At 33.5% G+C, this 72,089-nt stretch overlaps 5 protein-coding genes and 1 pseudogene across 9 annotated transcripts in view; 2 read left to right on the top strand and 4 right to left on the bottom strand.

Moving 5' to 3' along the window:
- Positions 1–2,332: 2,332 nt before the first annotated feature.
- LOC145616280 (kinesin-like protein KIN-14I) lies at positions 2,333–10,412 on the bottom strand. Its single transcript, XM_081670974.1, has 19 exons — positions 9,691–10,412; positions 8,928–9,094; positions 8,692–8,835; positions 8,269–8,508; positions 8,084–8,155; positions 7,550–7,618; positions 7,349–7,442; positions 7,070–7,197; positions 6,896–6,977; positions 6,680–6,775; positions 6,381–6,554; positions 6,181–6,287; positions 5,860–6,038; positions 5,587–5,748; positions 5,247–5,500; positions 4,983–5,146; positions 4,698–4,895; positions 3,764–4,257; positions 2,333–3,581 (listed from the first exon to the last, which is right to left on the bottom strand). Exons 1-19 carry the CDS (start codon positions 9,806–9,808, stop codon positions 3,449–3,451), a joined length of 3,075 nt encoding a protein of 1,024 aa, XP_081527100.1. The 5' UTR covers positions 9,809–10,412; the 3' UTR covers positions 2,333–3,448.
- Positions 10,413–26,327: 15,915 nt separating this feature from the next.
- LOC145618648 (nicotinamide adenine dinucleotide transporter 1, chloroplastic-like) lies at positions 26,328–37,522 on the bottom strand. Its single transcript, XM_081673421.1, has 9 exons — positions 37,009–37,522; positions 36,797–36,892; positions 35,915–36,021; positions 32,241–32,289; positions 31,982–32,091; positions 31,698–31,792; positions 28,661–28,749; positions 28,471–28,565; positions 26,328–26,865 (listed from the first exon to the last, which is right to left on the bottom strand). The coding sequence occupies exons 1-9, from the start codon at positions 37,067–37,069 to the stop codon at positions 26,629–26,631; spliced, it is 939 nt and encodes a 312-aa protein (XP_081529547.1). The 5' UTR covers positions 37,070–37,522; the 3' UTR covers positions 26,328–26,628.
- A 1,568-nt stretch (positions 37,523–39,090) lies between these two features.
- On the bottom strand, positions 39,091–46,474 carry LOC145618203 (protein DEHYDRATION-INDUCED 19 homolog 4-like). Its single transcript, XM_081672984.1, has 5 exons — positions 46,212–46,474; positions 45,924–46,069; positions 44,250–44,327; positions 42,842–43,104; positions 39,091–39,695 (listed from the first exon to the last, which is right to left on the bottom strand). Exons 1-5 carry the CDS (start codon positions 46,276–46,278, stop codon positions 39,587–39,589), a joined length of 663 nt encoding a protein of 220 aa, XP_081529110.1. The 5' UTR covers positions 46,279–46,474; the 3' UTR covers positions 39,091–39,586.
- A 2,816-nt stretch (positions 46,475–49,290) lies between these two features.
- Positions 49,291–59,402, top strand: LOC145616638 (tlg2p-like protein a). 2 transcript variants are annotated; one of them, XM_081671395.1, is made up of 8 exons: positions 49,291–49,696; positions 53,709–53,982; positions 57,041–57,130; positions 57,225–57,302; positions 57,959–58,036; positions 58,136–58,201; positions 58,290–58,370; positions 58,798–59,402. In XM_081671395.1, exons 1-8 carry the CDS (start codon positions 49,506–49,508, stop codon positions 58,900–58,902), a joined length of 963 nt encoding a protein of 320 aa, XP_081527521.1. In that variant the 5' UTR covers positions 49,291–49,505; the 3' UTR covers positions 58,903–59,402. The 2 variants fall into 2 exon arrangements, with proteins under 2 accessions (XP_081527521.1, XP_081527520.1); XM_081671394.1 differs by having other exon boundaries at positions 49,292–49,696; positions 53,706–53,982.
- A 4,930-nt stretch (positions 59,403–64,332) lies between these two features.
- LOC145616805 (COBRA-like protein 7 pseudogene) lies at positions 64,333–67,277 on the bottom strand (annotated as a pseudogene).
- Positions 67,278–71,671: 4,394 nt separating this feature from the next.
- LOC145617761 (uncharacterized) overlaps positions 71,672–72,089 on the top strand; it is a 3,624-nt gene continuing 3,206 nt past the window's right edge. For 2 of the 4 annotated variants that reach the window (XM_081672510.1, XM_081672511.1), the window contains exons 1-2: positions 71,673–71,838; positions 71,989–72,010. In XM_081672510.1, the coding sequence (XP_081528636.1) occupies positions 71,778–71,838; positions 71,989–72,010 (83 nt within the window). In that variant the 5' untranslated portion in view covers positions 71,673–71,777. Of the gene's footprint in view, positions 71,839–71,988; positions 72,011–72,089 lie in introns of all 4 variants that reach the window. The other 2 variants (XM_081672509.1, XM_081672512.1) reach the window with 2 other exon arrangements.

Genomic DNA, 72,089 nt, shown 5'->3' with positions numbered 1-72,089 from the left:
TTCAATTAGTTGAGTTCAACTCCTAATTTCCTTCTCTCATAAAATATGCATTTCAACTCTATTCAGTTAAGTTAAGTTCAGCTCCAATCAGTTCAGTTCAACTCCAATCAATTCCGTTCAACTCAGCTCAATTCAGTAAATGTGAACATGCCCTTAAATTGATCTAGGAGATGATGAAAAGTATCAAAATTCAACAATAATACAATACTCATGAAAGAAATAGTACTCGTAGTTGTTAGACCCGCCTTTACATTATTTATATCAAACTTATACGGAGTATATATTTTGAAATTTGAATATGTAAAAGAACGATTTGCTAAATTGGTGCTAAAAAATAAAGAAATTACTAAAATAGTGTTCACTTTAAAATATTTCTCAAAGTAGTGTTCACTTAGGATTGGAAAACTCTAAACCTAATTTTTATCGCTTCGTATTTAAAATCTAAATAAAAAAATCATTGGAGTCTCAATACTATTCTCTAAGGGTTTTAATTAACCATTGTTCCAAACATTGATGTTTCATGTTACATATTTTTTTGACAATTTATATCCATAACAAATATGCTACAAACGGACTGCAGTAATCAATTCACTTATTTGAAACAGGGGAAACATGAAATGTCTAGTTTTGGTCATGTCATTGTTAGGGACATCCTTAAACTAGTTGCTTTGTGCAGTTATGCTCCTTTATTGATTACTCGCAAGTCAGCAGATGCTAGAAAATTTTTAAATATTTATATTACTACATATTCATACTACATAGTGCATACATCCATTTTTACTATTAATAAAATACAAAAGCATTAATGATGAGGCTCAATGCTAAATAAAATTAAGATATCGTAAGCATTATTTAAGATAAAAAATTTGATGTTTGACTTTATAAAGATATATCTTATATGCATAAATGAAAGTTTGGCTTGAAGAAATCCTACATACTGTAATCTCTGATGTTCTCCTTGATTAAGATTTGAGTAAGTAATAGAAAAAAACCTCTTTGTGTAAAATAATAATAATAATAATAATAATTTGATGATATACATATTTATTAGGATTTTATTAGAAAAAAGTTAGGTTCGTAATTTCCGAACCTACATGGACACTAAATTGAGAAATATTTTTAGGTGAACACTATTTTAGTTTTCTTTATTTTTTAACACCACATTGACAAATCGTTCTATGTAAAAAGTTATATAAAAAATATTTCGTAGGTAAATATTAATTTAGTAGACCATGTGGTAGATGATGAGGGGTAACTATAGTAAGAATAAAACAAAACAATGATGATAAATTTTTTAAAAGTCGTTCAGAAGATTAATTAATTAATTTATTTATTTTTTAATCATAGTAAGAATAAAACAAAATAATGATGATATATTTTTTCTAAAAAAAAAATCTTAAACAAAAGTCGATCAGAAAATTAAAAAAAAACGGAAGAAATAATAATCAAAAGATATAAGTTGGTGTACAAGCAAGATTCTAGGGTTTTTTTTTTCATAAAGAAGAATATTTTAGTGTATTCATAATAATAAATCTTTAAAGCTAAATATCTTGATTGATAAAAAAAATGAAAAAAAAAAGGATCTGACATTAATTCATAGTGATATTTTGCAAGGATAGAAATTCCGGTTTAGTACATAAAACAAACTATTATACGATGAAATACTGTAGTCTAGCTATAAGACTATAAGTAGTATATATAAACGCATGCAACATTAGAGTTAGAGTTTGAATAAAATACCAATTCTAAAAGTTTATCGTATTATATTGCCTAATAATAATTAATCCCTAGAGAGTTCTATAATGCTCCGATGGTGCTGCATCCCCTCCTAGTGCATAAGAAGTTATCGATACGTAATTAGCTTAACATGCATTAGTTTTATAATTATATTTTTATATAACGCAATAATAGTCATTAGAAACTTTAGAACAAAATAAATGTGGTAATCACATATTTAAATTTGTACTGATCGATATATAGTTCTCTTTAGGGAAACTTGCAATTTTTTTGATAGCTATGATATCATTAATTAAGTTTACATATTATAAAGTTTTTTTGAAGGCATATATTATAAATTTGTTGCCTTTGCATTATTTTTATATTTTATACTACGTAAGTTTTTTTAATTCTATGCAATAACATGTTATACAATATATGCTCGTGTCAGGTTATATAGCAACCTTGCTTGTTACAGCTATAACATATTCAAGATAATTAAAAAGTGGTTTATAATTTTGGCATTAAACTAATCATGACTAAGTATCGAATACATACTCAACTAGCCAATAATCAAATTAATAGCTCAAGTCAATCACAAACTCCGACTTTTGCACAGAATTGGCTAGCCACATAAGACACTCAATGAAGTGGCTGACTTATAATGGATGTAAAAGAGCTCGCTTCCCAGATTTTTTGTGCTGCAGTACACTCAAGGACGGCGTGCAGAATTGTTTCCTCTGCTGCCCCACAGATAGAACAGGTTTTATCAGGTAAGAGATGGCGAAAAAACAACCTAAGAAGCCTTTACATGCTTTCCATAAGAAATGGCACAATTTCAGGGTGGCTTTGAGACTCCACACCATTCTCCGAACATCATCCTCACTGGTGGCAGCAGGGAATGTTCTACTTTGTCTGCAGAGCCAATAGCCTGAACGCACACTATAGACCCCATTTTTATTCGGCCACCAGAACATGATATCCTTCAGTCGTCTCTGAGACAATGGAACTGATAGCACAAGTGACTGTTCTGCAGCTTTGAAAGTGCTTTGGACAGCCTCCACATCCCACTCATTAGTGTCATGATTGATTAAATCAATAACACGCAGGTTCAGATCACTATTAGTAGACGGGGTAGGTACAATTTTGGTTAAGGATACATTGTATTAATTTGACTTTCTTGCTGGTTGCTATATCCAGCCCTAATTTTTGCTTACAATTCCAAGAAACTTTGTTAGCATTTGAAGAAGTTGTGGCTACCAGTTTCTTCGAAGAAACTTTGAAATGTGCCCCAAACCCGGTTAGACTTCAAAGATAAATTGAAAGAGAGCTTATTACAATTTCTATGGATATTTGTAACAGATATTATTCATAGATCAAAATCAGTAGAGCATGAAAACTGCGAAACAGCCTGATACAGTTTGAAAGTGCATAATATGAACACAAGTGGAACTCCTCTGCTTTTTAGTTTCTGAGTTTGTATACAAATTCAAGCAACTGGAATTATTGCTCAACTGTATAAGTAACAAACGTTACAAAAGAACAAAAAAATATATTGTATGTCACACATTTCTCTCTTGCTCTCACCCTCAAATACTGAACAACCACCAAATTTCAACGAAGGGACAAAAAAAACACCCCAGTAAAAAAGATCGGGGAAAAAAAAAAAAAAAAAAAAAAAAAGAAGAAGAAGAAGGGGCAGAAGTTACCCTTGGATAAACAATCAAATTATCTACTGCTTTCTATTTCCAATTCTTCGTTTTGCTTCTGCTGATGTTGGTTGCTGCCTTCTATTTTTTTGTAGTTGACTTCCGTTTGGTAGCTTCTTTGATGGTGAGGGGCTTAGAGCAGGAATCATCGACTTGCTGTGATCGTACAAATATTGCATTAGCATGCATAAAACAGTATGATTAGATGAAGATTTTGATGGGTAAAAAACAGTAGTATGAACATAAGTTCATTTTTTGAGCTTTGGATATCAAAATTAGAGAAGTATTAAGTGATTTTCTTTTCTAGACAGTGAAGTTAAATGCTAGTCGGTGCTTACCTCAAATCTGGACTCTTAGCAGGTCTGCCATCAAGTTTCTTGGACTTCAACCCAATACTACCATTGGAAAGTGTAGGGAGTTTACTATGATTGAATTGCCACAACAAATCTGGCTCAGACGAGTCACTTGTGGCAGCATCAAGCTCGTCCAAGTCATCTGTATTAGTCACTTCGAACTGATTACTTCCACCGAACATGCTATATGATTGTTCTGAATATAGTTTGGTGTCTTCTGGGAAATATTTTGGGTAGAAAGAATCAGCCATGGGTCCATTTTCTGCTGTTTCCCAACATAAACGAGTCCCTACTTTCGAAAGTGAATCTTGTTTGTTTACCATGATCTTGTCTACCCATTCTCCAGAATCAAGGTCCTTCTCATCATATCCATACTTTTGCCCAGGGCTATTTACAGGGGGCCATGGAGGTGAGTTTTTCAACATTTCGTCGAGATCAAAGCTTTGTCTTTTTTGTCTTGACGCAGACTTGTTACAGACCTGCAAATTCAAAGATTAGATCCTCCAATAATTATATCCTTGTCTAAGGAAAAACCAGTAAGACCTCTTGCATCATATCATCAGCAAACACCTTAACTGATCCTGTGAGAATTTTAATGGCAGTTTAAGTATTCAGTCTGTCTTCCTCCAAAAAAAAAAAAAAAAAAAAAAAAAAAAAAAAGTTTTCAGTCTGTCTATCTAGCTATTTGTTACGGAGTATTAAACAAGGATTGCTTATGCAAAGAGGTGTCTGCATATGTAATTATGTAAAGTCAAAACAAGAAAATTGTTCATAAAGAAACAACTAGTCTGATCTTAACACAGCACTAGAGCTCCAGCATTGCAAAATCACGACACTTATACATCTTATCCCTTCCATATTCTCAACTAAAATGATGAACTTTTTTAGCAAGAATTGTAAATGTAACCATTATAATTACCTCAAAGTTGGCTATATCTCCTATTGATTGTTGATGTCTACTCACAGCAAACAATGCATTTCCGCCATTTTGATTGGAACGAAGGGGAGAAGGAACATCAGCTTTCCCTCTATATCTTTCAGGACTGCTGGATCCCGACTGGTGAGAACGAACAGATTCTGCATCCTTCCTTGCCAAGGCTGCCTTAAGAGTGGCAATCTGAAACAGATGCAAGCAATAAAATATGAGAAGTGTATAAGAGAAAGCACAGGTGAAGCATGCAGTGAACCAATATCCAGCTTCTACCTGCTCCTTGAGCTCCTTCACATCTGCACCGTCTTTATTTACTCGTGCAGCACCAAGTTCAACAGTGGCTACTCTCTCAGCAAATTTAAGCGTACTAAGACTCTCTCCTACAGCTTCAGCTTCAGGACTTATGTGAACAAACATCAGTGTTTTGGCTTGCCCTCCTGCAACGACATAAAATCATGTCAGCCAATAAAATACATATAATTTGAAAGAAAATTGAAAAATACTATGTTGGTTATTGATAGATAATAGAGACATGACCTAGTGAATCTTGGAGCAGTTGTGTTAATTTGCTATTCCTATATGGGACATGTGCATTCTTTTGTGCAAGCGAAGCAATCACATCTCCTAAAGCTGATAAAGATTTGTTGATGTGTTGCGCCTCTTTTAATCTATCTCCAGTCACCTCCGATTTATCTACCCTTTCACTACCTGCCAAGTCAACCAGATGCATACAGCCACGCAGTATGTTACCAGTTGTCAAGTCTCTCCCTTGAACATGAACAGTCAAACAGCTGGAGATGAAAAGGATCACAAGTTCAGAATAAATACAAGTTCAAAAAAGAGAAACCAACACATTGAAGAGTGTATAGTTCAACACCTGTGAGAACGACTACTACGGTCATTGAGTGCTGTTGCACCAACTGCTCTGTTGCGATGTCCAATATTCATCAGATGAATGACATCAGATGTCGATGATACTGGAACAAGACTTGCTTCTGGGACATTGAGTCCATTCTGAGAACTGTTACGAATTTCTAATGTATAAATGGGTTAAGGAAAATAGCTGATGGTACAATGATCTTGTACATAATGAAGTATGTCGCATAAATCAATTATTAATGAATGTCCAGTAAGTTGAGAAAAAGGATATCTTTTATTAAGCCCATCACTGACAAGAAGATCTCTGACTTGCTCATTATATATCTCAATCATCTGGACAGCAACATCATAGCGAAAGGTGTCTTTCCTCTGCTCTGCAAGATTGAACAAGTCACCCAAAGACCTGTAGTTTACACCTTGACTCTGCTCTGTGAGGTCTTTTGGTCCAGACTGGAAATAAAGATTCAAATAGATATAGGACTCATCAGTACGTTAGGGAAAATAATAATAATCTAGGAGCTTATTAATAGAAGACTAGTTATCTTTATTCAGAAAAAAAAATAATAGAAGATTAGTTAAAACAATATATTACCATAGTAAATGTTTTCCCAGAACCTGTCTGGCCATATGCAAATATACAAACATTGTAACCATCAAGCACAGAACGAATCAGTGGCTCCATATCTGAGAAGACTTCAGCTGTAGTACATAATAAATTACATGAGTTAGAAACTTTCTGAACAAAGAAGAGACTTTTAATAGTATTGCATTTATGAAGGGCCAAAAACTAACCCTGAGTTGCTGATGGACCAAACACTTTGTTAAAGCTGAATGATTTGAGACCTTTTCCATGCTTAGAAGGTGCTCTGATGATAATATTCCCTTCCTCAAAGTGTTCAATAGAACTTATAAAGCTTGAATTCCCACTTAAGAAGGGCCTCACTCGACAATAAACCCTAATACTCCCTATTAGGAGGAAATTAAAGAGAGCATGAGAGATTATATTAGTTTGCTTTGGGATATGCTTAGAAGATTATCGTCACTAAACCAGAGAAAGAATGGACATGAGGCAAATGTAGCATTCAATTTACCCTTGAGATCTTGTACTTCATTGTACAACCTACGGTTTTCTTCGAGAACCTTGTGATACCCACTGGCAGCTTGAGCTAGGCTATACATGTGCGAGCCTGACAAAGACAACATCAACAAGTTGCATAAGTCATAACCCTCAAATAAATTTCCTTGTTTCACTTATTTGATACAATTTGATAGGAAAATGACCAAATTAAGCTAGCATATCGCCATACCAAGATTGTGGAGATCCTCTTGGAATTTTTTTTGTATAAACTGCATGCCAGCTTTAGTTGTACGAAGAGTGAGTTTCAGCTCCTACAAAGTCATATATCACCAATAAGTTACAAGTATCCTCAAGATGGATGAGAGTTCATGCTCACGAAATATAGAATACGTCAATTTCTAACCTGGACATCTCTTCCTTGACGATCAAAGATCTCTTTTTGCTTCACCATTTGACTTCTCATTTGTTCATCATTAATTTGATTGCCACATAAGCTCTCTTGCTTCTTGGTCAAAGAGTAGCTTCTATCTCCTACCTTCAGTATGGCATTTAAAGATGTCATATAAAGAGGAAAGTAAGTACTAATACACGAAGCTACATTTGTCTCAAGGCCCTTTCACACCAAAAGTTATAGTGTTACTTTAACTTCACATGTATATATTCATAAAGGAGATATGATCACTTGCCTTAGAATTTTCAGAAGACATCTTTGAAAAAGGCTTCTTCCCATGTGGTGCAGAAAATTCTTTTGCTGTTGCTTGACTTGGCTGATTAGCCTTGAGTAACACAAACAATGATGGAAATTCATTAAGCTTAAAAGGTCTAGCAAATTTATTATAAATCTGTTGCATAAAGTGTTCTTTCAGAAGCTATAAATACATACCATATTGTTTTGCGAACCCATGCGTTGCTCAAATTCCTCCACAACCTTACTAAGAACCGATTCAACTAACTGCATTGAACAAAAGGCTAAGTTCAGGGAAAAGTACTGGTTAAGTTATGACACTGTCAAATGATGAGTATAAAGTATATGTATCATCACAAAATATTCCATCCTTTTCAAACACACACAGGTGAAAGAAGTCAAGAACTAACGTTACATTTTCCACCTTCCATCAAGGTTAGTAACATTTACTAGAATTAATAAATGAAGTATTGCAAGCATCTCCACAGTTTGTGCCTGGAATGACAAAGTTGATGAATGCTATAAACTTTCAGATTTCCTCTTACTCGGTGACAGAACACTTTTATGTTGCAAATAATTGTTATGCTATTAATAGTGAAGTGAACTTGCACACACTATCATGGACATTGAAATGAGGCTCTTTGTTATAAACTCTTAACAAACTCATTTCCATCAACAAGCATAAGTCTTTATAAACTATGTCATGCGTCCTGCTTATACATCCAAACTAACCTGTGGAACTTCTTCAGGCTTCTTATCCATTAGAAGTGCTTGTACAAGTGAGCTCAGGGACTGAGAACTTGGCTGCAAATAGGTGGAATACATTGTAACTTAAATGCTATGGACATGGCAACATTAAAAAGCTTCGACACCCATAGTAAACAAAAGAAGATGGCCACAGATTATATTGCACTAACCAATTTGCTGGTGTCAATGTCATGAGAAAGGGCATTCAAGGATTTATCAGTCATTGATGGGTTCCTTGTCAAAGAATTCGTGAAAGGTTCCGATTTTGTACGCACAAATTGCTTCACAGAAGTGACCGTGGGTTTCACATTTCCACTAAATTTCCAGACTCCGGTTCCCCCGGCTTGCTTCCATTCATGATAAGATTTGAGAGCTAGAACAGAATTCACCACCCTCGCTGGTATTCCTCCCTAGAAACACAAAGGCATCAATATATTTACCACTTCGAAAAAACTAAAATTACAGAATGAGCAGACCTGCTGAAATTCATGTTCTTATACACAACAAATTTAGTTACTATGAAGTATGATCAGCAAACCAAGACTTTTAAATCTGCAAGACATCTTAGCAGCAATAGCATACTAAATCCTTACTTGTTCGAGATCAGATGCCTCGAATGTAGGAAGTCCCATATTTTCTGCTGCTACAAGAAAGTTCCTAACATTTTCGAAGTACTGATAAGCAGATAAAGCTGCTCCATCAGGAAGAGAAGCAGAATCTGCAGGACTCTCCACCACCTACAATTGTGTCATCCATGATAAATCAGCAACATTTCAGAAACACCCAAAAGAGTAAAAGGCGAAAAAGAAGCTCAGCCAAAAGCAACAACCTTTGGCACAGCACCAGGTTGAACCCTATTAAGGACAGTGCAAAGGATCAATCCACTTCTCAAACCAAGCCTAAACTCTTCTTCAGATGGCTCTGCCGGTAAGTCTCTGGCGGCGACAACCCCCACATTTTTCCTAAGCCAACTAGCTGCTTCATATCTTCTCATTGCTACATAAAGTACATCCATCAATCAAATTCCCATTAGCAATTTAGCATAAAAAACACCACCTCCCAACACTATTCATTCTACAATATAACAAAATGATCCCACAAATTCATAACAAATCAATTAACTAGTGATAGTATTTCCTAGAATTTCACATAAAATATCATAATACACACTCAAAAAGGCCAACTAGTAAGGTTGTTATTTAAGAAGAATTGATCTAAATCCTAAATTACACACAAGGAAGACAATTTGGTTTCACAAATTAAAAAATTCTCATATACTACAACTTCAATGATACATAAAAAGTAAAGACAACATATGAGTTAGTAAAAGTAAAACCAATTGTAAATCCTTGATCTAGAAAGACGGGTCGACTACATGAACCAAGAATTTATCTACCGGTGATCGGGTCACTTCTATCTAGTGTTACATAACACTTACAAACCCATTTCTTCGTGTCATATTAGGGGAGTCATAATTTAGTAAAACCATTTTAACACAAATCAAATCACATTTATATCAACAATTTGAATAATTAACTAATCAAGAGAAGAAGAAAAAATGAAATAATAATTAAAAACAGAGAAAATTATACCAGCTTCCTCAGCTCTTCTGGATTCTAAATCAAGACCTTTGAGTCGATGTCCATGTTGTTGAAGAACATCTTCAACAACAGAAACCACACTAAACGATAAAGCTTCACTCGTCGCCATTAAAACCCCACCAAAAAAATTCTCCCAAAAAAAAACAAAATTACAAAAATCCCAAAAAAATATATCAAACACCCACCAACATTAATCGGGAAAAAATCAAAATCAAATCAAATCTTAACAAATCAACCCAAAAAAAGACAAAATGGGCAAGTAATTACAACAACCCAACTCCAAAAACTCCCAAAAAAATCAAAAAATTCTCCAGGAAATCTGTATTTTGTCAATGTTATGTCTGATTATAACAAAATAATCATCTGGGGTTAAAAGAAAAAAGATGAATAAAAAGGTAGGTAATAAAGAAGAGTCGAAATCTTGAGCGGTTAGATGATAGAGATTGGAAAGGGTTGATTGATGGATTAATTGATAATCTCTTGCTTTGAAACTACTACAAACACAAAACTCAAAATCTCTGTGAAAAATGATGATAATCCGCCATTTTTAAGCTTTTTAATAAGTATATAAATTTGATGAGAGCTGTTTGAGATTGCTTTATAGTTGTAGTAAGATACCAGAGTGTAGTGTGAGAGAGGGAGTTGTAAAGGGGAATTCTGAGAAACGAAGCAAAATCCGAAGCAAAAATAGAATAATGGTTAATTATAATAACTGTATTAAGGAGTGGGAAGTTGTGGGTATTTGAATTTGAGAAGTGTGTTTAATTTTGGGAGTGTGAAATTAACGTCTTCTTTTGTTTGATGGTGAGTCACTCTCATGGTTGCACAGTCTTTCTTGTGTGACTTGCACGCTCACTTTTGGGGTTCTTTGGATATAGGACTAGGACTATAGGAGTGATAGAAATTAGGGGAGTACATTTGTGTTGTGTAAGGTCAAGGTTTGACATTGATTGGGGTCGTGTCGGGTTTATCGTACTCTGTACTAGGGGTGTTCATAAATCGGTCCGGACCGAAAAAATAAACCGAACCACCCCGGACCGGATCGAACTTCGGGTCTTGAAATTCATTTTTCCGGTCTCCGGTCTCCGGTCCGGTCCAATCCAAAACCCTATTAAAAAATCGGTTTTAGACCACACTGATTTTTTTTATTAAAAACATGTGTGAAACCTTAAATAATGGTTAAAATTATTTTTAATAAGCTTAAAAAAATTTAACTTTATAAGTTTTTTTGCACTAAACATACAAAAAAAGACGTAAAAATGACGTTACAATATAGTTTTTCCAATACTTTTTTTGTGTTTTCCTTAACTTTATTAAAAATTTAGTATTCTTTTTAAAAAAATTCTTAAATCGGTCCAATGCGGTCCGGTCTGGGTTTTGGACTGATTCTTTCGGTCTGGTCCGGGTTCGGTCATAACTTAATTGGTCCGGTCTTCGGTTCTTAAAATTCTAATTTTCGATTTTCGGTCCAATCTGGGTCGGGTCGGTCCAGTCCGGTCTTGGACCGATGAACAACCCTACTCTGTACGACTGTACGTTGTAGTAGGTTTGTGCATAAGAGTTTTTTTTGTTCACCTTATTTTTATTTATCTAATCTGATTTGGTCATTGGTCTGATCTAATTGTTTAAATTTGACCAAACTTTGACCTTATGTGTCAATAATTAATATATCAAGTGGGGTCTTATTAGATTTATATCAATGTGTATTTTATTGATATGTACTTTTTGTAAAAAAATTTTCATTATGTAATTAAAGATGTTTAGTTGATCTGATCTAAACTATTTTTTCTGATCGAATCTGAACTTATTTTTTCTAAAATAAGTAAAAATAAGCTGAACTAAACAAGGCCTAAATGTATTTTAAGTCAATTACATATTAAAGTTTATGCTAAGGTTTTATGGATATTACCTCTCTTTCATATAAAAACAGGTAATATTTTTCACTTAATAAGGCCTTATTCTCTTTACCTAATTTTTGCTGAATTAAAATTTATTTGTTAAAGTGAAAATTTTACAGAAATATAATTATTTTTTATTGAATTCAAAAAGTTTTAATCAATCAAAACTTATTTTCATTGATGAACTATTACATTTTTTTTTACCAATTACAAATTATTTTAAGTGAATATAAATTATTTTGCTAAATTTAACTTATTTTTACTTAAATAACCGCGATCGGTACAAATAATTTATTTCAATAAAATAAAGGTGAAACGAACGGGTTCACCCTCCTTTAAATGCAATTAATTTTATAATCTACAAGTAAAGTATTTTCACTAAAATTGATCCAAACTACGAGTAGTTTTATGCTCGAACTATTAACACAAATTGCTATATGAAATAAATTTCAAAAGAAATTATTTATTTATATAAATAAAAAAAAATTTTAAAAAAAAAGAGAGGTTATACTCCGTATACAGTTGTTATTACTACTAGAATATTTTATAAGGTGAAAGGGAATAAGGCCTTTTAATAGGAAATACAAAATTTTACGAGTAAAATTCGACTTTTACCGAGTTAGCATAATTTTTGTTGTAATAAACTCAAAGAATTTTCAAAGTTGAGATTATTAATACTCCGGAGGAAAATGCTTCTTAGGGGATTCACCTTCCATCGATTGGGGACTCACCTTTCACTTTTCATCGTTTGGGGAACGCCAGTTGGTATTAAAAATTTTCCGGTGAAGTATTTTTTTTTATTATTTTTTTTTAGTACAGCTAAATAAAAATAATGACACAAACTCCTCCTCCTACTAATAAAATAAAACACTGCTAATTAAAATAGCCTAGGTTAGACTAAAGTCAAGCAACTTGCAACTTGTAGTCCTGTATTTTCTCAATCAATGATATGAAAAGTTACAAAATAAATCAAACTTGAGGTAAACTCATAAGCTTTGTACAATATATGCTATGGTTTTTTTTTTTTTTAATCAAAATATTATTTGTTTTTAAAAATTCTCATTACTCATATACATTTTTCATTTTTATATTTTTGCAGAAATTTTTAATATTTTGGGGTTATCCAGTTACAATTTTAACATTTTGGGTTCTGTAGAATCTTTTAACATTTTGGGTTCTTAGAATCTTTTAACATTTTGGGGTTTTCTTTTTCAATGTATTTTGTTTGTAGAGTCAAGGACTGTTGATTAATTTTATATTCATAATTTTATCTCTTTGACAGTTTTAATCACAAATTTAGGGAGAATTTTTTTATTAAGTAACCGATTTTTTGAATTCTGGTGACCGATAATCCCCAAATGATGAAAAGTGAAAGGTGAGTCCCCAAATGAAGAAAAGTATGGAAGGTGAATCCCCAAAAATGCATTTTACTCTAATACTCCGTACAAATCGTCTAAAATTGGAATTAATTAAAATTAATAATCCTAGTTAAAAGGTGAGATACATGGTATCAATTACCCCCAAATTTTGTTTTATTGAGCCGATAAAAAATGTTACCAATAAACTAACCAACTACATTGCAAAGATCTACAAAATGTTTTTCGGCTATTTTACCAAATGCAACTGAGTACTTACAAAATTCACCAAATGTCATCAAAGTTATCGAAATTCACCAAATGCCACTGACAAACAATACAATGACACCTCGTGCCACTAATAGCATATGAACATTAGTTTTCCGTTAATGCAATTCTTATTTCACCAAATGCCATTACTTTGGAAAATTATTTCACCAATTCAATGCCATTACTTTTTAAAATTAATACACAATAATTATTTATTCTAATGAATAAAAATAATACTTTTTTCGAATTTCGTGACGAATTTTATTCCGGTAAGGTTTTGGGGGTCATGTTGACCCTTTATGGGTACAAATTAAACTCGAAATTGGAAAAAAAATAACATAAATACCCTGTTTCGCATTTTTTTCGGAAAAAAAAATTACAATCTCAACATACAAAGGGGCATATATGTTATTTTTTTGTCAATTCCAAGCTTAAATTGAATCCATAAAGAGTCTAAATGACCCCCTAAACCTTACCCAATCAATTTTCATGGTTAAAAAATAATGACACACTAATCAAAATATTTTTCGACATGTAAAACGGAGTTTTTTTTTTTTTTTTTTTTTTTTTTGTCAATTTTGAGCTTGATTTCTACCCATAAAGGGCCAAAATGACCCCCAAAACCTTACCCAATCAATTTTGATGGTTAAAAAATAACGACACACTAATCGAAATATTTTTCAAAACACAATACGGAGCATTTACGTTATTTTTTTGTCAATTTCGAGCTTAATTTGTTCCCATAAAGTATCAAAATGACCCCAAAACTATACCCGATCAATTTTTGCCACGAAAATCAAGAAAAAAATATTAGTTTTATAAATTAAAACAAATAACTAAAATGAATCAATCTTATCATGACATGTGTCATGATTTAATCTTAATGAATAACGGAGTCAACGACCGTTAGTCATAAATAGCATTTGGTGAATTTTTTAAAAGCTCGATGACATTTGGTGAATTTTGAAAACCTTGATGGCATTTGGTGAATTTTTTAAAAGCTCGATGGCATTTGGCGAATTTTAAAAACCTTGATAGCATTTGGTGAATTTTGTAAGTACTCAGTGGCATTTGGAGAAATAGCCAAATGTTTTTATATTCACTTTTTTTTTTTTTGAGGGTACACTCGTTATAACTCTCAATTTCTCAAACTCCTTTTATCTTACCATATCAGAAGAAATTGTCCAAAATAAATTTCAATACTGTAGTAAATTTCAAAAACACTTAGGCCTTTTTCTTTTCACCTTACAAAAATAATATTAAGTAAAAATAATTTCAGTTCAGTAAAAATAAGTTCGGTTCTGTAAAATTAATTTCAGTTTAGTAAAAATAATTTCAATTCAGTAAAAATAATTTCACTTCGGTAAAATTCAGTTTTCATAAAGAAGAATTATAGTAATAAATCAATAAAAATAATTTCAATTCAGCAAAAATAATTTCAGTTTAGTAAAATTAATTTAATTTCAGTAAAAATAATTTAAGTTCAGCAAAAATAATTTCATTTCAGTAAAAATAATTTTAGTTCTGTAAAATTAAGGTGAAGAGAACGGGGCCTTATTATGAAATGTGTATTTATAAATTGAAAATAGTAGATGATAGGTTGGCTTGTCATTTTCAATAGTCATAAACCTCATAATCCTAAATTTTGTCATGAAAATGCTCCAAATTTGGTCAAATAATACCTAAGCTAAATTGACATAATTAATTATATATTGCCAAAGTGATATACTGCTATGTGACTTGATAGTCCCGATATTCCATGAAGCTGCTTCCCTGAAACTTAGGCAATTACAAATTTTATATGTACAACTACGATTTATGTTAATGTATGACAATCTTTGAAAAGAAAAAAAATATACTATATGTATATATAAAGTACACATAATAACATTAATAATACTTCTATTTCAACAACATTTCTCAACTCTAATGTATCATCAATCATTAAACTAAGGCCCTGTTTGATTCACCTTAATTTTGCTGAATTGAAATTATTTTTACTGAACTGAACTTATTTTTACTGAACTGAACTTAATTTTGCTGAATTGAAATTATTTTTACTGAACTGAAATTATTTTTACTGATTTTCTATTATAATTCTTCTTTAAGAAAACTGAATTTTACTGAACTGAACTTATTTTTATTGAACTGAAATTATTTTTATTGAACTGAAATTAATTTTACTGAACTGAAATTATTTTTACTTAATATTATTTTTTTAAGGTGAATCAAATAGGGCCTAATTGTGCAAAATTAAACCTTTTGTTTTTGTCTTTAGTCACAAAGATGCACCTTTCTTTTTATTAATTATTTCAATTCATAGGCCTAATCTCTTTTCTTGGTGCTTAAATAAACAGCTAGCAAATCCTCAATTAAAGCTGAGTATCCGCTTATAAGTATGACGGCTCACTCTTAATGAAAATTTTGATGCTTTATTTATATTATGATATGACATGGTTGCATCATATATATACCCTTAGTATACAGCTAGAACTTGATTAAAATCAACATTTTATCAGTATGTAGTTATGCACATGTTTAGTAAAAAGAAATACTCCGTAATGTGTTAATTCACTTAATAGTAACTTCGAGCATAGTATAAATTTATTTTTGGTGTTTAAAGAGCCACAAGGACAGGGGTGAGAATCGATCCCAAGATCTCCTACAATCGGGAAGGAAGCTCTAACCACTTGAGCTATCCCTCACTCTCAGCACAGTACACAAGCTTTCACACATTGAGTGACTTGAGTCTAACAAAAAATTGACATCCTAATATCAATTAAAAATAGGCACATTAACCCACTACATTACACTAATAAGTAGTAATAATTCTTCCTCATTCTTCTATATGTGGGAGTGTGGGACAATAGTCCTCAACTCACATGTGGGTTAAAACTTAAAATTTAATGTTTGGTGAACAATAATAATCAAATTTATATTTTTGTTTTATTGTGAACATGTAACATTGTAACATTAATGCATCAAGCTCCCAATCAGGTGAGCCATTAGTTCATCATCACATGAAATCAATCTTTCAATTTATTGTGCTTCCTTTAATGTAATAGATAGAGTTAAATGTTGGAAGAAATTCTGAACAATTGAATAGTAGGTCTAGTATAGGACAAATATATCATATAATAGCTTAACTAACTTCAAATCACATAAGTCATCCTTCTACGACGTTGTCTTATATGTGAATAGTAGAAATAAAGCCGAGTATGGATCAAGGTAACCCAATATTGTTATCAAATAGGGTATCAATAGTTTTAATAACATTAGAAGTGATACACAGATATGTAGCATAACAGTCAGATTATCGCTTATGATATGGGTTTCCATTTTTCAAAATATTTTTCAAATTGGATATATTAGATTGATTTTTGCTCGACCTGAATCAGTAATGTGTAGGTTTAAAGACACTCACTACATAAACATTTTCTCTAATACTTTAGACAGGCCCGGCCATTAGCGTGTCCCGCCTGTGCAATCACACAAGGCCCAAAATTTATTAGCGCCTCATAGTCTTACAATATATACAAAATTGTTATAATTAATATTTAGTGTAACTATTGTCGCTTAGTGGTAAATGAGGTGATATTAATTTCGGAAGGTACAAGGTTCGAGTCTTAGGGTCTAGTCTCTTACGTTGAAATTAAGTTTAGTTCAGTTCAGTTCAGCTCAGTTCAGTTCAGTTCAGCTCAGCTCATGTCTAATGATATTGCTAATGATATAAATTCAGTTCAGTTCAGCTCAGCTCATGTCTAATGATATTGCTAATGATATAAATTCAGTTCAGCTCAGCTCAGTTCAGTTTAGTTCGGTTCAGCTCAGTTCAGTTAAGTTCAGCTCAGCTCAGTTCAGTTAAGTTCAGTTCAGTTAGGTTCAGCTCAGTTCAGTTAAGTTCAGCTCAGTTCAGTTAAGTTCAGCTCAGCTCAGTTCAGTTAAGTTCAGTTTAGTTCGGTTTAGCTCAGTTCAGTTAAGTTCAGCTCATGTCTAATGATATTGTTAATGATATAAAGCCAAATTTCATTCTTTTAAGCTCTTATTACAACGACGATAATAATAATAATAATAATAATAATAATAATAATTAATAATAATGATAATAAATAATAATGATAATAAATAATAATAATAAAAATAATCAATAAATAAGAATAATAATAATAATAACAATCAATAAATAATAATAATAATAATTTTTTTGAGGGAAATAATAATAATAATAATAATCAATAAATAATAATAATAATAATAATAGTATATTTTTCTTAAATATTTTAATATGCATATTTGTATATACACATATGTATAATAATAAATAATCAAAGATCACTAATTCGTAGTTAAAAATCACTAATTAATAAGTTCAGTTCAGCTGAGTTCAGTCAATGAGAACAGGCTCTTACTATGTACTTTATTTTTCATTTTGGTCTTTTTTTTAATTCCATTTCTATATTTTGAAAGATTGTAACAATATTTTCATACTTGCCCATGTCCACACTTCCTTATCATAATGATTCATTGCTTCTAGCATAGGTTATTAGAACAATTTGACCTACGTAAGAAATAAAAAAAAAGTACGGAATTATCTTTGTGTGGACTATTTCAAGTATAAAGCATAACATTTCTATTCTAGCTAGTTGAACAATTCTTTATCAAAAAAATAATTAAAAAAAAATTACTTGTAGATTAATTAAAAAAAATGCATGAAAGTGAGTATTTTTAAAGTGTTTTAGTAAAAGAAAAAGGGCCCACAAGGGCATAAATAAGCTGGTAATGCATCATAATCCAAGGTTTGAGTAGTTTGTTGAAACCGCCACCACTTACCCAATCAGTCATTTTTATCATGATTGTCACACTTAAGTGTTTTTTAACGACAATGTTTTATTTCATACTAGTACTAAAACATACTGCTCTAGCTAGTGCTCTTCACTTCATTTTTATTTTATTTTTTGGGTGGGAAGAGGAGGAGTAAAGACAACTTGTTTCATGTCTGTTATTTATACTTCGTATATGGTTAAGGTGGATTTGGTTCTTAAAATTTTAAGGAATGTTAATTAAAATTTAAAAGGTTTCTGAAAGATGAAGAAAGGTGAATAGAATTGGCGTTACTGCAAGTTTGTAAAAGATATTGTAAAATGTCAATATTTTCATGCATTATATCTTATAATTAAATAGGCATTAAGAATGGATGTTACATGACTTACATCAATCAATAAATTTTTTTTTCTCCCAAATACTTTATTAACTTGTGAAAGTTGTGACGATCAAAATTGTTTATAAGCAAATGTGAAATCAAATGCACGTTTCGATTAGTGAGCAACAAAGAAACTGAAAATAATACTTGGATTAAAGAATCGTTCTATATTAATTTAAAATAATCTTTAATATGATTTAAGTGATTGTTTCAATAATTAAGCAGAGAGAGTTTCTTTTGAAAATAACGAGTATAATCATAAGAAGTATTGACAATACTTGACGAGAACTTTGTCTTATACTTTTAAAAAATATCTGGCATAGAGAGTATCATTTTCAAAAAAAATAAAAAATTAAAAAATTAAAAATCTAATTATTACCCTCTAAGTATATCAATTTTATTTTATTTTTTTAATGCATAATTAGGGACAAAAGAAACTGTACTTAAAATTACAATTTTGGTTGCAAAGGACAAGAAAATGTATTTATCTCATTTTATAGTGCATCTTAACTTGGATTGTCCTACTAATAACCCACGTCTAATTTTGACAAATGCTGAGTAGTTGAGGGTAAAGTCGTCAAACGGTGTATAAAAACATCAACGTTCAAAAAATTCAAATGGGTGGTTCGGAAACTAATTAAAGGAGGTTCGGAATAACGGAACCAAAAGAGCGGGTACCCACCAGCTTTGCTTTTAAACGGGTCCCATGCTTCTTTTAACATGTGTCATGCGGTTAGTTTTTGACCTTTTTTTTCTCTTTATTATTCATCAAAGTTTTTCACATTATTATTCTTTGAAGAATTGATAAAACCACATGGCTGTCTTTTATGTTTAAGAATGACAAGTGAACGTGTGCCGTACATGTGAATTTTAGACCTTAATTATTTTAAAATATTTATTTTACTCTATTTATCATCATAATTAAAAAAATTAAACTCGTAAACAGAGGCTTTGTAAATTACTACCCAAAAAAAAAAAGGGTGCTAATTACTACCCCTAAAGCTGATTAATTCAAGTGATTGCTACCCTTTTTCCTAATTAGGTGATTTAAGCTCCTAATGACATCATTGTCTAGCAAAATTGTAATTAGTTGTTTTTTAGCCATGATTAATTTAATAAACCCTAACACCACCTCCGATGGCCCCCTTACCCCATCTCCTTCATCTCCGACAGCCCCCTTACCCCATCATCCCCTTGTCGGCGAGCTGATAAGCAGCCTACCCCCGCCCTGGCATCCAGCCCAGCTCTAAACCACCCATTGCACCACCTCTAAACCGCCAACCATCCCTCCCACCTTAAAAAAATCCCCCTTCCCCACCCATCGGCAACCCTAACCCCCTCCCCCTCGTCGGAGAACCCTCCTCCACCCCTTCCCCCCTTAATCACCACCCTAAAGTCCCAAAACTAAAACCTAAATCCCTAAAAAACCCTAGCTAGGGTGGTGATTAGGGGGGAAAGGGGGTGGAGGCAGATTAGGGAAGGTCGAGCAAGGTTTTTCGGCGAGGGAAAGGGGGTTTCGTGAAAGGGAGGTGGTTTAAGGGTGGGCGGATGGTGGTTTTAGGGCAGGGAATTGGAGGAGGAAGGTTCGGTTGTGGGTGGAGGGTGATCAGTGGTGGTGCAATGGTGTTGAGAAGATGGTTTTAGGGTTTGATTAGTTAATTAAGGTTTAAAAGTAACTAATCACAAATTAATCAGATAATGATATCATTAAGAGCTTAAATCGCTTGATTAGGAAAAAGGGTAGCAATCACACTTGAATTAATCAGTTTTAGGGGTAGCAATTAACAACTTTTTTTTTATGGGTAGTAATTCACAAAGCCTCTCTTTTTGAGGTAGTAATTAACAAAATTTTCTAAATGGTTTAAAAAAAAAAAAAAATACTCGTAATAAATTAAATAAGTTCAACCAGGTCTAATAATTAACTTTGATGGACCTTGATCTTTTATAAAATTGATAGCTCATCTTCCCCCCCCCCCCCCACACATACACGCACGCACACACACAAAAATATATATAAAAGTGTTCAATCAGGTCTAATAAGTTTTGTGTTTTATTTACATAATTTTCAATTATTTGAACTTATCTTATTTTATCTGAACTTCTCTTAAATAATTCTATGATAACATCCATGTAAGCTCGGTTTAAGGTTCGATATTTGCCTGTATAAAACCGCTACCATCATTACCGGTTCTAGCTAATTTATAATACCATTAGCAATTCTATATGATTTGGTAGAATTGAAAGCTAATGTAAACGAGGTAGTTTCAATTAAATCTGCTAATAGTATCAGAGGTTTTATGCATAGAACGTAACTTCTCATGGCACAAATATATATTAGATATAGAACAATTTTATACTGGCAAATACATTATACATGGAAAATATACTTTAATTTAATATAAGCTCTATGTAGTAAAGGAGCTAATAAGGCTCGTGTTTTTTTTTTTTTTTTTGAAATTAAATTGATTCATAAATAAGTCATACAACATCTACAAAGAGATTTAGATCTAACAAATACATAATAATTGAATCAAATAAGCAAAGTTACGATCGTTGTTGCAAACGCGTACATTTTTCATACCCTCTTTCATATCGTTGTGATTTACAGCCTTTTTCGGCGAGGGGTCCATCAATCTGTTGATGTAGCCGTGCAGAAAATTTACGTCTGATTCATTAGATTATTGTCGAAACATTAACCTCTCTTGCAATTCCGCACAAAATTAAATCTAATAAGGTCACATCCTTAAGTCAAATTAGATCTTTAAAAGAAGATGGGTATCAAAGTTCGGATTTTGAGGGATGCGTATAGTTGGGATTTCTCATAGTAAACCGCCCAAAGTTGGGATTTATAAACTCACTTTTTCCTTTATATATCCTCTTTGTAATAGAGGAGCTAGTAAGGCTTGTAGTTTGTAATATTTTTATATTTATTTAAACCATTTTGAAAAAAAAAAAAAAAAAAAAACTATCGAACCTTGGAATTGAGCCGACGTAGATAGTAATCATAGTATCGTGAGAAATAGTTAAATTAACTTATACGAGGAATTAGTTTGCAATTTTAGCATATGCTCAAATTTTTTATTATTCCCAAACCATCACATGTTTTTTTTAATTACTAATTTACCATATTGTCGATTAAGAGCCTATTCTCTTCAGCTTAATTTCAGTTCAATTCTATTCAATTCACTTTTTAATTTTCTTCTTACATAAACAATTCAGTTAAGCTTATTCAGTAAATCAAACTAGCCTTAAATCACCAAATTTTTCATTCCCAATTTGTTTAATCCGCATACTTTAGTTTTCGCACTTTGTTGTTGGCCCAACGATAATATGGAGCGTGAGTGGACTCGCTTCATATAAGTATTCCTCTTTTGAAGGAGGGCCCTCCTATTCTCTACTCTTTAAGTGTAAAAGATCATTGCTGTCATCAACAACAATTCCAAATTTTTTGGATATTTTGTTTTGATGTTGTTATTGTAATGCTAGTCCTAGTTGCTATCGATGATGGTGTGAATGTGTGATACATTTGTCTCTAAAAGTTATTCTTATTTAAAACCTTTAGTTTTAATCCTCAAAAAAAAAAAAAAAAAAAAAAAAAAAAAAAAACCTTAGTTTTAATTTAAAATCCACTTAATAGAACCTCAAAGCCCATTGAAGTCAACAACACAAAGTATAAATTATATCACAACTTAGTTACTTGTTTGTAATATTTGGATCATCCATAATGTACTTATTATCATTACATTTTTTTTCTTGGAAAAATTTATCTAATATTTATTAAGAATTAATATGACAAACTAAATTTAAAGTCCCTTGCATGACCCAAGGTTTAACTTAGTCCATGCTACGTAGTAACTTTTCTCCTAAACTTTTTTACTCCTTTACCTTTCAGGATTTCTTTTCATTTTTTTTTTTGGATAGAAACGTGAGGTCAAGCAAAACAAAGGGTGCATAATCATAATCGGTACCAACTTATAAATATGATCTCCTCTTTTTTATACTGACATTGATATTTCAATGGAATGCATATGATCACTAATGATGGTTTTGTGCAATAGTAAACTTGTGGAGTTGTGGTTACCATTTCCATTCACTGCCCTTCCACCATCAAATAAAGGGCCAGTTGTCAAAATATGATAGGAAGTGTTATTTAGATTGAAAATGTCTATCCGTAATTTTATAACCTTCTTTTTATGTAGACCATATGAGAAAAGATAATACTACGTAATTTTGATGAAAATTATTACAATAATCCTAATTCATAACTCTGTTAAATTTCAACTAATTTGAATGTAGATTGGATGAAATTTTATATAGGCAGAAACACTTGTACTTTAGACCCTTTAAACTATATTGAATTTCATGGTGTAATGAAGTTACATTATACTATGTACAATGTATATTTTACATTTTTACCGCCTTTGTTCAAGCAGTTGTTGGTGATCAAAGTTACTATTAGTACAAAAGATAAAAGGGGGGGGGGGGGGGAAATAGTAGTGCACTATTAAGAATCTTGTAACCAACACCTAAATATAAAATTAGAATCGGTTAACATTACCAAAGCACATAAAGGTCAGAGCTTTGCTTTTAAGGATGTCATTTTGTTCAAAGGTTACCTAAACCCTCCTAAGTTTGGTGCCTACTCTACTAATAGTTGCTACTTGGAAGAGGTTTGCTTTAATTACAAGGAAATCCAGTACTAAACTAGCTTTATATATAAAGGGGAGGTACAATTAGTACTTCCTTTTCTTTAATTTAGCATACATAATTAGCATAATAAGTCTTATTAATTGGATTATTATATTGTATCCAAAATAAATAAATAAATAAAAAATAGAGAGGAAAAGGTGAAATGATATACATAAGAGAGAAACTAAAATGACATGGAAAAAGAAGATGAATATTAGAGATCTTGAAACTATTTACCAAAAAAAAAAGATCAAGAAACCAATATGAATACTTGTAACTATTTTGATATATTTCTTAGGGTCTGTTCACATTTACTGAACTAAGCTGAACTGAACTGAACTGATTGGAGCTGAACTGAACTGAACTAAACTGAAATGAATATTTTATAAGAGAGAGAAATTAGGAGCTGAACTGAACTGATTGGAGCTGAACCGAACTGAACTGAACTGATTGGAGCTGAACTGAAGTGAACTGAACTGAAATTAAGTAAATATGAACATGCCCTTACTATATTTAATAATAAAAAAAACTCCAAATAAATGGCATAAATTCGTAGTATTGGTATATGCACATTTGTATTTTACTACATACTTTATAAGAAAGATTCATACATATAAATATTCTAAGTACTAATTTTACAACAATGTAATGAAATATAGTTATATATAAAAAAATTTCCCTCCGAAAAAAATGTATACATAAATATATAAAAATTCATCCCCCCTAGTCCTTATAGAAATTAATTGGCTAACAAAATGTAAATTATATTATGAAAAAATCTTAAATATTAGACATGTTACTAATCACTTATACAAAGTATTAAATAAATGATGAAAAGCATAGCATTCTTCCACTACTTTTGGTGTGTACCAATATAACTTGGTTGGGCCGACCATACATATGATTATGAGGCCACTTTTTTCTTTTTTTTTTTTTTGGCTGCCCTGACATTCCCTTCTCATCATCCATTTCCCTTTAGAGAGAAGATGCCTCTTTTGTCTTTCTGATATTTTTCATTTGCAAAATAATAATTTGATTTTCCAATTTTAATGCAACAATTTTGACAATTGTGGTTGTGTACTTGTGTACACTTGGAAGTGTAATATACTATAGAAAGTTTAGAAACTAAAAACCAAAAGAAAATCAATAGCATTTTAAATCAAATTACAAAGTAAGAATATACAAAAAAAACACAAGTTTTCACACATTACACTCATAAATCTACTAAGAATAAAACAATACTCCATATGACAAAATTCGTAATAGGTTTGTTGGGATAGATTTTGTTACATTATTGTTTAGTTCTATATGAACTTTTTTTTTTTGAATAGTCTATCTAAACTTTTCAATAAATACATAATACAATAATATAGATTTACTTAATTTCTTTTTTTTTTTTTTTTCTCGAAACTCAACGTTAAAGATATTATTCACTTTTACTATGTGCTCCATTATTTTAGTGTACAAAAGTAAAGTAAAAAAAAAAAAAAAAAGGAATTTGAGGAGAATGGACAAAATAAATCATGAAAAAGGAAGCAATATAATAGAGTGGTCCTATCAATCCATTGATCTAAACTCGTATTAGTATTAATATTTGTATAATTAGACAAAAGTGATCGAACAACCGGACCTTTTAATAGAACTAATGAGTTGTCAAATTATAAGCACCATTACCTCCTATATCTTTATGAGTGCAATTAGTCTGGCCTTTTTAGATGGAAAGACAAGATTATTTTACTAATCCAATACTCAATTGCATTTTAACAATTTCCATTTAATGTAGTATATGTCTATTTTACAAAAAAAAATTAGAAAAATAATAAATTGGTGCAAATAGTTAAAGAAAAAGTATATTTTGTTTTTACTTTGATGTGGGGTATAAGGTTGTATCTTACAAATTTGGGCATAGGAAAAGTGCATTGCACCATCTCATCCACAAAATAAAAAAGAATAACATCATTGGATTTTTTTTTTTTTTTTTTTTTGACAAAATAAAAAAGAATAACATCATTGGAAATTTTAAGACACAAGAAATGCTTTTTTCAAACGGTATCCTAGACAGATTGAGCATCAACGTCTCTTTTATAACTGTCATATTTAGAAGTTAGTAGTATGTAGCTTATGTGATGAAAGAGATAAAGATTGGATGGATTACTTTTTCCTTAGATTCTACAATGCATTTGTTTTTGTATGTCGATAAAATAGTAAACTCGTAATAGTAACGATTGCAGGGTTTAAAACAGTTCTTTTTTCATTAGAGTTATCCATAAGTTTAAGATGTGGTTTTAATGGTCTTTAAACAAATGTGTTTTGTACAGATAATATTCTTGAATAAAGAGGATTTGGAGAAATGGAGGGGAAGGGAGGAAAGGAGGGAAGAGGGAATTTTCCCCATTGTTTGGACGCGACATGGCGGAAGGGAGAGCGAGAAGTAAAAGGGTCTATGTCGAGATGAAGTATTTATCCAAAATGACTTGCGTTTATTTTAGACACAAGTGAACTCTATTGGTACTGAATAGTGCATTTTTCTTGTTTGAATCGAATGAGTACCATCAAAGCCTAAGTTCTGATTGGTAGTACTCAGCTAGGTACCAACTAATTACCAAGTTAGTACCAAATATGAACGAGAAGAGTAAATAGACAAGCCAGTTCTAACTTAGCAAAACTACATTATATTTCCCCTTTAACTAAGCCATAACCACCTAAGATCTACGACTATATTATGTTAACTGTTCGTATTTTGTTTATTCCATCGGTATGCTCCAAGGAACCTGATACACACATTCTCCTATTACCTCCCTTCCCTTGGTAATTTATCCATCCCACTCTACTCTTAATATCGTACTTCCCTAGTTGCTGTAGTTATCGTAATGTGACACAATTCACACCATTGAACACTACGTGCGTGACACAAATCACAACTTTGAACGCTACGAGAGAGTTAGAATGAACAACCTATATGTAATAAGGAGAGAGAAAGAGAACCAGAGCCAAATATGATAACACTAAAATTATTTAGAGCTTACCAAAAACTAATGTTACAATTATTGAAGAACGAAAGAAGTAAGGTGTATATTGCTAAGATTAGAAAGCGAAGAGAATATATTTAAAACAGATTGAGACACCACACATCATAGACTCGATAGGTTAAAGAGCTTTATGTACACAAAATTCTCAGCGTAAAACACAAGTACCTCTGCAGCACTCAATACTCAATACTACCAACAAAGCTAAAATCATACTTCTTTCACAGTTTAACATATATTGTCACAGCCTTTTTAAAGTTGATAAATAGCTTTTGTAATTCTATTTTTACATTTTTCATCATCATCATCACTAATAATTAATCCCACCCCTACATTCGGTGAAAAAAATGAGCTTCAAATATATTTTCCTATCTGGGGGTAAACCTAGTTTCTAGGCCACCAAAGAATAGAGAGAAAACTATAGTTGCAGGTTTGGCATATCCACAGTAATTCATCGAGGCAGCAGAACAGGTAAAAACTCCATCTGAAATTTAAAGTGTATGATGTTGTGTGTCAGGTTGAAACATACTGACCAAAGACCGGTGAATCATCTCGAAACTGGTAAAGGTAATCATAGCAGCTGGTGTAGTCCTAAGCAGATTGGTGGCACAACCACGGTAAAATCCAGCAATGCCATCTTGTTGAAACACTTTCCTGACACAATCAGTCACCCCTAAGTACCGTTTCTCTGAATGATGCCCTTGCTCTTGAAGTCGTGATCGAACAACCTGCAAGATAATTTTAATCATATTAGGGTATTCTAACCCAGTTCTATTAAAATGGGCTAAAAAAAACAGAAAAGGGAATTAATTGCAGAAACAGTCCAAGAGATTGATGAGAAACAAAGATCATTATTCATAAGCTAACAGAAGGTTGAGAGCACATTCCATGAGTTGTTTTCTTTATACAGGAAATGAACCTTCACCATCAAAAAGGTTGGTGGAAATATGAACTATTCCAATGCAAATAATTATTCGATGTTAACTAGTACTGTGTTGTTCATCTTCTACGTATTGGTGCCTTGGTGGAAAGGTACTCAAAATTAATGTCAACATAAACTATTCAGCTCAAGAAAAAAAAGAATCGCCCAATGTGTATATCAAGTCAAAGAAAGTAATCAATGTAGGAAGCAATAAAAGAATAACCTATATACTGAACAATGAACAGCATCAATATTACTCAAGCAAGAAATGCAATCACTGACCATCTGACCCTTTTCTAGACATTATAAAAAATCAAATAATTATCCCCCTGAACTTTAAGTGATGTATCACATTTGAAGCTTAAAAATTTACACAACTGCCGGTCAGCCTTGCAATACCCGGTAACCTACAGTAAGCAAAATATAAATCCCTGGACCACCCCATCTTTAAGTGATGTATCACATTTGAAGCTTAAAAATTTACACAACTGCCGGTCAGCCTTGCAATACCCGGTAACCTACAGTAAGCAAAATATAAATCCCTGGACCACCCCATCCCACCCAACCCCCCCCCCCCCCCCCCCCCCCCCCCCCCCCCAAAACAGAAGTCCCCAACTATGCTGAAACGTACATTTGTTGGCTCATCTTTTATCAAGCTATAAATTAATATAAGTAAATACTTCAGAATGTTGAAATAATAATTAAATAAAGAAGCACTCTCAGATGCAATAGTTACTTCAAGTTTTTACAGTAAAAAAAGTTAAAGGATTAGGATAAAAGAATACAAACCTATCAACATACCTAACAGTAAGAAAATAATCACCTAACTACCTAACAAATAGTAAAACTTCCCTTATCTGCCATCCCATTATAGCTGCAACACTTCATTTGTTAGCTTTAAACTGCTAATTTTTAACAGTTCTATAATTTGAACCTACACTATCTCTCCTTCAATCTAAATATAGCATTATCTCCTTTCCCCTAATATACTTTGGAACATAAATGGCTCACATTATGCTTTACTCAATGAGGATAGCCTCCTATCTCCTTTCACACATGCTTTTAGAATAAATTAATAAGTACAAATGGCACACAATATCACTTTCCTAAAACTCCATGTACAGTCAGGTATTTATTCTGGAAGGCTGTAATACAGTTGAATATGTGTTAACCACTAAAAGAGGTTGATAACAGATTACCACTGCAGCTCGTAAGACACACTCAAACCAGCATTCTAGTAAAATTGAATATAAAAGCTAGTTTAGCTAAAGATACATATTGTTTATGTAAAAGATCAATTTCTAAAAAAGTCCTCATCAGCCTAGGGCGTTCTAAGGATCAATAGATAATCGAGCAGAAAGTGCCTGAGCAGACCATCAGAGAAAGTCTTAAGTTTGTAGAAGCATCATACCTCATGAGGATATGTCAATGTAGATGCAAATATCTTCGATACTGATGATGCAATTGCAAAATTACGCGCAGGAACCTTATCAACGGAAGTTTCATCTAGACAAACAAAAAATTGGTTATTTTTCTAACATGATATGGGAAATCTATTCAGCTCAATATCATTTTAAAGTCTAATGAACAAGGTGAAGTACCTTTGTTGGCCAAGTAGCTTTTAACTTGCTCATATATAGGAAATTGGATTGCCACATGACTTACTCCAGCCAATGCAGGAACCAGGCCACTGTTAATCCAAATACACAAAGGTCATCATAAGATAACAACAACGAAAGCAAAGTATCACTCAAAAAGTCAAAACATCCCAGATTATACAAGGACAGTTACATAAAAGGAGTTGCTAACTACAAATTGTGAGTCTTAAGTGACGTCTCTTCATTCAAAGCGGATTGTATGACAAACTATTCTATGCCTTCAGGAATTTTAAGCCAAATTATACAGTATGGTTCAATAATCTGCCTGCTACAGCGCTACACTGCCGCTACTTATCATGAAACAGTGCAGTATTACGTACTGGGATCAACGTTTGAATAAAAATCACCAATAAATGGAGTTGTTCAGTATAAAATGAGTTTGGACTTTGGAGGCTATGTTAAGTACAAAATATAAAAAAAAAAAAAAAAAAAAAAAATCCTCAATTAAGATTTTCAAAAAAACAAAAAAAAAAAATAGCAGGAAGTAGTGCACACCAACCCCCAAAAGTCTTTTATATTTGAACACTGCTTTGCTCGCTCACTCTATTTAATCCTACATTCTTAAAGCAGCAATAAAACCCAGAGTATCGTAATCTTATTGATATGATTTTGAATCTTGAGAAATTAAATATTCTACTTCTGTGCTGCACTTCTTCTCCACAAGTCTTCAAATTTCAAGGTTTTATGTTTCCCTATTCTTATTTATACAGCAAAATTTTAGTCTTTTGTGGTTTTGCCTTCCATTTCAATTATTATACCCCTTGATAATCCAGGCTAAAGATTTTGTTCGTGTGATGGATCACCATACGAAGGTCATTAGGTCAACAGTCAAGAAGCAGCAACCGATGAGAAGGGGACAGCAGAAGCAAAGAAAAGGGAGAATTGAGTCAACAAGCAACAAAAAGCAAAGTGACAAAACTCATTAAGGAGAAGTTAGGGAAAGCAAGCAACAAGCAGTAGCAATGTCTTAGGTTGGTTTAGCTATTTTGGTTAAGTAGTCACATGAAGGCTAATTGTTCCTTAGAAGCTTGACTATAAATGTAGTAGTAACCTTAGTAGTTGAATTATCCAGAAATTAAGTGAGTTCTTCATGAGAGTAGTAGCCTCAAGCTACCTTGAGATTTATAGCCTAAAGCTATAGTTATCCTTCTTTGTTTGTATTCCCAAATCATTAGCAATTATTTACACAAGTTTAAGCCTTAAATTACTGTTCTTTGTGTTAATCTTGAAGTCGGAAATCTGGTCTATAACAGTTCGATCACCAGTTACCTTATTTTATACACATTGATGTCATACTGGAGATTTTTGAAATTTTTATGAAGCGTCTATTTGAAAATTAAGACAGCAGCATTTATGAGCCAAATGCATCAAACTGATAGAGACATAGCAAATAGTAGTTGACAATTCTTTTAAAACAAATCTCCTGATAGGGATTGCCATGTACATGTGAGAAGGATCCAGAAAGGGGGTGCTCTAAAGAGGATCCAGAAAGAATTCATGCAAGTAATTCACATACGAGGAATCAAATTAGGCAATAAAGTAGCTAGAAGATAACTAAAGCCCTGTTCTCTTCACCTTACTCAAATTAAGTTCAGTAAAAATAATATTAGTTGAGTACATATACATTAAGTAAAAACAAAATTTAATCAATAAAATTAGTACATTATAGAAACAATATAGTAGAGAATTAGTAAACATAATTTAAGCTCATTAAAATTAATTTAAATTCAGCAAAAATATTTAAATTGCAGTAAAAATAATTTCAGTTAAGCATTAATAAGGTGAAGAGAGAAGGGCCTAAGTGTATTTCCAAAATAAAAAAATTATTGTAGGCAAATTATGCCTTATTTACAAAAAGAAGATTCATGTTTACATGATTTTTAACACACTAATACTCTCACAAATGAATTGAATGAAATAGGATTGATTATTAAAGATTCATTAGGGTTAGAACTTCGATCAGTACTTTAATAAGAAAAAAAACGCTCTAAGAAAGATAATTGTTTTTGGAATAAGAAGCAAATCAAAAACAACAGGCCAATGGGTATATAAGCCCGAATATCTGGGAAAGAGCACAATGATTGATGGAAAGATCTTTCTGAGCAAACAAACTGTTATGAAAAGAAATTCTTACGCACTGACACTGATCATCAAGTAATATGTATATATCCCACATATATTCTAATGGAAATTATACACTCGTTACACATTAGCATTTTGGAAAAGAGTCATGTGAAAAGGACAATGAATATTAGTGTTGGGCTTTAGAAAATATTGGTGTTGCCCAGTTTGGTTCAGGGATTTCAAGGAAAGAAGGTAATCAACTAGCGTTATTCCCTTTTATGGTGTTGGTTTGTCCAACTTCATCATTCCCTTTTACCCCTATGATTTGCCAACATTCTTCTACTATGATATCCCATTCCCTGGGAATCACCCTCAACACCAAACTCTTCTGTACCAAACAACCTTGCCAAACCTTATAGCACAACACAAAACAGCACCACCACCTAAGCCACCACCCCACTGACGACAACGCCATTGCAGCCAACATACCACCACCCCACCGATGGACACACCACTCGAAACTACCCCATCCCAGTCTTGGACCCCACCCACAAGAAAAGTACCCTTCACATCTCAAAAGCACACCCCCGTTAAACTTTCGACACAAGTTGTCTCGGGTTCCCTAGAACCAAATATTATATTCATCATCAGGTTCCCAAAAATGAGGGATATGCTACTCTAGTATAACATGCAATTCAATTACTTGCAATAAAACATGTAATTCAACTTGGTAGCATTATCTATAAGAAAATACGAAAGAGCAGACGAAAACGTGGGTAAAGCAAAAAACAAGGAACGGAGAGATATTCATTATGTCATCCGATATAAAATAGAAAATTCTGCCGCCGATCACTGTCTTTATTATTCAAAAACATATTTATATAGCATATGAGCTGGTGGAGGTGTAGGCACAAACCTATATAATCCACGAATACCCTCCTCGTGTGCTATTCTCCTCAAAGCAGACAGAGTACTCTTATATGGAACCACACCCTTTCTCATTCCTTGCGTCTGCAAAAGAAATTATAATTGAATACTTAGTGCTACAAGTATGAAATTATGATGGATGCACAAAAGGGGAGGTGGAGCCTCAATAACACTCAGACTATCTAGCATGCAAATGACTCATCATTGACAATAATGAGTAATAAAATGAGAATTCATTATTGCAAATATATATATATATATATATATATATACCTGGAATCTCGTCTTTACAACCCAAAGAGGATTCGTAACAATGATTGTAGCAGCCCCAGCTCCAGAAGCAGCAATCACATTTGCACCCACTGAAAGTTGAGGATTGCCATCTACAAATGCACCACAACTGGATATATGTTACAACTTGGATATAAAGGGCAGGAAACTCAGATAATATATTATGACAAAGCTCTAATTAACATCCGGCATCAAAATAAAGCAATTCCATACTATAAGTGTTTAGAAGTCAGCAACTAACCATCTGAGCCAAGAAGGCTCTTAAACTGCTCGTACAAAGTAAAATACACCTGCAATCAATGTAGATTCAAGTCACTTAGATGAAATCAGATAACAGCAAACAAATGACCAGACAGAATGCAGGATGAATATAATAGACACTCAAAGAACACATGGTCTGGGCCATTCATAATTATTCACGCAGGGTAGCTGGCCCCGAGTGGATTGAAATAAATTTTTTTTTTTTAAAAAAAAAGGTGTACTTAAAAATTAAATTCAACACCTGAAGCCAAAATCTCAATAATGGGGTCAGCTACATGAGCTAAAATTTATCTCCTGAGATCACAAACCATTCTTCTCCCTCTGTGTCCTCTTGAGTGCTATGTGCTCCTACACCCAATTTCTTCATAAAAATCTTGAATCCTCCCATCCAAGTCAACTTAAGTCTCCCTCGACCTCTTCTAAGACTATCAAGATCCCACCTGTCTACTTTCCTTACCAGCACTTCTTTTGGTTTTTATTTCAAATGCTCAAACCAATGCAATACATTCTCCCTTATTAAACCTTCAATATCCGCCACTCCAACTTTTATTCAAATTTCTTCATTCCTACTTTTATCCCTTAAGGTGTTTCCAATTTTCCACAAATCCATCTTAACAGCCACATCTATGCTACACTCATCTTACTAACATGGTCCTCCTTAGAAGCCTAACATTAAGACCCTTATAACAATGTTGGTCTAATAGTTGTCTAATAGATTTACCCTTACGCCAACGGTATGCTCTCAGCACAAAATACCCCAGTGCAGTTCTCCATTTTGGTCCACCCAAATTTAATCCTTTGGTTCACATCTTGTTCTACATCTCCATTTTCTGCAAAATTGATCTAAGTTACTTAAATCAATCGCTCTTGGACGACTCCTTACAGTCCAAAGTTACTTAATCCCCACTTGATTCCTCTTATTGCTAAAGTCACAGTACATGTGCTCTATTTAACTCCGACTAAATTAAACCCATGGGATTCCTCTAATAGAATATAAAACATACTCCTGGGCATCAACCACCGACTAAAACTTTTAGTTGAGTTGGCCCTTTATCATGGTATCAAGAGCTATCTTGAAACAAAGATCACGGGTTCAAATATCATTTCCCCCCCCCCCTCCCCCTTTTCAAGTAGAATATTTCGCACTAGGATAAGGAGGGCCCATGCCGCATCCACAATTCATGCGGTCATGCCCAATGAGCTCTCATGTGATGGGGAGTAATAGAGTATATTTTTGGACCTCAACCATCAGAGCTTTTGGTTGAGTAGTCCTTTAACAGTCTCCACTGTAATTATAACAATTTAAAATATATAATTCCTCCAATCCTCTATTATTGCAACAATTACCATTTTAGAAAATTTTACTAATATTGCAATATTACCATATTTGTACATGCTTTCTCTCTATCTTTATTTTTTTCTATCTCTCTCCTCATCTTCAATTACGTGTCTTCTCTCCTTGTTGCAACATTAGGGGAATGGAAGAAGTATAAAATTTCTTTTAATAAAAACATACCAAAATATTGCAATGATGATGAAGACACTCAGAACCTGCACTGTTCAGTTTGGATGCTTAAAGTAAAACTTCTTATTTGCATTAAGCTTTGGAAAATCATAAACCAAATATATGAAATTTTCCTCATATTCAGTTCAATAGAAATAAGCTTGGATTCAACATATGTCATTTCATAAACAGACAATTACGCAAATATTAATCTCTCCACCTGACAGAAAAATTAACTACATGCATCACTTAATTTTACTGACAGGAATTGACGACGACTATGAACTGCAAAATTTGTACTGTGTACCCTGCCATGCACAGTTAAAAGTAAAACGGTGAGAGAGAGAGAGAGATAGAAGGGGAAGCAAAAATGAATCTGTTGAGATGGATTTACAGAAGATTTAAAACTGTAGTATTGAGAAATGAAGTGCCTCAACTGGCTCCACAGTAATTTTGACAAGAAAATGGTTATAAAACACAAGCAGATTACTCCCCCATTGAGCAGGAGCAAGTTAAAAAATTATAAGGGCAAAGGCTGAGATTTTGTTGATGGATAATGGCTATATTATATTCTTTTGATGGCAAGCCTCGCTTGAAGAGCTAGTTTCACAAATGAAGAAGCAAGGAAGAATTATTGCATGGTCCTAGACTCCTAGATGAATGCTTCCACAGTTCGACCTGACACAAGTCACAATAAGAATTTCACCAATTATCTTTTGAAAGATAACAGCTATGTCATCGTGAGAGAAAAGAGCAATGGTCTATGATCTTGCAATACGGCATACGGTAGGTCAGCCTCCAGAGACTACTGAAACGTCAAACTGACAGCAAGAGAGATCAGCTGTCATTTAAAAGATAGGAAATATATCATTGAGGGGTACAAGAGAGGTTAGAGTAGAGTTGAAATACGGCCCCCTTTAACAATTTCCATTAGTTCTTATAGGTCAAATCTTGAGATCTTGACAGTTCTATCAGAAATTCCATGTTAGCAACTTCTCATTTACCACTGACCATAATTCAAGCTTATGGTTTAAAAAACATTTTCCTCCATGGTCAATATCTCAAAATAACTTTCCAATCAGTTTCAACTTGTTCAGTAAGGCAATATGGCTCAACAGAGCAAACACTTCCCAGTCCCACTCCTGGAAAATCCTTATGGGATAGTCATCATTGTTTATGACTGAAGTATCATCGATTTCACCAAAAAATAGTCTCAGTTACATTACCTATACCTTCATCTCACTTAATAATAGATCAAAAAAAGCATAGACTCCATCTGAGTTAATAGGTGATGCATCCTAATAGCACCCTACCATACATGCAGACATGATAACTTTTGAATTGTTATTCACACAAACTCTATAGATCATGTATGCACAATGATTTTCCATATCAATATTAATACCGATAAAATAAAGCTATTAGGTTATAGATAAAGTAGATGAGCGATAAAGAATCCTATTAGCATCCCACATATGAAATATAATTCAGAGTAGACAAGAAAGAGAAAATTTGTCCAGCCTAACCAGTGTTTGAAAAAGCGCGCCTAGGCGCTGAGGCACAAGGCGATAGGGGTAAGCGCCTTTTTGGGTCTAGGCGAGGCGATTTTAATAAGGCGCACTTGAGGCGCCCGAGGCGCACCTAAGGCGCACTTGAGGCGCCCGAGGAGCACCCAAGGCGCACCTGAAGCAAAATTCTGCCAACTGTTTATATAGTGCGCCTCACTTCAAGGAGGCGCACTTAGGCGCGCACCTAGGCGCTGCATAGCCCTTATCGCCTCAGTGCGCCTTGAGCTTTTTTATACATTGAGCCTAACAAGGGCCAATGTCCACGTTCTGCACCATTAAATTCACTGGGAACTTCTTAACACATCATTTCAAGATGTATAGATCAATAAAAGTATCAGGAAACTAAAAGCTTAAGCCTTTCATTCAACCACTTCTGTTTCACATGATTTTTATCACATTTGAAAATCTACAAATTACAAAATCAAACTTTATATTGAAACATGAGCTTGTCTCATAAAATTTTACTTAACTGTGTTTAATAAACATTCACAACGATAATTTGTCTTCAGAGCTACCATGAGAAATTGCACTCGCAAAAAATATAAACCATGTTTTAAGTATCCTGAAAACTGTGCTACTTACTGCCCAATTAGGAAGCAAAGCCAAGACAGTAGGAGAGAGACCACGATACATTCCACGCAAGCCCTCTTTATAAAATATATGTTCTAAACTAGATACAATGATGCTACCTGTTTGAAATGAAATTCCAACAGTCAGACATTGGACAAATAAAACAGATGAATTAAGAATGTTGATTGCTAAAGAAGCCAAAGCTTTACAAAGGCATTTCACACGCGTAGGGAAAATAATCATTAACAAGTTAAGAAGCAGTAAACAACCTTACAAAGAAAACCTAAGAAACAGTAGTAAAAAAATTGAACAGAGGAATTTACACAGGACACCTGCAAATGTTTAAGAGAATTTTAAAAAGGCATGCAATTCCCACCTTCCCGGTCTACGTTCTAACAAAAAGAAGATGACATGCCCTTTCTAAGTATGACAGGCATTTAGCAAAAGATCAAACTTTCATTTGTATCTATATTTCTCTATAAACCATCACAATCGGCCACAAATTTATCCTTGAATTCCTAAAATCAATCCAAAATCACATCCTTCGACATCAGCTATCAATCCCAAATAGAAGTAGCAACAAACATGAACCAATCTTCTTCTCCTAATCTCCAATTTTGCCTACACTGTAATCTACTGAACTGGCATATAACATAAGAACTTATAACTAATCCAAATTATTTATCTCAATTCTCATCAAATATTAAGAATTCATTTGAATTCAAACAATTAGTCTAGCCAACATAAATCTAATTCCACAATTTAAGAAATTAAAAATTCAAGTGTTATTTTAATCATCAAATAAATTCAAACACTCATTAAATATAACTTCCTTAAGCATAAAACACTAGAAAAAATAATATTTATATCATTTATTGCATAAAAAAAAAGTACCTTTTGCTGGTCCATTTCCAAGAGTGGAAAGGCCATGAACTTGAAGTCTAGTTTTAATAACATCTAAAGGACAAACAAAAGAAGCTGCAATCACACCTGAAAAACACAAATTCAAAAAAATTAATCAAAATTCTCCCTCAATTCCAAATCAACAATCCAATAAAAAATTCGCGCTACTCCAAAACTCAAATCAACCAATCCACAATCAATACCAGCAGCAGCACCGGCACCGGCATTACAAAGCATCGAATTATGAGAATCGGCAACCGCCATTACAGTAACAAAATCGCTGAGAAAAATCAAATTGAAATCTGCAAATCTCTTGAATTTGTGAAGAAAATGATCGAATTCCACAACAATCCTCCCTGAAGAGGCAGATTATCGAGTTACAGCAGACTTGCATTGCCAGGAAAAACTACAAAATAGTAGTCAACTTCAACTACTATGAGTGGTAAATTGACTCGTAAAAATTCAATTCGAGATTTCTAGAGAGAGAAAGAGGATGAAAATTAGGGTTTCCGATGAGATCGAGGTAGTGAGAGGTTTTTAGAGAGAGAAAGCTAAAGGAAGAGCTTTCATGGCGTCGGAATTAGAGGAGAGAGAAAATCATTGAATGAATGAATCTGGTTAGAAATTCAGTGAAGATGGAAAACTGGAAATTGCAGAGAATTTTCAGAACTTTTTGGTTTTTTTTTTTTCAATTAAACTAAATTTAGATTAAGTAAATAAATTTCAGGTAGTTGGGAAATTCAAGTAAATCGATTCGCCACGGCTGGGCCCCATGGGTGGGGCCCACCCACTTTTAATATGTGAGGTGAATAGTCACACGTACGTCGTCGATCACGTGGTGCTGGAAATTTCTTTATTTGTTTTTTTTTTTTTTTGGAGTAGTTTTTTTAGTGAGGGTATGTTTATATTTACTGAATTGAGTTGAACTGAATTAAACTAAATTGATTGGAACTAAACTGAACTGAGCTAAAATGAATATTTTATGAGAGAGGGAAATTAGGAGCTGAAGTGAACTGAACTGAAATTAAGTAAATATGAACAGGCCCTAAAACTTGTGGGTGGCTGCTGTAAAAGAAAAAAGTATTGTAATTCTTATAACACTAACCGAGTAATCCTGTAATATTGGCAAAGTAACCCTTATACCATTGACTGAGTATCTCTTACAACACTAACGAAATAACCTAAAAGGTGTGACTTGACAAATAGTATAAGAATCTGTATTTTTTTAATTTTTATATTTATTTTCTATTTTAATTTTTGGTTTGGTGTGTGAATTGTGGTGAATGTGTGTTTAGACATCAACGTCAAGGGAGCCACTAGAAGGAGTTGGAAGAGAGATTATCCATTTCTTGAGTAGTGATTATTTACTTTGACTCCGTTGCAATTTTTGGATTGTTTGAAGTTGTGAAAAAATTAGATTCGAATTTGGATATGATCAAGAACATCCACACTTTATGTGTCTTGTATTTATCGTGAATGCTTGAGGTTGATATCTTCTTATTCACAATTTTGTAGCCAAATACTCTACCCCTTGCCCCTCCATATTCATTTCAATTATTATCCTTGTCTAGTTGTTCATAAAAATCTGTTTGTTATTTTTTTTAAGGTGATATAATATAACGGAATGTTAGAGTAGTCTAAATATATTATTTGCTGTAATTAATCCACATAGGTAGAATAGAAAAAGTTAGATTAGTTTATATAGCTTGATACGTTGGAAACTTGGTCCCACTAAGATAAATTAGAAGTATTTTGTTTAATATAGTTTGGAACAAGTATATAAGTTTGATTCTTCAAAATTGGAATCGTTAAAATATTTCATACAAATGAAAAAAGCTCATTTTTCATTTAAGTTGAAAAAAGCTCATGTAACCCTCGAAATCGAGTCACTCAAGTTTTAAAAAAAAAAAAAAAAAAAATACAAAGGATAATGATATAAACGAGATTTGATCTTAAATACCACCCTCAATACTTTTACAATCAAACTAATTGGCATCCACAAAGACTTACTCCATAGCTCGAAGTGAGTGGATGTTGTAAACTTGTAATTTGTGATATCAAAAAAATGATGAGGACGTTATCAAAAAAATGAGAATGGTTTTGTTTCCTCACACTCACACTCACGTAAACGTTCTATGGAGTACTAGCTTGCGTATGCCCCTAATTTGCCAAGGCCTGCAATATTGCTCAGTTAATTGTTAGCCTCCTTTGAATTTTTCAAGGCATAACAATAAAATCCAACAAAAATAAACACTCGATGATGATAATTATCTAGGAGTTATTAGTGAGATGAAAAGTAATTCCATACCAAGTAAAGAAATAACTTCATGACTAAAATAGTTATGTTAGGTCACAATAAAATACTATATGATCATCTTATACAACGCGATGTCAAAGCATAGGAATAGAGACGAAAGATGAGATCTAAGGCTGCCACTCTACAATCTACACCATATTTCAACCTTTTTCTTACCACATAATTATGTTGATATCTTCTAAATCACATCCCATACAAGTACAAACAGCCAATCCACCACTATATCACAGTAAATACATTGTTTCTATGTGCAATACATGCTGTAGCTTGGTTTCTTCATCTGCAATACATTGTTACATTCTTACATTGCGGATTGCAATACATGCTGTAGCCTGGTTTCTTCATCTGCTTCACTTATCTCAGTGATATCATTGCTGATTTGAAGTTACACGGATCGGTCCATAAATAAAACAGCTGGAGCATTCTTCCGCTAGAGCTGAGACAATCGCCACCCAAAGTCACCACTATAAGTCATCATCAAGGATAGTAGAAAATACAAGCGACTGCATAAACTTGCATTTTTGTGCGTGCTCCTCCTGCTTCTCCTCAGATATAACAAAGTTTTTCATCCCCCTACCATTACAAAAATAAGTCAAAAACTGATTCAGATTTTGGTAAATTTAAAAACATTTTTGGTAAATTTAAAAACATTTCAGTAACTACGAGATATTATACCAACAGATAGTCTAACATGTGGGATTTCCCAGTTTCTGCAAAAATGAGCAAAGCAAACATGACACTTAGAAAATGCTAAATGCTGTAGGCTTTGGCCTTTGAACTGACGGTATAACTCAAAGTGACAAAGGCCCAGAAGCAGCACTATCTATTTCTAGATATGTAAAAAAAACACAAGCCAGTCCAATGGATATCTTTCTCCTAGACCTGTTCTTCTAGACATGCACTAAATAACAGGTAACTATTGCCAAACATAATGATGGGGAGTTTTTTTAAAAAATATTCAGGTGATTACTCCATCACTAAACTCCCTGTTACGTGGAAACTAATGACGAGACAATTGCAAATAATAGTGACTGGTCCAGAAATATAGCCTGTGACACATCATTTACAGGGGGATATTCATCAGCTCAAACAATTTTAAGCTGCCGCTTTGGTTTCCTGGGAGGGTAAAGATTATATTCTATCACAGTAAGCTGTACTGAAATCATACTTCAGAAAGATCTCACAGTCACATCTTTCTTATATGGTTCAGCTAATTCTTCAATGTTCTGCCTATTACCAGTATCTCACGTTTTAACAATATCAAAATGAATTCACTAGGGAAAAAAAGCTGAAGTGCATCAACTGCCTTAACATGACCAACATTTTGTCTACTCTACTGGCACACATCAATAAAAGTTGCCAAGCACTTTAAAATAGATCAACTGAAAAATGAGCTACAAAGAACAAAGATAATATAGCAGCCTAGTCCAGATTGGTCACACACTCACACTATAAGAGGTTTAATAATAGCCTGAAGAAGCTATCACAAGCACTAGGAACACAAATATCTTAATTTTTTTTTTTTTTTTACCCAGCAGAGAATGAAAAAAAGAAACTGCAATTTCAAAGTCCAAGATTTTACAAAACTGAAAACATATACCAATGAATTTTTATTTTTTTTTTAAAAAAAAAAACCAAACTAGATACCCATTTTCTGTATGGATAGAGCCCATAGAGAAAATAAATCCTGGAGAATTGAAGTCTTCCGGAGACTTTGCTTATCTACAGCTTCGGTATAATCACCTTTATACAGCAGAGTACAACGTAAGTCAACCCCAATGTTCAAATACATGCCTGACTTTACTACTCAGAAGCCTAACACTGGCCACAATGCTGCTAAAAACACTCATGTCAGGGTAAACTTAGGTTAGGTGTCCTGTATACTGCACCCTCTTCAGTAGTAGATTACAACAGAACCACAAATAACTCTTAACTCCGTGACAGCCAAATATGAATCAATTAGGTAGCAAGATTTGATTTACTGCATTTATAATTTGCAGCAATTTTTGGAGGGGGTGATTTAAGAGGTTTCTATCACTTGAAAGAAATAAGTTGAATAACAGGCTTGTTGTTAGATAGCAGCTGAATACAAAGGCTATATGCACCAAATGACATGACTGGTACAGAGAGTAGTAGGGAAAAGGACTGAAATTGCGGCTAATTGGAGGAGGGGTGATGAGTTCAAAATAACAATTCCCTTTTACTACTTCTTTCCTCCCCTATATATATATATATAATGTAACATATAGAATATCATTACTTATCACCTACAACGATTATGGTTCCACAAAAGCAAAGAAACACATACATACATACCTTGACTCGAACAACAGTTCATATTGTTCAAACTTCACTTAAAAACAAAAATAGATATCAACAAACAGTCAAGCTGGAAGTCTTTTTTTTTTTGACGGGAGTTAAGCTGGAAGTCTTACTCATTCAACCATCCTCCTTAAGAGGGTATGATAATCACAAAACCATCATCCTTAAGGGGAATGATATTGCCATATGAAATCTTTCCAAAGCTACCTTAAAGCAAAACTTTACACGAATTCTCTCTGTTAAATGTAAGCTTTGTCTTTCAGTTCAGTTACTTATTACTATTCTGAAACATTAAACCCTCCTACATATCTTCTATATCTATCTAATTATGAAAATACTAAGAGTACTATTTTTGCTACTTTTAGCCTTTTCATTTCACTAGTCCCATTATCCAGGAAAATCCCAATGTTTTATAGCACATATTCTCCTGTTGAGTTCCCATTACTCTTAGTCGTCTATAAGGCCCTTAAAACCCTTTCTGTTGTCTTATGTGAAGCTACCCACCGAATTTAGCAAGAAGTTCAGCCTTAACAATTCTCCCAGGGAAGAGATTAGCCCTGGAGCTGTATTTTAGTTTCCATGATTATTTCCAATTTCTGAAACATTGCTTTCTGGTCTCCATTATATATCTATTGAATTTACAAATATTTATGTTTAGAAATTTACCTGTCCTGCTGATAACACCAATATGTGTATCAATGTACTTTTTATCACAAACAGTCCATACAAAACTCTTTCTGCAGAGTAGAAACACACATACACACAAAAAAGTAATCATTTCGTTTTTCACTGTAAGCATGTCCCCACTGTAACCCATTCAAGACTAAGGCCTAATATACACTTCAATTAAAGAGTAGGAAACCACGAACCACATTATTACCATCTTCTAGCATTTCGTGAACTTTTAAACCTACATCGCTGAGATCTGGCATATCGAATGACCATAAATTATCTTGCTCCTGACTCCTGACAATGACAGGAACTTTATGCTCTATACCCTTCTTCTGGGTCTGATTCTTTTTTATATTATTACTATTTTTATTACTTTGGAATAGCATAGACTATTGGACTTCATCTAACATGTCATACATCATCCACGAGAATTAAAAGCTAGCATCAGTCGTTAGAGATGCATTATCACCCAGAGTCAAAAGAGTATGAGAGGGGCATGCTACACATGATTGGTTGCTTCTAATTATATACCAGGCATAGAAAATTATCAGATACAATGCCATAAAGCAGGTTAATGCGACCAAGTGAGGCATGAAAAATTGGGATCAGAATAATATTAACATCAGACAACAGCCATGTAACATATCTACCAAATTGAATCAAAGAAGAGAGAAGTGCATAATCTTTAAACCATGAGTCAGGGAAATAGCCCTAATATCTCTCACCTTTCTAGTGTATCCTCATCCACAACTTCCTCTTTCACAGGTACCTCAGCTGAAGAACATGATGGCTTACTTTCAATCTCAGAAGTTGTTGAATAGCTACGGACAAATGACGAGAGCAATTGATCAACAGCCGCATCAGAGGAAGAAACTACAGGTGAAGAGCTCCCTAGAAGACATTTCAAACTTCTCTCTAGCATTTCCTTCTTTAATAAAGCAAGAGTAGACTGAGAATCACCATGACTATGTCTAGTCTTGCTCCCGCTGTAAGTACTCAGTCAAGGAAAAATTCTTCATATTAAGGTGAGAGATGAACAACAATTAGTATAAATTTTCAACTGGAAAAAATAAGAGGTATAAGATCATCCTATGAGCTCAAGAAGTCAAGCTTTTTCCATCTAAAGCAGCACAGACAAAAAATTTGAATCTAGGGATTCCCTAAACAAACGTTTGTGAGTTCATAAGCTGCAATCCTATTCTTTAAATGCTGTAAGCACAAACAATCATTCAAGTAAGAAAGTCACAGTCCACAGATGCAATGGAGTACATGTAGTCTGATTAGTATTTGAGATCACAGACAGTACAAAATTAGCTCAGACTTACACTTGCTAACCCTTGCATGAATGGGCCTACTTCCATTGAATATACTTCCTCTTTTCACACAATTCTCTTCAACCACATATTGTGATTCATACGTAAGAGAAAGTGTAGTCATGTGGGGTCTCATTATATTCATCTTGGTAAATACTCTCCTAGTACTATGTATCAACTTATTATAATCTCTACTCTTATAGTATTAAAGATATATAAGGTTGAAAATGTACATAGTTAACCTTAATTATTTTCTTTTTATTTATTTATTTATTTATTTTTATATCAGCCTTAATGCAACCAGTAGTTTCTTCCTGGGTTTACATACGCATAAATTCTTAATTAAGTGTGCATTTTGTTCCACAAAACCATGTTACCTAATACCACAATAGGTCACATCTTTCTCCCCGTGTCACCTGTTACATGATGGTGACTCCACCGCATTAGAATTTTTTTAGGCCTTACATTCACTCTTGTATTTGAATTGACCAAATATATTTTAGTAATTTATTATGCAGTTCATAGAGCATGGTATCTCAAGTAACTTTGTGTTCACCAACTATGTTACCCACCCATATCATGATAGTTTTGGTTATTAAAAATATGGAGTACTTATTTAAAATCAGAAATTGTAAATAAGGTTTAAAGCTATTAATGTGAACTTTTTGAAAGAATTCACACTGTGTTCACTGTGATCCTTTCTATTCATTTGTCAAAAGTTGTTTTCATGATAACATGACCGGTTTCGCAATTTTTTCTACTCACAGTGTACAAATTATTTCGAAAGCACAACAATCAAATTAATGAGAAAAAAGGATATCTTATAGATGTTTTCATGCTGAAAAGCTATGTGCTCAACCAGGTCTGCTCCAACGCTTGTGCCACACATGGGACAAACCTGTCAAATGTGTCAACATTATTAAAATCTACACATCAGAGTTTGTAGTGAAAGAGAAATTAGCAAGTTGCAATCTTTCACTATGATTACCACAGGTAAATAGGCCATGCAATCATGTGACAATTAAGTTGAAAAAAGTTTAGGTTTAGCCTATAGGGGTAAATTTATGCATGCGACGACCAAGAACAAGGCTCATAATACATATACACAACACAGGTAGATAGGCCATGCAATTTTGTGGTAAATAGTAGAGAAATATACATACCATAGGTATAAACTATAAAGCTCATGCAATTTGGTGGCAAAGAAGTAGAAAAGTTTAGGCTTTGCATATCAGGGTAAACTACGTGGGCTATTGCTGACGTGCAGTACTGCCCACAAGGCTTGCACGTGTGGCAAAGATCAGTAGCCTTGTTTGTCATTGTACAATTTTGATCGGGCTTTAAAAAAAATTAATTATTTGGAAAATACTCCAATTACGACTATCTTTTATGTCAACCTTGCATGTTTCATCTACTATCGCAAGCTTTTTTATTTCAATAGCGGTTGTAATTTGAAAAATTGACAAGGGAACTAGTGCAGGCTGCAGGCAGTCTGGGCACATAATTTGCACTTGAATAATCAGACTGTGTCTACTACAATTCTACCACATCTCTCTCTCTCTCTCTCTCCCCTCAATTCTCAAACAAAACTACCAAAACACACAAAAATCCACCTCATTTCATTTCCCCCCTTTGAATTACAAATTTCTGTACAATTAAACAAGAAACCTAGTTAAATCCTTCCTTAACCTTCCCTCAAAACCCCAAAAGTTCCTCTAAATATTGTTCAATTTCCTGTAATTTCCATCAAAAATGCTGAAAGAAATTTTGAGGGAGAGGCACACAAAAGAGAGTGTATTTCACAACTTTAGCATTTCTCATAGCCTTTTTACAATTAAGACCATAAAAATTATAGCTTTCTAAGCAAAAAGCCAAAAAGACATTGTGCATATCCCTCAAGCCTATATAATCCTTAACATTTAACAATTTAATTATGCATCAAAGCAATCTTGGTGGATAAATATATATCCACAAAAGCTAAAACTAAAAGGGCAGGAGGACCTCACCTTCCTCAGGACCTAGCCATTAGGACCTAGCCATTTATGGAAAATTCAAGCCAATCCTTAAGGCAATAAAATGCCTATACCCAAACTACACATCAAATTCATAACACAATATACAATAAAACACATTGGAGATCAATTTTATGGTAATTTCTCATAACAAAAGATGAAGTCAAAAGTCAAAACCCACTTAAAATCCCTCCCATCATAATTCACTATCTCAGTATTCATCATCAAATCAATTTTAGCCTAACTGTAATCTTCAAGAAATCCCAAACTAATTTTCCCGGCAATGGGCCTATCTATAATACCGCTCGATGACTAGGAAGCTAGCAACATGATAAAACAACAAGACGAGAACTTCCATAATACACTCAGCTTAATCCATCTCATATCATATAAAAAGAACACGAAATCACAATCATACAACCTACAATTAGCAGTCAATCAAAGTAATTGAAATAATTAACAAACAGCAGAAAACAGCATACCCCTCGTTTAGATTCATCATAATGCTCCTCTTCAATATGACAGCATAATCCAACAATATCGAAATCCTCAGAACAAAAGGGGCATGGATAATCAACCTCAATATCATCAGTATCTCCATCAAATTCTTCATATTCCAATAAATTATCTGAACAACAATCAAAAATTAAAATTCAGAAATACCCAGAAAAATTCAACATAAACCCATTAATTATAACCAAATTGAACTCAAATAACACCCAAAAAACAGGGATTAAAAACACCCAATTCAACAAAGTTTAGAGCTTTACCAGAGTAAGACTGATTGTACTTGGAAGAAGAAGTAGAGAGGGAAAAATTCCAAGTTCGATCACCCATTGATAAATTAATAAACAAAATTAACTGAAATTTGGGTAATCTGTAGCAATAGGTGTGATTGAATGCAAAAAGGTTGAATATTTAAACAAGTCAATGCGAGGGTTTTGAGTATTTCCTTTTTTTTTCCCGAAGATGTGTAATTGTGGAAATTGGGAAAGAAGAGAGAGAATTTATGAGGCCAAAGCCGAGGTAAGGGGCTGTTTCTATACTTAGCCTCCACGGCTTCTGATTTGAGGGAAAAGACTTTTTTGCGACGATTCTTAGTTTATTTTTTTATTACAAGTGCTTTGTTGTGATAAATGTTTTTTTTTTTGTTTTTTCAATTTATGGATAAGTAAAAGGAAAAGGATTAGTCGTATAAAAATTTTTAAAAAACAAAAGCATATACTTAGGACTCCTTTTTTACTAGGGGCAGTGTAAAAGGTTCTAAGGAAAGGATAGGGACCATAGGGTACAAATGTAAGCAGAAGAGTAACAAAAAGAAATATTCATCGACATTATGCCCAATATTTGCAGTCTATGCTGTTTTTTTGGATTCTCGGTAAACATGTCGAAATTTCTAATGGGGCAATTTGCAAAGTAAGATCTTGATATCTTCCATAATGTGATCAATCTGCTATGGGACTTACCAAATGACCAAATAGCTTTTGCTGCATTGATAACTAGCAGGTGGTCCCTTTCAATGAGAAGACTTTGTATTCCCTATTGAAGGACGAGGATGATCCCCTTGTGAAGACTTGAAGTTTATGTTATGAATACATTGTTGTTGGTGCCAAGGTTTAAAGTTTGGACTGTAATGGGTGTGCGGTCACTATCTCTAATGATGACTCTAGTCATTGTTGAGTTGTTTTTTTATCAAACCATCAAAATTGAGTTTGGAAGGGTTGAGAGGTGGAGCTTCCCTTATGTCTAATTGGGGGTTAGGAGGGTTTGGGTGACGAAGATGATGGGTTTGGGATCTGAGCTTACAAAGGTATCTATGTGGGTGCAATAATTCTACTATTTGAACGCAAAGTGCGCTCAGTGGAAGCTTCGGGAATGTTTTAGTCTCATTCTTGAAAATAATTAAGTTTCATTGAGGTCTCTAGCGATAAGCCGAGGTTTATTACGAATGGAAGCATGCAAAATTTTAAATTTTGCCACTGTGAAAAAATTTGCCATTGTAAAGGATCCAATCTTACATATACAAACGTAAAGTACCAAGGTTGTACTGTCCAACATTCCTAGTAATATGCATAGTGTTACATCATAAATTGCTCGTGTTTCAAAATAAGGTCAACGAAAATTAATTTAGGTTTACGACATATTCATACATCGCCGTTACAACCTTGAGCATCTAGAAATAATTGAAGGGAACACCTATAATGATAAACTAGTTATTGGCCCGGGCGATGCCCCGGGTCATTATAAATTCATTACTTTAATCGAACTATATATATTTTGGCTTGTTTGTATTGAGAGATTAAGTGGTGGTTTTATTTATTTATTTTTTATATGGTAGCTTAGTAGTTTGTTGCTTGTATGAGTTGGTTTGATTATAAGAATAATTTTTTTACATTAAAATCATAAAAATATGATAAATCAAATCTTTATAAATTTGATGTCAAAATATATACGACTCCATAATGCACAAAAATCTTTTACTCTATGATTACAATTTTATGAGTTAATGCACAAAATAAAAATGGAGTAATTTTTAATTTCTTACAAACTTTATTATTATGTAATTATTAAGGAGTTATAGTCCATTTCAAGGGAAATTGTCATGCCATGCATATGAAGAGTTTATCAATTAAACTTAATATTAATACATGAAAGTTAATGTATAGAGTTTTTCAATAATTAATGCTATGGTATGATTTGGCCACGACATCATTAATAATTAATGCTATTAATACATCATATGCCAAATGGCAAAATTGTTGACACATGGCAAAACATCTTGTCTTGCCATGAGTTTTAATATATACTCCCTCCGTCCCTAAATTACATTCCTCTTTGGAAATTTACACGGGAATTAAGGAGGGAAGAATAAGACAAATAACAATAATTAGATAATGCAATGGGAAGTACAAAAATAAATTAGTTATTACTCATGACAAGTCATCAATCTTTTGCAAAAAAAAAGGACCAATCACATACTCCTAATTAAAAATTTTAACCAATCATAGTCATTGTAATTTGGCACAAGGATTATGAGTGAGATTAGGTAAGGATGAGTGAGAAAATATTAAATATAAAACAGAAAAAGAGAGTTGATTTACTAAAAAAAACTTACCAAAAATAGAAAGGAGGAATGTAATTTAGGGACGGAGGGAGTATATTGATATTGATATTGATTGACTAGATGAATCCCGTGCGATGCATGGTTTGTTTGATTTTTTAAAAATATATATTTTTTGTATTAATGTGCTAAAATATTTAATTAGTTTAAACTTAAAAATTTCATTCGCCAATTTTGCTTACTTGGCATTTGAATTATTTAATCATAAAAGAATTTAATAATCTCTTATTTGATTGGCTACAACAAAAATTTATAATCCTACGTGGCGTTCTAAGAAAATTAAATTCTACGTGGCTCTCTAAAAACTCGGGAAAAAACTCCCCTTTATATATATATATTAGATTGATATTGATATAACCAATTTTTAGAAACAGAGCCACATAGGGCGTAAAACACTTATTTTGCTATTAAGATTAAAAATTTGAACATTTCTAATCCTAAATAAATATTCTCTTTGTTTTAATTTATTGCCCCACTTGACTTTTCACATTATTCAAAATAGATTTTAAAACTTAAAAATCCTTTAAATTGTTTATGTAAAAATTATTAAAAAAATTAAAATCTAGAGTAAGCATTGAAATGCATAAGACTTCGCATGACTATATTACCGTATTAAAAAAAAAAAAAAAAAAAGTACCATATTTATTACTAACTTCGATTAATAAATGATAGTTTATGGTCAAAAGAAAAAAAAAAAAAAAATTGTGCGATTGCTTCGAGGCTAACCAACGTAACAAAGCGAGAGATAGAAAGGTCCGAATTAAATATTTTCTAACCCCAAAAAAAAAAAAAAAAAAAAAAGGTTGATCACCTTCTCCAATTCTTCATTCTTGAAATTCATATCTTCATTAATTTTAATTCTTTCTCCCAAAAACCCTAATTTCCCCTGAATCACACTCAATAAAATCCCCAATTTCTCAATTCCAATTGATTTTAATGAAAAATGGCGACAAGAAATCGAACAACACTGTTCAGAAAGCATAGAGATGCAATTAAAGCTGTTAAAATGCCGGATTCGTCGTTAATGGGCGGCGGAAGTGGTGGTCCGGTGATCGAAATGACTTCACTCTTAAATTCAAACGCATCTTCTTCTTCTTACACTCCTCTTAATACTGAAGATCCTTCTACTTCCAGGTTTGTTGCTTTTTCTCTCCTACTGTAATTTACATTTTATCTGATTTCTGTAAATTGTCTGTTTTTTTTGAGTAATTATGAATTGATGATTGCAAATTTAGCTTATTGTGGGGGGAGGGGTTGCTCATGAGCTCGGATCGAATCCCGTTTATATCACTGTCCTTTGTGGCTCTTGGGACGCGTAAATTTAAGTTGTTAGTGCTTGTTGTATGTAGAATAAACTCTGCTTTTGTTTACAAATTTGTAATTTAGAAATGTTAGTAGAAATTGGGATGATGGAGTTTGTTCACTTGTTCTGGGCTCAAGATTGATGTTTGGTGTTGAGGGTTTATTTATGGATTGATGTTTTTTTTTGTGTGATCTGTGTGTTAGACAATTGGTTATATGTTCGTCGTGATGAGGAGGTGTGAATTTGCTCGCGCATTGCTGTTTGGCGAGGCAAAGAGAGTAAACAGAGAGAAATATAGTGATTGGATTTGCTGACTGGTTTGCTTTGGCTTGGAGAGTGAATTATTGTCTGTAGTTCATTAGCTAGGCTGATGGAGAATCAAAATGAAGGAATGAGAGGGTTATGAGGAGTGAGGAATGAAGTAAAAGGAAGGCAAAATGAGGGTGTCTGAATAAATTATCTGGAACAAATTATTGTTTTGCATTCTTTATTTGTCTAACAATTTTGTTTCCATTGCTTTTGTGGGGTTGATGGCCAATTTGTGTATTGAATACGTACACATTCATTTAATGTGGTCAAGAGCTGTGATAATATTGCTGTTTAGAGCTTTTATATTGGGATTCAGACACACTAATATGTGTTTGGTGTGATGACTAATGACTAAGTTGCTATAATTTTTTTGTTTCATCTTGCTTATAAAAGGGGTTTTGACATTTTCCACATAACTGACTGAATGTGAATGATGTACTTGTTGTAAATTAGTCATTACTAAAGAAGCTCGTTGTCCAAAAGGCGAGAAAAGAAAGATTGGTAAGTAACTCAAACTAAATAGGGAGTTGTAATTGATAGTTGAGTTGGATAGGAAGCCTTTTCCCCCTAAGAACTTCTTTAAAGGATTTATACTTTAAAAGAGAGGAGTATGAATTAATAGATGAAGTGATATGGCTAAGGAAGTAGATTACTCATTCCTACTTTGATTAAGTATTATGGTAGGAGTCTACGAGTTAAACGTGTTTCGGGGGTGTAAGGTTAGGATACAAGAGGCCATTGGTAAGGAGCCACTACTTTCTTTGAGAGTTCTTATATTCGAGGGTTTAAGGAAGGCATATGATAGAGGGATTGGATTATTCTTGTATTTTAAGTGCTGAAAGTGCTATTATATAGAGCAATTTAATGATGCTAAGATAGACATTGCTGTTTTCATTACAGAGTGAGGTCCCTGAGCTCTAATGGCTCCTTGTCTTTCTTGTGGTTGACATGGGTATGAACCCAACATTAATAATTCCCATTTCCAATCTGAAAGTTAGAGACTATACACCTTTTAATGTCTCGTATACAATATTAGCAGAGGTCCGTTGTTATAGATACTTTTTTGGATACTTTCAAGGCTGCAACGTGCTTCGGTGGCCATCAGATTTTTGATGCACCTCTTGTGGATAGGATGGTTGTTGTTGTCCCTAGAAGAAGGGATTAAAAGGGTATCATGTTGAAGTTAGACTTCGAAGATAGCATATCATTTTGTTTGTTGATCCTTTGAACCTCTCTTTTTTCTTAGGAGGATACTTTGGGTTTTTTTAAAGGGTTTATGATAGGGGTTGGTGATTCGGTGATTCCCTTTCCAAAATTCTGAATCCTTTGGGCCTTTGGTGTGTTCAATGGGATATCTCTTGGGTTTTCCTTAGGTGCTGTTTTCATGATTTCTCTTTAGAGGATACCTTGTCCTCTATGATTAGTACTATACATGAATACAAACAAGTTGGCAATTTGCATCAGACAAACAAACATATGATGCAAATTTCACATTGATTTACAGCAAACAAGTAATGAATTAATGCTTTGTGCCTTTGTCCTATACCTTTTTTTTGCACTATGCCTGATGCCTTTCGTAACATTTCATGCACATGAAGCTTGAAATAAATTATGTTCACAAGCATAAAACACTTTGTTTATTTTGATTTTGATGTAACCATGATATAGAATACTTTGTTTATTCCAATTGCTATAAATCTATGGTCTTTTAGTACATCAATGGAGTAGGAATAAAGAACAAAGCTGTACAAGAATGTGAGAGTCATGAGGCGAGCTTATATGGTTTTTTGTAAGGACAGTGGTCCAAGAATGTTTGGGTGAAATGTTCCTTAGGCATATGACTTTTTGAAATTCAATAGATCTAGAGTGTCTTAGGTTTTAAGGATACTGGAAGTGCTGAAGTGTGCCTTACTCTTTCACAGATTCATGTGTGAAAAATGATAAATCATAGTGGTAACTTACCTGTTTCAACATATAAGGTGATGGTGTGATTTTGCGGTTTTGTAGGCGGTAATGGTGATGAGTTTATATGTAATTTGTAAGAAATTCCCCATGACAAGTCCATGGTACTACTTCTGTACCTCCAACCTCCAAGTATGTGCTTCATAAATTTTCATTATCACTCAATACCACATCTAGAGTTGGTAATAAAGAAATAATTTTTGATATTATTGAAATACTCATTCATGGATATAGAGTTGCATTATTAGACATTGTAATGAGACTTTTCTTGCAACAAATACTTTTGAGTTCATGCCTCATGGCCATTTGCTCCCATTTACATTGGAGCTTTTTGTATGCTATAGTGTAATTAAGCTGTATCAGAAATTGGTTAATAAATAGACCTCCTATGTGGCTATGTGATTAAAATGGTAATATGGGCAGATAGTGGTAACTTTGCATAGAGTGAAGAAGCTAGTGTAAATTTACCGGCTTTACATTGTTTGACGTGTTGATTTACTGTTCCTGCAAACTGGAAAGCTTGTATGTGTCGGCTGATATATTGTGTATAGGCTGATTGGAACCAGACCCTTTATAAAGCAAAGTTATTTTGCTGTAAAGCTGTTGTCAACGTTTAGGGGTAAAAAGATGAGGGATGGAGGGTTGGATCATTGTCCAAATGCATCTTTTTGTCTTGAAATAGCATGATACCTCCACATTTATTGTCTTAGATGTAAAATCAAAAATCAACCTTCGATGCTGAGTTTGTTCTATTCTTTACACTGACTGGTTTTAACTTTCAACTATTTTTTCCCCTTTTACCGGGGTGGTGGATGTTTAGATATCGACCTTGTACAGATTATGTTTAGGAGGTGCTGAGGTTATCACCATTCTCAATTGGAGATTGTCATGTCAAGGTTTGGATGTTGATGTCAAATATAGTATTGTTTACAGAGTAGACATTAACATCAACTTTATCTTAATGCCTCTTGCCAAAACGCAATGACTGTATGCTATTTGACATTATAGAAGGACCATTAAATGTTTAATGAGCCATTTTGATGTTGTCTATTTCAAACTGAAGCCAAAGAGTAGTAAAAATTTTTCTGCCTTTTTTTACCCCGGTAAGTTTTGCTAAAAATATTCATGCTTGTATTTAACCCATTACTCGTGGAGACTTTCAATCAAACTTGTTATTACTAATTGCTTACGTTTTACCTTTTGCTTTCTTCCTCTATTATCTCTATTAGTTTATTGGGTGAGATATGAAATAGATTGTACGGGGGGAATAATTATAATCAATCAGATTAACTCCAATATCGATCAATGATATGTCCAATAAGACGTAGTAAATGAACTTATTCCCTGATTTTCTGAAGCAGTAGACGTATGTGAGAGTAGATTGACCAAACTTAAGATTTTGGAGAACAACCATGCTGAATGACATCATCATCAGATTGTACAGAATAAGTTTTAAATTACACCATTCAGAATTAACTTATACTCTTAGTTGTGGTGACCTGAGTGTGATTTTTTTTTTTTTTTTTTTTTTTTTTTTTTTTTTTTTGTGAATTTATTTCTTTGGTACAGCAGGGACGCATTAACAGTGGGTCTACCACCAGCATGGGTAGACATTGCAGAAGAGATAACTGCAAATATTCAACGTGCTCGACTCAAAATGGCAGAGCTAGTGAAGGCTCATTCCAAGGCTTTAATGCCATCCTTTGAAGATGGTAGGGAAGATCAGCGTCTGATTGAGGGCCTTACCTTAGATATTACCGATATACTGAGGAGATCAGAGAAAAGATTGAAGGAACTTTCAGCACGCGGCCTTTCTGAGGATTCTGGTGTTCGCAAAAATGTGCAGGTGGGCATTTCTACCAGCGCTTCTATTTTGTAATTTTTGGTTTAAATTTTCTACTTATAGTGGTTACATGTCTCATGTGGTTTAAGCGTTTAGTTTGATTTACTTGTTAACGTATTTGTTTTATTTATTATTGTTGTCAGTTGTCACTTCCTAACTGAACAATTTTGCATGCTTGAGCGCATGTATTTACGTTTGAGGTTTATTACAGTTTAGTACCTCTATCCTATGTCTTGAAAAAAAGAGGTCAGGGAAGAAAATTCAAGGGAAGGGTGGAGCCCTTTCTCTCTAACTCTCTTTTCAATATAATACTTTTGTAGTTTTGTTTATACATTAGGAAAAACATAGCCACAAGAGATCTTGTTAGATTTTTCTCAATATTTATTTCTATAATATCAACTTTTAATAATTTTTCCTTTTAATAATCAATGATAAAAATTAGGCGCTGGCAAATGTGTCAGGTCAATATGGTACACAGCAGAGATAGTATAGGTGCACTTGACCCTTCAAAGCATGAAATGGAAATTGACATCATTGTAAAAAAATATTATTATTGTACAGGAGTGGTTACAGATTCATTTTGGGGGGTTTGGTTAGCTTCTTCATTGATTAAAGCAACTGTGTGGCTTTCCCCAATTTATACTTAAGGGGAGACACAAAGAAATTGGGTTAATCTTAAGTAGTGTTCTTTTGTTACTTTTTGAGGACATCTTGTGCTCTTTATGTACTTGGGTTTGTGCAATATTTGTAAAAAATAAAACTTATCAAAAATTTCTAAAGCTTGGCAAAAATGTTTGAAGATATCCCCTTCATCCCAGTAGAAAGTTGACGTAATCATGTCTACCCCAATTATAAGTTGACATACTAGTAAGTATTTTCTCCTAATTCTTCTCTTAAGTTAAACCAATACTGGCCACACCCATCGACTCACTTTCTTTGCAACTCTTTGTACCTTTTCTTCTCCTTGTTTCCTGTACCATTCAGTGTTTGAAAAAGCGCGCCTAAGGCGCGCCTAGGCGCTGAGGCGCAAGGCGTTAGAGGTCACGCGCTTTTTATGGTCTAGGCGAGGCGACTTCAATGAGGCGCAGCTAAGGCGCACCGAGGTGCGCCTAGGCGCACCAAGGCGCAGCTTGAGGCGCACCAAGTCGCAGCCTGAGGCGCATAATGAGTTTTTTTCCAGATTTTTTTTGTTTCTTATTATATGCGCCTCACTTCAATGAGGCGCAATGAGGCGCGCCTTAGGCGCAAGGTACTCCAAAACGCCTTGGTGCGCCTTGAGCCTTTTTATACATTGGTACCATTCTCTCATCAGTCGTGTGTTATATTGCAGAAAGATGAAAAGGGTGATTATATGTCATATTTTAGTTAAACATTTATTCCTGTTATCTAGTACCCTAATGTATTACCTCTCTCTTTTTACCCTTCCTCTTGGTTATAAGAGTCTTGAAAAATTATGAAGAACCTCCTTTGGTTTGGGGTAGGAGAGGACAGGATAGATCATGTTGTGAGGCTGGGATGAGGATTCTAAGCCTTGGGAGAGGAGAGGTCAAGGTCTCGGAAATTTGGTGGCGTAAAATGTTTCCATATTGGGTGAGTGGTTAATCTGCTCCTCTTATGCACACAATTTGCTTTCACAATAGTTCCTAGATACAGCCATACAGGGATGTACTTTAAGGTAATGGATGGATGTTCTTGCATTTAAACATGCAACCATGCCTTCTGCTCCATTCTTGGAATTTTTTTTCTGTGTTATCTCTTTTTTACATTGCCATGGTCATATAAGAAGTCAAGGTTGAGGATTCGGTTTTAAAAAAAAAGCCTATGTCTAGATATGTATGTTTTCATTTCCACTCCCCATCTTTATCACTTTTCCCCTTTGCATTACATTCTAACAATTTGTTTGGTTGTGACTTGTGAGGCTCCAAGTCTTTAATGAAATTTATACTTTTAGAGGACCTTGTAAGATTTAGGTTTGAGGTCCTCTTTCTATCGCTAGAGCGGAGAGCTTGTTTCTGTTTTTCTTTTTTAGTAGCTTCTTTTACAAATAGCTATGTGATTTGCTTCTCGCCTCCCCCCCCCCCCCCCCCCCCCTTGTTTTTTTGGAAGGCCAAGGTCCTGAAGAAAACGCATCTTGGACTGATACATAACAGAGGGCCAATCAGTGACCTAGTACTCTTTGGCTGAGGTGACGCTCAAACATTTTTGCCTGGCTTAAACCAAAGGTTTTGGGCTACAACGGGCCGAGGGCTTCTTGTGTCAGAGTCTCAGATCGTGGCCCATTACATTACTCAGGAAAAAACATCTTAGTAGTGCGGAGTTTTGGGTGTCACATTTTGTTGTGCATTATGGCATGGCCTCTTTTGTGTAATAGGTTGTTTTGTCATTATGGAGATCAAGTGTGTGTGCTCATTGTCTCATGGAAGATTTGTAGGTGCATTGGATTACTTATAGGGAAGAATTATTGGGGTGGGCTTGATTGCATGTATGTACCTTGGGTGTTGCTGTGTTGGTGATGAATGACCAGATTATCTTGAGCAGAAATTTTAGTTGGGACTTAGGAGCTTTTGGGATAGAGTGTTATTTTCTGTGAGTGTTTTCTTGTTTAGTTTAGGAGAAGTTGAGTGAGATTAGCAATTTTTAATTTTCAGTACTCCCTACATCTCCAATCAAAAGTTCCATTTCATCCAAAAATCTTGATCCTAAATAAAAGTCCCCAATATTGTTTGGTTTGTATTCACTTTTAATTAACCAAACCCTAGTAAGAGTAGTAACTTACTCTTCTATTCACTTTTGATCTACCAAACCCCACAATTTTTTATTTATTTTTTATTTTTTATCTTCACCTTTAATAAACCAATCCCCACTATCTTATATTTTTATTCAGCTTCCTAGAAGTGTGTGCAAAAGACAAACGGGGACTTTTATATAGGGATGGAGGGAGATGTTTTCTTTATAAGGATTCCTAATCCTCTTAAAGTTTTATGCTTCTGTTCATATTTTTTAAGAAAGATTTCTCAAGATATCAGAACAATTGATTTACTTCTGAATATTTCTGTGACAGCATTCCCTTGCTACAGATCTTCAGAACCTTTCTGTTGAACTTCGTAAGAAGCAGTCAACATATTTGAAGCGACTTAGGCAACAGAAGGAGGTAATGCGCATTCCTCAATATTTTACATTTTGTATTTGGTAATTGACTTTGCATCTTTTTTATAGAATCTTTGCTTATTTTTTCTTTGGTACAGGGAACTGATGGTGTTGACTTGGAAATGAACTTAAATGGGAACATGCTGAAAGACGAGGAGGATGAATTCAGCGACATGGTATCATTTTTTGCTGAATTGCTTGAAGCTATAGCATTTATCAGTCTTGTATGACTATTTGTTTATTTGTCGATTAAAACTTGTTTGATTATTTTCGAGTAAAAGTATCTGGTTTTAGCTGGGTACAAGTGAAGATATGGAGATAGAATTAAAAAATCACGTGTTTAGCTATTCAAGCTTTGCAGATTGATATGTGATGATTAAAGGATACATTCTTGAATGCTTAAAGAAAATGCATACCGTATACTGTAATAATAATTATAATACGATATGATTTCACTTTCTGATACACCTGTACATTATTTCATCTTGCTTAATGTTTACAGTTGCTCATGATACAAGCAGTTGATACAGAACATGTGTTATAATGTGGTATTGATCTAAGTTATAAGAGATGCAACCCAAACGTTTTATAGCATGAATCTGTTGTCTACATTCCACTCTTGGTAGTTAATAGTTATGAGAACTGATGGAGTATGCCTGCGACCTGGATCTTTGATATTGATTCCAATGGATTTCTAGTCGTTCAACATAATTGACCCCCAAGTAAAATTGAGTTTTTAAAATTGAGCTGTTCATTGTAGGTGTAACTTATCATTTAGCAGTTGAAACATATTGTTTATATGTCTTGGTTTACATGTGCTCTTCTTGTATAGGGTCTTGACAATCATCAAATTTCTGAGTTCAAAAAAAGTGATCATGTGACAGCAGAAAGGGAAAGAGAGATCACTCAGGTAACATTTATCCCCACTTATCTATTTTCTAAAGCTACACAATTGCCTGTTACTGACTTCTGCCGCATTGTTTGTTGATGAATTCGGTTAACTTTATAGGTTGTGGAATCTGTAAATGAACTTGCTCAGATCATGAAAGACCTATCAGTTCTTGTGATTGACCAGGTTATTCTCACATCATGTATATTTATTTATTTATTCATTAACTTATTTCCATTAATGATGTGATGATTGAAGTTGCCATTTCTTTCAGGGTACTATTGTTGATCGGATAGATTACAACATTCAGAATGTTGCAACATCAGTCGAGGAGGGCTTCAAACAGCTTCAGAAAGTATACTCTCCCCTCTTGCCTTCCCACCCCCTTCTTGCACAGCTCTTGTTTGTCAAAACTTGTATGCTATTAAAAAAATTATGTTCTTTATCTATCATATGTATACCTATAAATTTTGACATAGTGCACATTCACACCATTCTCATTTTAAGCAATTTCTCATTGGACATAAAGCTTGAATAAGTACTTAATGTATGAGCTTGAATAACCTTTTTCTTAATGTATGAGCTTGAATAACCTTTTTTTTTTTTTTTTTGGCATTTCCTTTTTCTGCATTTTATGAGACTGTAGTTTTCCTGTTTCGCACTAAATTTGTTCTGTTTATAGATTTGTTTTAATCTCCCATGCAACATTTGTTTCTTCATGGAGTAGATGCTGCTATAGTAATGTTAGTCTGTAATTTCTACACTGTATTTTCATATTTCAGGCGGACAGGTCACAAAAGGGCGGTATGGCACGGTGCGCAACAATTCTCATTATTATGTGTTTTGTTATGTTGGTGCTTCTCGTTCTAAAAGAGATAATATTCTAGCCGATTAGAAACTTTTCTCATGTGCCTCCGTTAGCACTGAAATGGAATATCTAGCTAAATGTCTTTGAGTTTCAGTGAGATCAAGAAATCTGTTCATTGTAATTACCTTGGGAACCACAGATACAAGCACTGCATAGATTATTTTCCGGGTTCTGATGCAGGGATGGTGACACGAAAACCTCATTTTCTGATCGATGATTTTGGATAATCGCTATAGAAACAATTTTTGTAACAATGTTCAGCGGGGTATGAACTCCCCATTGTATATGATCCTTGATCCGGTAGTGTTCTTGTTATTATTGAAATGTTATAAGGAACATCTTCGTCAGTGGCAAGGTGTTGCTTTTGTATCAGTTAACATGAATGTGCAAGCTAGTTTAGTTAATCTATAACCTTTCAGGAAACATATTCCGTATACTTGTAAATCTTTTTGCGAAAACATATTATGTTTGTGTCTGGTTTGTATGAAGCATGATACGAGGAAGAGAGTTTAAAGTTGAGATTTGAAGGTATATTGGGTAAAACTAACAATAGTGGGTAGCTTTTAGAGGCCGAGTAGCTGATAGTTATCAGAATAGTGAGTAGCCGTCATTAGTGGTGGGTCGAGGTTGATTGTCAAAATAAGGTTTATATTCTTAGTGTTTGCCAAAAGTGGCTAGAGTACCTTTAATGTTAAACTAATGGCTAAATTAGTTTGTCATGCCACATAGGAATTCAAGTAAATCTTCATTTTAGTAGTTTTAGTTTGCTATTCAAATGAATCCCACTTCATTAATTAGTTTTTTAAATTTTACTTTATTAATAATTTAATTTCCTATAATTTGGGAAACTTTTCTTAGGAAAATATGCTTTTTATAAAATTACAAGCAAGTTTCTAGCTACAAATAATGAAATTGTTAGTAAGCCGTTGAGAATTTTCAATGGTAATCTAATTGTTAAATTAGCTTGCCATGGCACATATGATTTCAAGCTAATCCTCTTTGTAGTTATTTTGTGCCCCAATGGTTAGCTACTAGCATGTGAATCAAATAATTAAGGGCTTGTTTGACATCATTTTTGGTTTTCAGTTTCCTTTTTTTTTTTTTAAAACTAAAAACCAAAAACAGGAAACAAGAAAAAGGTGTTTTCACTTTTTTGTTGTCAGTTTTCAAAATTATCATGATTTTAATAAGTATAAATATGTTTTGATCCATTACATAGCTACATATGTAATATACTTTTAAAAAACAAAAAACCAAAATACAGAAAACCACAGCGATGCCAAACGGACCCTAAGCTTTAACTTTTCAATTAGCTTTATAAATATAATTGTTTAATATATTAATTTCCAAAAATTTTTGAAACATTATCCTCAAACAAATTAACTTGAGCCAAACTAATTGTATATTATAGCTCAATCGATCAAGTTAGTAGCTACAACCATTGGCGTTATCCGTAACTTAATTGGAGTTGCTACAAGCCTATTGGCTCGTAACTTAATTGGACTTACTTTATTAATCGCTTGAACCCGCTAACAAAATTTCCACAACTATCTTTACAAGTACTTTTTCTTGTTGAATACCTCTTATATATTAGGCATATTAGAGATGACCGATATCATAACTAATGTAGAAGACATTAAACAGAAAAACACCATGGTAAACTAGATAATGTTAAATAATAACGGTCAAGATATTTCTCATGCTATAAAACTAGAAAAATTATAGGATTTGAAAACCAATATTTTTTCAACGTGATAATGTTTTCAAATTTTGAATTTTTAGTTTTTTTTTCTAATTGTTTTACAAAAATGTGGAAAGTTGTTACACTTATAACAACCTTCTTAATTATTTTATCACTTTTTTATCTTCTCTCTATCTCACACTCACTCTTATCTAAATAGCAAAATATTCATTCACTCTTCAGTGTCTAAAAGAATTCATGAATCGCGAATGGAAGGTTCTCATTGTGGATTATGATCTTAATCACTTGTTGAGATTGGAAAAAATGCTGCAATTTAACCATTTCAAGGGTATGTTTTATTTGTTAAAACTATAATCACGATTTTAATTTAACTTTAGGATTTGCATTAGTTCATATATTCCTTGATTAGGTTTTATATAGATTCAGTAATTTTATACATATGAGACGGTTGCATGTCATGACAATCAAGGGAGCTTCATTATTAATAATTTGTAAAATTTTGAGTGATTTCTATTGAAAAATAGTGATAATTTTTCCTTGCATGGTATACTTTCAAATTTTATATAAAGGGTAAAAAAAAAGGAACTTTATTAGGATACCCTCGAAACTTTTAATTTATATGCATTTAGAAAATATCAATATATGCATGAATTAACTTTAATGGTTTGAAAATGGACTTTAATAAAATGTTATGTACTGTTGTTTTTGTAGTGACAAAGTGCCAATATGCAAAGGAAGCAATATCTATGCTACAAGAAGATCGAAATCGATTTGATGTTGTTATAACTGATCTCAACATGCCCGACATGGATGGGTTTGAGCTCATAAAGTATATTGGATTAGAGATGGATCTTCCCGTTTTAAGTAAGTATCACCTCCGTTTCTGTAAATTCTTTACACTTCAATTTATTATTTTATTGTTGATTTTTACCGAGGGAGGTATGTAGTACATTAAATATAATTTTTACCGAGGGAGTATGTGTGAATTTTTTTCATGGTTATAATAGTTATTTGTATAGTGTTTTTAAATGCACTTAATTAAATCAGTCATAGATATTCAATAACATATACTGGTTGATTAAAAATGTTATGAACAAAGAAACTAAGAGAAAGGAGTTTCAATTACTATCTAAAGACTAAAAGTCGTCTAAAACCAATCCTAGCCTAAAAACTAGCAACAGATATTTAGAGGTAATTAACAAACTCAGGTAGTTAATCTAGAGGTAACAAACTTAGGTAGTCAATCTAATCTTTGAATTTGATCAACAACAACACTATCATGATTACCCTCTTGCACATTTTCTTTCATAAAAAAGCCACAAGGCAATACAAACTACTCCATATAAATAGAGGTGGGAATTTAAATGTGATTTGACCTGTCATGCACAGACCTTCAATCTTAATCACTAGGCTAGTTAAGACCTCATTGAGTCATTTATATCTTATTGTGTAAGTTTATCATTATGTGTCAATTAATGTCTAAATTATTAATGGACTACCCCTTATCATAGTGTAGTTAATATAACACTTTTTGGACCAACCCTATCATTAACTTTGGAAAATTTGTTTGTTTAGTGACGTCGACAACTGATGATGAAGATCTAATAAGGAAGGGGCTAATACATGGAGCTTGTGATTGCCTAATTAAGCCAATTCAAATAGAGAATGTCAAACATTTATGGAAGTACACGTATTGGAAACAAAGACATCAAAGGGTGGAACAATCCGCAGGAAGTACTAGTAGTTCTCATATAGTTAATGACATGAACGAATCTAACAATTGGGAGAATCATTTTCAAAAGATTGACATTAATTTCTCAAAAATCGATTCGATTGTTGCTAGTAGTGATGGTGAAGATGATGAGAAATGCATGAAGAAGAGGAAGCATGCAAGTAACTTGGGAGATTTATTAGTAAATGATGATGCAACTACAAAGAAAAAACAAAGGGTTATTTGGACTAATGAGCTTCATGCAAAGTTTGTGGAAGCAATTAATCAAATTGGGACTGCAAGTATGTTCTCTAAACTCGTTTAACTTTTTTCCTTTTTTTTTTTCCCTAATTTTTGTGTTTATTTTACTTCTTTTTTTAAAAAAGAATAATATAATTTCAAACACATGCAAACTTAAACCGTATAAAAATTCAAAAATTTCATGTATGTTTTTTGCTTTACTCACTTGTAAATTATGAAAATTTGATATTTGGAGATTACTCAATATTGTACCGATTTTAACAAGATCATATGTATATTTCAAGAAGGAAAAAAAATTGTAAAATATATCATATAATTCATGTACAAGTACACTTGACTATCTTTAAAATAACTCATATTCTTTATTTATTTTTTTGACAAAAAAATTACATATTTGTGTAAAAATCAGATGTACTTTAATAACACCTATACTCTATTTCACAAAAATCACAAATTATGCTGTACAATAGTGAATTTTCTGTTTATAGAACCATGTAGGTTATTTAGTTGGAAATAATTCAACACTTCATTTACATATTTATAATCTATATGAGCCTTAGAGGTAGAGGACTTTAATGATTGTTGATCAAGCCATGTACAGTTAACCTGTTATTGTTTTGACTATATATATATATACATACATACATTTAGATATCACACAAATCTTGCTTTTATATAAAAAAAAGCTATTATAATTCTATAATGCATGCATGTGTTTATGATCTATATTATTTTCTTGTTGAAAATGCAGAGGTAGTTCCAAAAAAGATTTTGGAAATAATGAATGTTCCTGGCATAACTAGAGAAAATGTTGCTAGCCATCTACAGGTATTAATACTAGATTTAAATTATATATACTCGCTCTGTCCCTAGATTACATTCTTACTTCTAGCATTTATTCCTCCCATATATATTTCGCTTGTGATGCATCACAATTTTATGTAAGTGTAATGGTTTGATGCAGAAATACCGTCTTTATCATAAGAGATTTGACCAAAATTCACAACATCAAAATGAAGGCAAGAATTTTAAATCTCCTATAGATGTTCATAATTTTCAACCACAAGTTCTTCCCAACTCGTCATCTTTTCAAGTACGAGATTTCACAAGTTTGAATTCACATCCTCGAAACTTGAGACTTCATCATCATGTCGAAAATGGTGGTAATGTTATATACCATCCTGTTGTTTCATATGCTTATTGTTCAACAAAATTTCATCTAGTTGAAACTGCATATTCACTAGAAAAGAATGTTAAAAGTGAGGAGGGTTTGGATACTTGTAACACTGGGGAGACTACATCAATCGAGGAGCAACCGAATAATACATATGAGAGTTATGTACAAGATTTATGTTACAATGATACCACATTCAATTTTGATTGAAATGGTACAAGTAGAATAGAAGGAAGTTTTGAACATTATTAATTTTTAAGGTAATCTTAATTACTCTAAAGCATTGTACAAATAATAAGTTGATTATTTATTAGGGTTCACAATAGATGATAATTGTGAGCTAATTAATCATTAGTGTTTTGAAACTATTTGTATTGGTTGATTACTACTATTTTTCAAATGTTAACATATTAATATAAATATGATAAATCCAAATCAATCGGTTTTTCAGTCATATACATGAAGGTTGCCCTCAACATTATATTACGACTTCCATTCATTCTCCCATCATACATAGTACATGATAATCATGATCAATTTAAAATAAACTATACTTAAAATAAACTTATTAAGTCTCAAATGAAGAAATAAAATCTCACCATTAATGTAACAAAAACATTAGAACCAAGGTTATAAGCAAGCTATACATGCCATTACTAGAACTAACCATGGAAGCCGAGTTAATTGGTAATAATGTAGGAAGTGAACACTCCTCACCATTGAAGATGACTTTAGTAGGAAAACCATCACCGCGAGCCACATTAATCCCCGGTGTTTTCTTCTTATCAAACAAAATCACTGATTGCAAAGTACCCGGACGCTTAGGATCTTTGTTTGGATTTGATCCATTTACTTGCCCTAGAAGATAATCATTTCCACTTGGAAAACCATGCATGAAAATTGTGCTACTATCTCCCGGCAAAGAACTTCCATTAAAGGAATAAACCCTTTCTAGCCCTCCTCCGGCCTTGTCAAGCTCCGCGGCCATAAACCAATCGGAGAAATTAGTATCCCCCCAATTGAAGAGTGTAACCCTAGAAGTCCACCCTTTTCGGTAATCCGTTGACAAATGCCAATTTATGGTTATTCCACAATTATCACCACAAGGTAATAAATTGTTGGATATGGGTATATGTTTTAGTCTTGCATACTCAGTGGTCATTTTATTTCGATTTTCAAATGGAATCAGAAGCGCGTAAGATGGTAAGGTAATTGCATCCGCGGTAGCATTGCAAGCTTGTTCTTGTCTCGGATTAGGGCAACCACATGCACATGTCTTGCAAGGGATAACAGAATCATAGAAAAAAGAGGAGAATGACACACAACATTTTGGGGGTCTTGTGCTACTTCGTGTCTTATTGCACACCACTTGCCAACTAGCAATTGCTTCCACTTGTACCGGTAGGCCATTAGGGCTAGGTAGGAGGCTAGGGCTCACTCGAATTGGATTCCCACATTGATAGTCTTGATTAAATGTTCCGTTGATCTTCCAATTTTGTGGTGGGTTAAAAATGGTCACATTAAGGTCAGGTGGCATCTTGTACACTTGCATTTGAAAGGCGGAAATAGACATGCTTGGATCCATGGTTGAAGGCAAAATTGTACCATTTTGACAACAATAGGGGATTGAGCCTAGGGTTTGATCATTTGCCAAAGTTGGCGGTAGGTCTATGATTGTTTGCTTATGCTCACAACTTAAGGCCCTCGAAAGGTCAAGACTTTGGTAGAATTTAGCTTGGTCACCAAAGATGCATTTTGAGGAGTCTATTTTGTAAGGTGTAGCGCCTCTCATAGTATAAATGAACTCTTTTCTCATCCATTCCCAACTTAATTGCCAATTGTCTAGGCGCCCTGTTTGATTTTGGTTCGAAATAGTCACCTGCGCCCAATAGTTCGATTCATATGCTGATATAACATCGTACATTATGCTCAAATCTCCACTTTGTCGCGGTAGGAATTGCTCTGTTTCATTGATGGTTGTTCTAGCATTAGGGTCTCGTATGCAACATGTAGACATACTAGTATTCCCTGCATATATTAGCACCACAATTTGAAGTTTTGTAATTGTTCTAATGAGCATAACAAATTACATCGTAGATCGAGGACTTATAATTAACTTCCAAAAACATTTCTAAGCCATATGCAATGGTTATCTATCTTAAAATAGTTGTATGTTATGACTTATATATTAGTACACCGTAGCACATAGAAGTATATAGCTGCATGCATGGCAAGATTTATTATGTATACAATAATGAAAGTATATTGTATACAACAAACTTATATTAGTCATCAAAACCACATAGAAAGTCAACTTTGCAAATAACTGATTATTACATTTTTTTTTTTTTTTTTTTTTGAAGAAATGATTATTACATAATTAATCAAGGGTGATTAACGCTCTTGGTATATACTCCGTAGTTAAACAATACACTTATTAATTTAGAAGTATTTTATGTACAATCGGTTGTAAGTTTTACTTGGTACGGCTAAAGCTATTTCCTCTAACCTCTACCACGAGTTTTACCTTGTTGGCACATTGTTCTATTCAAATAATTCAAGGCTTATTGATCACTTTGATATTCTTGATATTGTATTGCGTAAATTCATTATTTGTATGTAGACATTGTGACTTATTAAAATCACAAATATTATTATAATGATAAGATTACTATAAATATTAAGTTACAAATGACCGAGAGCCTATTATATACACCCGGGTGTACCGTACACCCGGAATCATTTGCTCATTCAGTCAATAAATAAGTAAAAATATTACTTGTTAATTGAATGAGCAAATGACCCCGCATGTATGGTACACTCGAGTGTATTTAACAAATTCTAAAAATGACTAGATCAACAAAACATAACGACAACTTGGCAAGAAATCAAATAGATTTAATTTATTAAAGATTGCTAGAGCTATAGTGATGTAGGAAAGTGGAACGAGTATGAATTAGTTATAGGTTTAACTAACGTATTTGACTTCTAATTTGTTAATATACACAAAAAATAATAATTCAACCGACTCTTTTAATAAAACATGAATCGAATTTGAAATTTTAGCTATGATTATGGTTACATACCTTGCATAGTAGAATTAGCACATATAAAACCATCATTAGCAAGGCTAATATTTGAAGGCATAGGAAAATCTTCCGGTGAAACACCAAATTCAGTACCAACCAACTCAACTCGAACACTCATCTGAGCCAAATCTCCGGCAGTCTCTACCGCGGTCTTTAAGTCCGTCGTAGGGTAGCCAGTAAAAATGGTGCCATTTGAAACATTAGCAGGTAAAGGTGAGCCATCAAGAAGCACAGCATTAGAGGCAGACACTAAAAGTTCACCGTGTCGAAACCCTACAAAAGCTCTCCATGACTTCAACTCTTGTAAACCATTGTTTTGGATATAAAGCGTTGATTGGAACTTATATGGTTGGTCTATTGGGTCCAAGGCCGTGATGTTCGGGGGGAGTTGCTCGCCCCGGGTGTAGGTGTACTGTAAAAATATGCCATTACATGAGGAAGAAATGTTTTGAGCTTGGGAAATAATTGATGTAGGAAGAAATAATAGACAATATAGTAGGGTAAAGAAAATAAGTGTTAATGGTTTTTCCATGTTTAATTAGTTTGAATGGAAGAGAGTTAATTAAGGAGATTTAGTATATAGAATGAAGCTATATTTGCTTGTAAGAAAGAAATTAGGAGTGCTACATATGCATGAAAAAGATATATTGATATATATGAAATGGTGATATAAATGAGAACTTGATGAGAATTGGTCTGTCGTACGAGTTGATTAGGTCTTAAGGTTATAATAATTACACTATCTAATGCATGCATTGCATTACGTACTAGTTGAATTAGTGGGCAAGTTTTTTTTATGCATTATTGCTTGTAATGGACTTTATCTATATTCAATGGTAACTAGGGCGAAAATTTAACAAAGTCATTCTTAAAAAAAAAAAGCGCCAGAATATATTGACATGGCGAAATTTGATTGGCCTATATTTAATATTCTGATTATCATTTTGAATTGTTTTTAATTTTCACGATGTATTAAAATTGTATTTATTTTTTATTTTCTTTTCAATACTGTACATTTTTCTTTAGAAATACATAATTATAAATTATGAAAATTTTATAATACTAATTAATTTTCGAAATTATACTAATAATTAAAAATTACAAAATTAAAATTGTTCATCAATTTATTCATGCCGTAGATTAGCCACCCATTCCCAAAGTAATTGTTAATTGCTAATGAACTATCAAATTCAGCCTAAAATCCCAATAAAAATTCGTAAATAAATTTTGTTATTGTCATTCTTTCGTATGTTATTCACCCTATGGTTCGAAATTTGATTAATGTGTGTGAGAATTTTTTTTGGTTAGTTGTAATTTCAAAAACAGCGTCATTAGTAATATATATTATGGTTATCTAAATCTCGGATTGTACAATTTTGTCAAAGAACAAGGGGTATAGAGGTTGTAAAAGATGAAGAGATCGCAATTATTCTATGTTTACAATCCCTGTTTGATCCGTAAAAATGTAAGATGATATTTAGTTGTCAAATCATGTTATCGAAATCTAATACATGTCTCATTGTATATTTTCTAAATACGTATTCTAAGTTTTGATGATTTATAACCAAGATAATAATTAAATTAACAGTGTTTTATTGGTGCGTCACACACACCAAACCCGCAACCCCTGACCGATCGAATAACATATATATATGACATCAGTTGTTATTGACTAAGATGGTAAGGAAGTAGTTCTTGTTTCCTTGAGGTCTAGTGTTCGAAACCCATCAAAAGTTTTTTTAACTAATTTAGTAGGAATGATTTGTTAAGTGGTGATGTGGCACAATACTATGAGAGGGGAATGACTACGTGGCACATAAACAATTTTAGGAACGCTTTTTAATATATAAGTAAATAAGTATAGATTATACACCAATTTAGGCATAACTTTAAAAAATAACAATTATAAATATATATATTAAATTTATCAAAGAACTGCTTTTGGTTTGTCATATATGCAAGCTGTAAACGTTATAAATTTGTGACCATCTAGATTGTTTCAAAAATTATATTTCAAAAAGTATATTAAAAATGGGTTTAAGTTGATTCTGATGTTCCAAGTTTACTGGTTCTAGAAATTTTAACAAAGTACCCTATTATGCTGACCACATACCTTTATTGGATTGATAATCATCATGGGTTGAACTAGAGTTGTCAATTTATGACCCAATTTGATAACCCAGCACGACCCGAACTCAACCCAATATGACTCATTTTCATATTGTATAGAGCTAGTACTCCGGTTTTCCCTCCATCCCAGAATACTTGGGATATAAGTGGGTCCATTAAAATCATTTGTTCAAGACAATATGAAATGAGCATGGGCAACTCGAACGAGGAGGATAAGAGTTTGGTTTACAAACAAAATATAGCAGCTTGAATATTTTATAAGAGAAGGAAATTAGGAGCTGAACTGAACTGAACTTATTAGAGCTGAACTAAACTGAACTAAAAATAAACGTATGAGAAAAGGCACTCCTCAACTTTATAAAGTATGTTACTTCAATAATTTAGGTACTCAGAACGCGCCTCACGCGCTAGCAGAAACCCCCCAAAAAACAACCAAACTCCAGCCCCTGTTTTTTTTTAAAACCGCTTTCTTTCGGCTTTCCCGACAGATCGCCGGCGATTGGAGAGGTGGGGCTTGCTCCTCGATCGCCGGCGATCCCCCCCTCCCTCCCCCTGTCAAGCTTGACAAGGCATCACGGAGGCCGTAATTTGAACCAACGCTCCTAGCCTATCCTCGTACTCTCGGGTCGGGTGGAACTCCAGCTGCGGCCTCCTGGGATCACTGCCGGCGGTTACTAAGTGTTGCCTAGTCCTTTGAGGTAGCCACCCGTGTTCTGGCTTTCAAGGCTTTCCGCCGGTACTTAATATGATTTCCTCGTTTTTATCGCTTTCTTCTTAGCTCTTTATTTCAGTAAGTTGACTATGGATTGCAAGCCTTTAATCGATGCTCTCATGGTCATGCATTTGAATGGTGATTATGATGATACTATTGTTAATTATGCTCTTAATAATTGTCCCCGTAACATCTATATTCAAGTTAGGGGGTTAAAGGATGAGGGTAATGTATGTTTTAAGAATGGTGAGTTTGTTTGTGCTGGTGCAAAGTACGATAGAGGCCTAAAACTTCTTTGCTTTGGGTTACCAAGTAATGTGGATGATAGTGTCATGCTCTGGAATCTAGCAATTGTCTTGGAATTGAATCTTGCAGCTTGTGCTCTTAAGGTCCATGACTATAATCAAACTAAGGAGCTTTTCTCCTTGGTCTTAAAATTTGATGGTAGCAATGTTAAAGCTCTTTATAGAAGGGCCTTAGCAGAGATTAGACTTTCCCAATGGGAGGAGGCGTATGAAGATCTTGGCAAGGCCGCCAAGATAGAGCCATCTAATAAGGATATTCTCCGCGAGTTGGAGAGGTGGACGGTACTACGTGGTCAAGCTAGAAAACTCAATGGTAAGAGGGGTGCCGAGAATTCTGTCCTCACTCACTGTATTCACACAAAAAAGGGAAAGGCCATTCAACCCCATTTTAGCCTTGTGTCAAATCCGTCATCTCATAGTGAGGATCAAAGCGGTGTTACTAGCTGCCTACCCACCGCAAATCAGGCTAGTAAAATGGAAGTAGAAAGCACTATTCCAATCCACAACTCTTATGCCCCTTTGGAAGATAAGGAGGAAACCTTTCCTCGCCCTACAATGAATCAAGAAGCTAGACACTCAAATGGAAAAGATCGTGAGAACTTCCACTACTTCTCCAATAGAAGGAAAAGAAACCAATCCCTTAAGCTATCCACCTTGTCTTACTCGAAACTCATACAAGGGAAGACTCTTAATTTCTTGAACAAATCTTTTGACTCATGGATGACTGTACAAATGAAGGACAAGACTACTCGAGATAGGCATCTTGGAAATCACAAGCCTACTGACTTACAAGGTCATTATGCTTTGTGGATGCCATCTAGTTCGGTGCGTCTGGGTGAGAGGAGCAACGACAAAAAACACCATAAGGAAAAGGTCATGCCTCCCCCTGACTTAAGAGTGGTTAACCATGATATTAGGCCCGGAAATACCAGGCCTAACAGGAACACGGACTTGAGGCATGAGGATGGGAGTGACGTGCCAGCGGAAGATTTAACCCCCACTAACCTTGTGGAAGTGGAATCCGTAGGCTCAAATGAAGATGACCCCATGGCTCTTGAATCCAATGTAGTACAAGTTATCCCCACACTCACACACACTAGTTTCAAGTTCTCCGCCACAAAAAGGAAGTATGGAAGGCCTCATAAGTCAAGCATGAAGAATAGGAAAGGTAAATCTTTTTTCAGGTTCTGGCATGACAGGTCTAAGAAGCGCAAAGGAGCAAACCTTGGGCACCCGAAGACTATGATTTGTGATGAAGCTTGGGAACCCTCACATTTGCATTGTCTATCATGTTTCGATAATTGTCCCCCCATCCCTCATTTATATCCTTGTATTAATTCTGATAAGAGAGTTAAACTCTCTCCTAGTCCTTATTTGTACGCTTTTGGTAGTCCCGAGTCTGTTGGGAGCTAGTCTCCTTTTTCCCCGCTGTCAAAAAAAAAAAAAAAAAAAAAAAAAAAAAAAATTATAAAGTGGAACAATCTCTCCCCTTTCTCTAATGTGGGATACTCACAAGTGAATTACAATGGGTTTCAACAGCTTATTGTATATAAAATTCCTAATTGACAAATATTCTAGGACGGACGAAAATAAAAATTGTTTTAAGTATTTTGGGACGAAGGAAAGATGTTTTTACACTATTTGCGAATAGTTTTTTTTAGCACGATCTGAAATTTAACCCCAAACCCAACCTTTTGACTCAAATTGACAAATCTACTTGAACTCGAATATTACGGAGTAGCAAAATAAGCCATTATCTAATGAGAAAGAAAAAGGATAGCTTTAATTCTTTAAAGTTCAAATTGCGAAAATGAGTTCAACAACAATGGTGGCTGAAGCAGTATGGAAGAACATCGAGTCCAACCATTCAGGTTCTACTATAAACAAACCCCCTTTTTTATCAATCGTAAATTCATTTATCCACATTACCCCGATTTCACTTCAATTTGTTCTTTTCATCTTTGATTTCTTGAACAATGGAATCAACAAATTTAATAATGGAAGAAATTGATGTAAATTAGTGACTGATGATCAACTGGGAGTGTAAGTTTCTTCCTCAATTCTCTAAAATTTTCATTTATTTTTTTAAATTTCGTATTCTGGGTAATCTTAATTTATGCTT

This window comes from Chenopodium album, chromosome 26, assembly GCF_948465745.1.
Source record: "Chenopodium album chromosome 26, dcCheAlbu1.1, whole genome shotgun sequence".
In the NCBI taxonomy this organism is placed as follows: Eukaryota; Viridiplantae; Streptophyta; class Magnoliopsida; order Caryophyllales; family Amaranthaceae; genus Chenopodium; species Chenopodium album.
Note: the sequence above shows the minus strand (reverse complement) of the source record. Positions and strands in the feature narration are given on the sequence as shown.

Coding starts and splice junctions, on each gene's coding strand:
- LOC145618203 (XM_081672984.1), bottom strand. CDS start 46,278: ATGGGTGATCGAACTTGGAATTTTTCCCTCTCTACTTCTTCTTCCAAG. Junction 46,070..46,211: donor GTACAATCAGTCTTACTCTG/GTAAAGCTCTAA, acceptor ATTGTTGTTCAG/ATAATTTATTGGAATATGAA. Junction 43,105..44,249: donor AGCATGAAAACATCTATAAG/ATATCCTTTTTT, acceptor CTGAGTACTTAC/AGCGGGAGCAAGACTAGACA.
- LOC145616280 (XM_081670974.1), bottom strand. CDS start 9,808: ATGGCGACGAGTGAAGCTTTATCGTTTAGTGTGGTTTCTGTTGTTGAA. Junction 8,509..8,691: donor AGGCATCTGATCTCGAACAA/GTAAGGATTTAG, acceptor TTGTGTTTCTAG/GGAGGAATACCAGCGAGGGT. Junction 6,978..7,069: donor GTCAAGGAAGAGATGTCCAG/GTTAGAAATTGA, acceptor ATGACTTTGTAG/GAGCTGAAACTCACTCTTCG.
- LOC145618648 (XM_081673421.1), bottom strand. CDS start 37,069: ATGGCGGTTGCCGATTCTCATAATTCGATGCTTTGTAATGCCGGTGCC. Junction 28,750..31,697: donor GGTATTCGTGGATTATATAG/GTTTGTGCCTAC, acceptor TTGGATTAACAG/TGGCCTGGTTCCTGCATTGG. Junction 28,566..28,660: donor AAGCTACTTGGCCAACAAAG/GTACTTCACCTT, acceptor TTGTTTGTCTAG/ATGAAACTTCCGTTGATAAG.
- LOC145616638 (XM_081671394.1), top strand. CDS start 49,506: ATGGCGACAAGAAATCGAACAACACTGTTCAGAAAGCATAGAGATGCA. Junction 58,037..58,135: donor GGGAAAGAGAGATCACTCAG/GTAACATTTATC, acceptor TTAACTTTATAG/GTTGTGGAATCTGTAAATGA. Junction 58,371..58,797: donor GCTTCAAACAGCTTCAGAAA/GTATACTCTCCC, acceptor TTCATATTTCAG/GCGGACAGGTCACAAAAGGG.